The sequence below is a fragment of the Cupressus sempervirens genome, chromosome 2 (genome assembly GCF_028749045.1).
Source record: "Cupressus sempervirens isolate cs-2001-9-10 chromosome 2, ASM2874904v1, whole genome shotgun sequence".
In the NCBI taxonomy this organism is placed as follows: domain Eukaryota; kingdom Viridiplantae; phylum Streptophyta; class Pinopsida; order Cupressales; family Cupressaceae; genus Cupressus; species Cupressus sempervirens.
In genome coordinates this window covers 557,316,329-557,388,417 of record NC_143119.1, presented here as the reverse complement: position 1 = coordinate 557,388,417, position 72,089 = coordinate 557,316,329, and the positions used below count along the sequence as shown (strand labels likewise).

Here is a 72,089-nt window from a genome sequence, read left to right as displayed (position 1 = left end):
GTAACATTTTCAAACACCAACACCATCCACTATATTTGAGCTTTTGGGAATGCCAGACCCTCTATCAAAATGAGATTGAGCATGTCCATTTCCATCGACTTCCCATTTTATCTTACTAGCTCTTGCAATGTCAAAGTATTTAGTGATAACTTCATTATTGTTTGTAAAATCCCAATTGCCAAATCTTGGAACATGGGTTTTATGCATCTACAATTAGAAAGCTCAATAATCATCAATTAAATCAAAATTTGGAGTTTTTTAAGCTAATAAACCAATAAATAAATTTGTGATTTTAAAGAGGATGAGGGAAAAATTCAAATATATTATGCACTCTCCCAATTGTTCCATCCATTCTTTTGGTGAAAATGTTTACACAAATCAGAACAAAAGTGAGTTTTGTGAAACATATAGAGACTTTTTGAATCATCAATTCCATTAAGATTCTAAAAATTCTACTTCAAAAGAAATTATGATCATTAATAACTTTTTAAAAATTGCAACCAATGAATTTTTAGGTGCAAACTCAAATAAGGACTACTTTGGTTGAACCATTCACAACCCTATTCACTCCATCCATGATTGTTATATTAAAAAACACAATTTATGGTATGTGTGATTTCAATAAAAGATACAAAATTTGTGTTTTAACTTTTAAGTTCCATCATGGGAACATTTCAAATTGTCTTATATATTAAGGTTCTAAATTTCCATAAATCCATCAAATTAATATGATTTTAGGAGTTTTATGTTAAGAAAAGATTGATACAAGTATGAGACTGTGTTTCAATCATTACTTTGTCACTAATGTCAAACCTACTACTTGTTGGTAAGACAATTACTTAGTTGATTTGAATACTAGAATTTTTTTGATTGATTAGGAGGTTTTGATTAAATGAGATAACAAGAGCACCTAGAGGAAAGGTTGAGTTATAGTATGAAAAAGGAGTAAAAAAATTAGTTAGGAAAATAATGACATAGTATATTGATTGTCTACTTAAGGCTATAAGAGTTATATACACTACTTAAGTCTAGAAGAACAAGTAAGAAGAATTGAGTCTTCCAAGCTTGACCATGTGCATAATAGGTTTTGAACAAAGTTAGTGTAAGATGAGTAGAAAATAAGTTGGAGCCAAGCAAAGTGAAGATTTTGTATATGCCAAGTGAACTTACTGTAAGCCAAGTAAAGTTTAGTTGATGTTAAGCACTAGTAAACTTGAGTATTTGCTGAGTTAACTAGTAGAAGACAAGTGGAAGAAAAATATGGAAGCTAATTGACAACATATTGATATAGAGTACCAATATTCATGTTAAATAATAAATTTGATGAATTTGAGATGACTATTTTGTTTTCTTGAATTATGTGAAGTGTGTGGAAGATAACTCTGATGAGTTAGTAGCATAGGTCCAAGGTAAATCATTTAGAGGAAAATTCAAGGATTGAAGAAGTTTCTAGAGGAACCAAATAGAAAAGTGGGTAAATTCATTGTATCCTACCTAATCCTACTAAACTGTAAAATGGACAATTGAGGTGAAATGACAAAAGATCTTAAATATTTATTAATAGAGAGAGCTATTCAAAAGAAAAGCTTTTCATGTGCAAGAACCTAAGGAAGACAAGGAGTTTAGGGTATTGCTTCATTCAGTGGCCAAATAGAAGAGACTACTATTAGTAAGCAAAGAAAAAAGGCCTAAGAGTATGAATGCTTATAGGGTGAATAGACTATTAGAGTTAAAGTGTGTGAAAGCCAAACATAATGGAGGAAAAAGAAAAGATCAATAATTTGCAAGTGAGTTGAAATTTGTAATCAAATCAAGCCTTATTATTACTCTCTAATCATTGTATTAGTCTAGGGTAAATACTTTAGAATAAGGTTGACCTAACAGTAAGTTGTAAATCCTTTAACCTGGTGACATTCCAAGTGAATGATCAAAAGTCCTCTAACAAGGTTCACTCCTAATAGGGTGATTAAAATCCTCTAACCAAGTCGCATTTAACACTGTGTATTGTAACCTTTAACTAGGGTTGGCCTTTCACAGGGCATCACTTCAAAAGAGTGAGAATCAATAGCATGTTGCTAGTGGTTTTTCCCAAATTGGGTTTACATGTAAAATCCATGTGTCAAATGTGTTATTGAATCTATTATGTTTCATGTTTACATTCATACAAATTTGTTTTCACCTAGGAAAATATCCTACAAAGTTTAAGCATTGCATGATCTAATGGATTCATGTATAATAATATTTTATGGAGACAAGTTCACTAAACTTTGAAAAGTTATTTATATATCTAGTTTCAACCCCCCTAAGTTATTCTAAAGAATTCCAATAATTGGAATCAGAGTGCTCCACTTAAGAGGACTAATTTGAAGGTACTAGAAGCAAAGATCAAGATGTCAAAAAGAGAGGTACCCAAGCTTAACAAGGAGAACTTCCCTACATGGAAAATTTTGATGAAGCTACACCTAGGAGGTCTTGGAGACCATGCATAATCTACCATCATCACTAAGCATGTTGATCCTTTTGGATCCCCAACTACTAATGATCTAAAAAAGAAGAAAGAACACAATTAGGCAATGTTGGAGATTTCCTTTGCCCTAAGTTATGTCAAGTTCTAGGATATCAAGGGTTGCGATTCTACTAAGATGTGGAATAATTTGCACACTATTTATGGAGGAGACACAAATGTTTTAATAGCTAAATTTTAAAGTCTTAGAGGTAAGTTAGATGGCATGAGGATGCAAGAAGGTAAGAATTTTGTTCAATATTGCTCTAGAATAAAAGATTTTGTTGATGCTATAAGGGGAGCTAATGGTATTATTGATGATGATACTATATTGCATAAAGTACTAAGAATATTTTTGTCCATCTATGCTATTAGAGTTTTTTCCATACAATAATTGAGATGTATACTTGATTCTAATCTAACTTTGGAAGGTTTGGTAGATAGGCTTACTTCTTTTGAGCTCTCTAATTTTGATAATTTCAAACTTAAAAATGTTGAATCTACTTTCAAAGCTAAGCTATCCTTAAAGGAACCTAAGCAGAAGAAGAAAAAGGTCAAATATTTTTCTAGTGATAGTGACATAGATAAGGAAGATGTAGAAGAACTTAAAGCACTACTAGCAAGGAGATTAGATAAAGGTAAAGGAAAATTAAAAGGTAAGTTACCTATAATGTATTTTAATTGCAATGAGATTGGTTGTATTTTTGCTAGATGTTATAAAAGAAGAACAAGAGAAGTAGACACAAATATATAAGTAAAAGAGATGAGGATAATAAAGATTACAAAGAAAAAGGAAAGAAGTCTTGCTACATTGTAGAAGAGGAAGCCAAAGATAGATCTAATGATCATTACGAAAAAGTGTTGTATATTGTAAAGAAGAATGAATCTGATGAGGATGAGGCAACTTTATTAGTATCATATGTATAAAAGAGTGACATATGGATCACTTATAGTGGATGTTCACATCACATGATTGGATATAAAAGTAAGTTCATTACCCTGAATTATTATGATGGAAATAGTGTAAGGGTTTGTAATGGTTCACCCTATCTGATAAAAGGAAAAGGGTGTATCAAACTAACATAAATAATTTTGTGTGACAATGATTATAATAGTGAAGGAATTACTATAATTTTTTGAGTGTGTTAGAACTACATAGTTCAGGTTGCAAGGTTGAGTTTAAGAACAAGATAGCTAAGATATATGACATTGATGGAAAACTAATTGGAAAAGGTGATTAAACTAGAGGTTATCTATTTTATCTTGATATGAATGATGATACTTGTCTTGTTGTAGATTTTTATGATGTGTGGTGATGGAACAAGAGGTTATGTGATGTTAAATTTGATAACTTGGTTAGTATCAATAACATGCGAAGAGTCAGAGATTTTCGTAAATTGAAGAAACTTGATAATTATGCAAGATGAAAAAAATATAGTTTTAAAAGTAAGATTCATACCTCTAAAGGAATTTTGGAGATTATTCATACTGATTTGTGTGGGCCAATTGAAGTGCAAAGCTACAAGGGTGACAAGTACTTTATGCTATTTGTTGATGATTATTCTAGGATAATGACAATTATGTTTGTAAAATAGAAATATAACGATTTTCAAATATTTAAGTGGTACTTAGCAAGAGTTGAGAAGGAGATATGAAAAATCCTAAAATGTTTGAGATCTAACAAAGGTGGAGAATTTCCATCAAATGAGTTTTCCATCAAATGAGTTTGAGATGTTCTATAATGATAGAGGAATAAAAGATAGACATCTACTCCTAGAAACACTCCCCAAAATGGAATTGCTGAAAGGAGGAGAAAATATATAATGGATTGTGCCAAGACACTCATGATGTAGAAGAATGTTGCTTTGAAATACTAGAGAGAGGCTAGAAGTACAACTATCTGTACCTTGAACCATGTGCAAGTCAAGAAAGTACTCATTCATCACCTTTCGAATTATGATATGGAAACTCACCCAATGTAAAATATTTTAAGGTATTTGTTAGCAAGTGATATATTCTTAAAGTTTTTAGGAATGGTAAACTAAATGCTAAAAGTGAAGAAGGTATATTTCTTGGCTATTCCACAAGAAATAAAGATTATAAGTGTTTAAATACTAACACTAACAAAGTTGTGGAAAGTGAAAATGTGAAGTTTGATGAATATACAAAGGTACATGAGGCTAAACATATGAAGGAACCATAGGAATAAAAATATTTTGTATACTTTTATGAAGGTATGCTTACTAATAAAGATTTTATAAATCAAGTTGTAAATTAATGGCAAGTCTCAGTGACTATCGAGTCACATACAATGCAGTAGCTATGATCAAGTATTTAGTTATAGACTAAATCTAATGCACATTATGATTTTGTGATTAGTGTACATTAAAGAGATGTTGAATTACTTGATAGAGAAGTACATAGTGATTCAGAAGTTGATAGACCTAATGAGGAAGGTAGAGCAAAACCAAGATTGTCAAAGTATGTCAAAAGACATTACCTTGTTGAACAAATTATTGGAGATAAAGATGCTAAACCAATGACAAGGAACAAGGTAAGAAATGATACATTTTTGTTGAGCATGCATGAACCTAAGTCAATAAATGATGCCTTAGAGAATGTGTACTAGAGTAAATCCATGAAAGAAGAGATTGAATAGATTGGGAAGAACAAGACATGGACTCTAGTTCCTAGACTAGAGGATAAGAATGGATTGGAACCAAGTGGGTGTATAGAAACAAGTTATATGAGAATGGTGAAGTCATAAGAAATAAGGAAAGATTAGTTTGCAAAGGGTATGTACAAGAAGAATGAATAGACCATGGAGAAACATTTTCCTCTATTGCAAGATTGGAAGGAGTAAGAACTCTACTTGCGTAATTTGCATACAAAGGTTTCAAAGTTTATCAGATGGATGTGAAATCAACATTTCTAAATGAAATATTAGAAGAAGAGGTCTATATAGAACAACCACAAGGATTTTTTTGATGCTAACAACAAGAACATGTTGTGTAAACTACACAAATCTTTATATGGCTTAAAGAAAGCACCAAGAGCATGGTATGAAAGGCTTCACAACCAGCTTTTGAAGATTATATTTGAGAGGACTAATGATACTAATAATCTATACTTAAAAACAAGAGGTAAAGATATTTTACTAGTTAAAATTTATATTGATGATATCATATTTGAAGGTCAAGATGGATTATGTAAGGCATTTGCAAATGAAATGAAGAAAGAATTTGAGATGTCTATGTTTGGAGAGATCAAGTTCTTTGTTGGCTTACAAGTGTATTAGATGAAATATTGTATATAAATCACTTGGTATAAATATCTGAAGAAAATACTAAAAAAATTTGGATTAGAAGATTCAAAACTAGTTAGCACACCTATGATGACAACATACAAGTTGTTAAAGAATGATGATTCAATCGATGTGAATCAAACATTATACAAGTCTATGATTGATAAATTGTAATATGTAGTACATAACATACTTGGCATTATATTATCTATTGGGATTGTTACAAGATTCTCTACTAATCCTAAGGAGAATCATTTGATGGCTATTAAGAGAATCATGAGATATCTAAAAGGAACTAAAGACTATGGTCTATACTATAAGAAAAATGAGAAGTTTGAGTTGTAAGCCTACACTGATGGTGATTGTGCTAGAAATATAGATGGTAGAAAGAGCACCAGTGGAGGAGAATTTTTCTTAGGAATGAGGTTTTTCACCTTGACCAGCAAGAAATAAAATTGCATATCTCAATCTATGGATCAAACATCTACTCAAAGGTATGAAGGAAGAATTCAGTCAATTAGTGATACTTTATTGTGATAAAATAAGTGTTATAAATATATCAAAGAATCCTATAATGCACATAAAGACTAAGCACATTGCAATCAAGTATTGTTCCTCGAGAGAGTTAGCTCAAGATAAAGAAGTGAAGATGGAATATGTGAATACAAAAGAGAAGATAGCTGATATCTTCACAAAAGCTTTAGCTAAGGATGTTCATGAGTATCTAAGAGGTAAACTAGAGGTGATAACCCTATCCAAATATACTTAAGAAACATGAGTAGTACCCTACATCAATTGGAGCTAAATGTTATATCTTAAAACTCAATGCAGTGGATCTTACTTTAGGAGCTGCCTAAAGTAATCAAATAGTTGGAATAAAAGATTGGTCACAAGTACAGTGACAAAGGGAGAAACTAAAATTGTTAACATCTACATGTTGAGATGACTAGTCTTTAGAATTTTTGTCAAAGAGGGAGAAGAATAGAATACTTTTGAAAAGAGAAAGAAATATGAAATATCTACTCAAAGGGAGTAATGACTAAAAGAAATACATCTACCTAGTAAGAGGGAGATAGTAAAAAGAAGGCATATCAAAAAGAGGGAGTGATCAAGAGGGAATCATAATGAAGAGTTGATTGTCTATTAATCAAAACAAAATTTTGTAACCTATACAGAAGATGAAAGTTGGTAATAGAGGGAGAGATTTCAATTCAAGGAATTATTTTATTTTTGGTATTGGTTTCCATCAATGTCAAAGAGGGATACTGTTGAGAAAATATTGATACAAGTATGGGAATGCTTTTCAATCATTATTTTGTCACTGATGTCAAACTTGCTACTTGTTGGTAAGGAAAATGCTTAGTTTATTTGATTTCTATCATTTGTTTGATTGTTGAGAAGGTTTTGATCAAATGAGATCACAAGAGAACCTAGAGGAAAGGTTGAGTTATGGTATGAAAAAGGAGTACAAAGATCAGTTAAGACAGTGATGAAAAAGCATGTTAATTATCTACTTAAGGCTGTAAAGGTTAGATATACTAATTAAGTGTAGAAGAACAAGTAATAAGAATTGAGTCTGCCAAACTTGACCAAGTGCACTGTAGGTGCCGAGAAAAGTTAGTGCAAGCCAGGAAAAAAATCAATTGGAGCTGAGCAAAGTGAAGATTCGGTGTATGCCAAGTGAACTTAGTGTAAATTAAGTAAAGTTTAGATAATTTCAAGCACTAATAAACTTTATTTTTTGCCATGTTAACTAGTGGAAGATTAGTGGAAGAATAGTATGGAAGCTAAGTGACAACATATTGATGTTAAGTGCTAGTATTCATGTTAAATCATAGATTTGATGAATTTGAGCTGACTATTTTATTTTCTTGAATTATATGAAGCATATGGAAGATAAATATGATAAGTTGGTGGCACAAAATTCAAGGTAAACCATTTTGAGGTGAATTCAAGGAAGGATTGAAGAAGAAGTTTCTAGAGGAACCAATTGGAAAAGTGGGTAGATTCATTGTATCCTACTTAATCCTACCTAACCCTAAAATGGATGATTAAGGTGAAATAAACAATATCTTGAATCTCTATTTACAAAGGGAGCTAGTTAGAAGAAAAGGTTATCATGTGTGAGAACCTAAGGAAGACAAGGAGTCTAGGGTTTTACTTCATTTAGTGCTTGAATAGAAGAGACTACTATTGGAAAGTAAAGAAAGAAGGCTTAAGAGTATGATTTCTTAAAGGGTGACCAAGCTATTAGAGCTAAAGTATATGAAAGCCAAGTAGAATGGAGGACTACAATAGAGATCTAGAATCTACAACTGAGTTGTAATTTGTTATTAGATCAAGACTTACTATTAGTCTCTAATTATTGTATTAGTCTAGGGTAAATCATTTGGATTAATGTTGACCTAATAGTCATTTACAAATCCTTTAACTAGGTGAAATTCCAAGTGAATGACCAAAAGTCCTCTAACAAGGCTCACTCCTAATAGGGTGATTGAAATCCTCTAACCAAGTCACATTTAATACTGTGTATTGTTACCTTTAACAAGGTTGGCCTTTCATAGGGCATCAATTCAAAAGAGTGAGAATTGGTAACATCTTATTGGTGGTTTTTCACAAATTGGATTTCCATGTAAAATCCATCTGTCAAATGTGTTATTGAATTCACTATGTTTCATGTTTACATTTTTGCAAATTTTTTTGACCTAAGCTATGAAATTTTTTATTTGTACATCTGGACCTTGGATAACTGATTCATCTCCCTCTTAGTTATTCTAAAGAATTTCAACATTTTAGTGCAAATGCCAACCCAAATTTGCAATATGCGAGCCATGGATACAAATTGTCTATGTTGAACAATACCTTCATGTAAAGGGGATGGAGGCACCAACCTCCCAATAAAATATTACTCAACTTTGAAATAGATGTCTGATGACTGATTAGACATGTTTCAAATACCCTAGAATAAAGTGCAACTAGAATATGGCATACTTAAAAGTTTGAAATAGATCATTTACAATGACTACTTCTATATAACTGTGAATCTATAGTAAAAGCTAAAATTTTCCTAGAAGGAAGATATCTCATAAGGCTCTTGACGAAAACTTCATTGGAAAAATTTTCTTGATTCTACACACTTGTAAGATGAATCTTTAAATTTATCGCTTGATTAAAACTTAAAGAAAAGAGCCTCATATTGAAAACCTAGTCTATTATGTTCGTAAACATGTGGTAAATTTAGAATGTAAAAAAAAAAGTGGCCTCTAAGCACATGCAAACATATTATAAATGGACTAATCAAACAAGAATACCAAAGCTTCTCAAGGAGGTCAGTGCTATGGTTTTGAATCAATCAAGGTCAAGTCTAAGCTAGAAGATATAAGTAGATTATGTTATGCTACACAAAATTAAAAAAACCATTGTTCATGTAAAAGAATGGAAAAAATTAAGCATATCGAAGGTTCTCATCTAGGAGATGAGAGCTATGGTATTTGAAACAATTAAGGCCAACTCAAAGTTTAAACATTAGTTTATAGTATGCTTCCAAAAATTATAAAATTATTTTTCAAGTGTTATGATTTCCTTTTTCAAGTTCAAAAAATGATTTTAATATAGAAATTTCTTAGAAATACTTGCTCCACATGAGGAAAAAGAGAAAAAGGAAACCCATATAAGAAAGAAGCTAAAGCTACTTTCTATGAGCCCAAATAGGAAACTATGAAGCAATAAAAAAGAAGAAACCTTGCACCACTACCTACAATCTACATTAGTTAGACAAAATTAAACTACCAATATGTAAGTTTATTTGAGGAACTACATGCAAACAAAGACTCCAGACTCTAAGGAATAGATAATTGATCAATGTGATAGAATAATAAATGGTCGATGTGAGGTAAATATAGTTTATTTACTTAATTTAAAATTATCTATTCCCAAAATGATAAAATTCCAAATGGAAACGAACCATATCTAGACATATCAAATACAACCAAAAATAGATCATCCAGATATGGTATCCATATCATAGTTTTATCATGTCTGAATATGAAAACCAATACACAAGTGTGTGTCTAAGAAGAGAGAAGAAGTCCTTGTCTCTTGACTTGCATTTTCTAGTGACAATGGTTTGGATCAATGAACAAAAAAGAAAAGAAAATTTTAGACCTTTAGTTAATATCCAATTTGATGTCTAATTGTTGCAACAATTTTTGACTTTGATGTGTATTACTTACAAGTTTATGTAGATGCTCAAAAATGGTTTGCATCTATGGTTTCATCACTTCTTCATACTAATTTGTCCCATTTTCTCATTTTAATAACTTTGATCTTTTGGCCAAATTGATCATAATTTATCATTTGTATCCTCTTTCACATCAATTTCATTTCATTTAAAAATCATTTCATATCAACTCAAAACCATTTCATATCAACTCAAAATCACCACAAAACAACTTGGAATCAGTCCCAATCAACTTGAAACATATCAAATATCAAAAATAAATCATCATCTATCCAATCCTAGGCATTTTTGTGGCTTTCAACCCCTTGGAAATCTATTAGTCTATCAAAACCTATCAACCTATCAATCTTATCAATCTGGCCTTAGTACTATTGTGGCTCTCAGTACTAGGTCAAACTATCATTCATGTCATACAATCTTTAACATTTTTGAGGCTTTCAATGTTGGATCATGGAATTATCAAACTTTTTAATAATATTGATAGTGTGCATTGATATTATTATGATCAACCTTATCAAGCAATCTTGATCCTATAGCATTTACAATATCGGTTAAATGTTACGTATCTCTAATTCATGTCATGTGTCATTTTCATGTTATCAATTTAAATCAATCAATAAATTTGACCATGGCTTTGGTCTACCTATATCATCCTAGTCAATCTTCATTATCATCACATTCTCATCAAAGGATACCGTCGCACTTATTTAATCAATTTTGGCCAATCATTTGCTAATTTTCTCTATAGGATTAAATAACCCATAATTTAATCCTATCTTTTTCACCAATTATTATTCTTAATTAACATCCCCAATTAATTAATTTTATTAATTAATTGGCTCATCATTCACAAACCATGGAAATTCTTGATTTCCTAAGTCACATTTTCATCCATTAATTCCATTTTTTACTAATTCTTATTTTGTGGAATAAAAGGATTTTAAATTCAAATATTCCATAGAATATTGACATCATCATGACACTTGGATATGACACCTTTTGGATTCTCCTTTAAAACTTGGATAAAATATTTCATAATCCAATATTCTTATTCCCTTACGCATGTCCATATTTGGCTTATTTGTCATGGATTCTTGGCTTTAAGTGGGTTGAGGTGTCTTATGACGCATCATAGATTCTCTTCCACATTTAACCAAGTTTGACTTCCATGCATCATAGAATCATACATTTGGCATCTATTGTAATATTCATAATAGATTCTCAAAGGAATCTCTTGCGACATTGCATATCTAAGGGTGAAAAATCCAATGCTCACACCTTGAGTGTTGATTATAAAATGAACACTCTTTCTCTCATTTCTAGTCCTTAGCTTTTCTCATCTTTTGCACTCTTGCTCTCATATTCAAATCAAAAGTTCTAGTATTCTCATAGCATTACCATTATCATAAGCATTTTCTTCAATTTTGTGTGCACTATAAGAAACTTTGGAGCTACATCATTTGGAGAAGAAAGAAGGACATGGGAGCTACAAATGAAAGAGGGAGTTTTAACATTGTTTTCTTTCTTTATTAGTTTCGCTTTCATGGTAGACTAGTGGGTGCTAACGTATGTTGATTGAGTTTGTGATTTATCATAGTATGTTATGCATTAGCCCATTTTCTAGTCCTACATTTTTGTGAACCCAACATGAACATGCTTATCTAATTTGGGTTTTCTTGTTTTGTGCTTGTAGGTGCAAGAAAGGAGCTCACTTGGAAGGGTATAAAGGCTATCTACACTTCCATATTACACTAAGATTAATTAGGGGGTCTAGTAACATGCTTCTATGCTCTTGTTTCATGCATTTTGTTAGCTTTCTATCCTAGGGTGCACTTTTCTCTATTAGGGCGCACTTGGGACCCCTAAGAGCAGTTTTAGGAGTCTAGAAGCCTCCAAAACCCCTTTCTACCATTTTTGACTTCCCAAAAATACCCAAAACTTACCAGCTACATCATTAATGCAGTCTGCACTATTTGGGCACACTTGGTAGTATAGGTGTCAAAATTTGTAGTTTCTAGGTCTCATTTAGGGCATAATTCCCCACAACTTGCACTTGGGCTCCAAACTATGTCGAGAAATTACCAACTGTGCCCAACTAGGAACCAATTATGTCATGTACATATTTAGCATTTTTTGGGTGAACTTGTGTGAATTTTGAGCTATTTTAGCCTTCTGGGGTGCAGTTTGCTATGTCAGAGTACATGTGGGTCACATAAAACACATACATAACATATAATCTGCATCTAAGTTTTTCATTTTCTTCTTAGATATAGGTTAGATGATTTTGTGTTATTGATGCTCTATTTATAGCATGTGGTGATCATTTGATGAAGACATAATCATAACAAACTACTAATGCTTGTTTGTAGGACATTGTCAAAGACCATTGTGTGTTTGTCAAAACCATGTGTGTGGATTTCCTAGATTAAATAACACTTCATTTGGTGCTTAAAATTAAATTTTTCTTTTTTTCTTTGCATGTCTATGGTGTTTAAATCCCTAGGATTTGCAATGGAAATATTCTCTCTCCTTGCCATTCATGGATCTTGGGTGTAAGAGAAATCTGTGTAACTTCTATAAGAGGCCTGCATTGGACCAAGATACTTGATATTGGGTATGCTATGGGATGACCTTAGAGTGGTAATGGGCCAAAGCTAGGTCAAATTTTAGCCACTATATAAAATTCAATTATGGTGAAAGCCATGTCGATAGTATTGTTATGTGATAGCTCTCCTCCAATACCCTTGTCGTGCATCAAACCCTAGCTCTTGGGGCTGGGAGACCTTCTATAGAAGTTTATCATTCACTTGCCAAATGGAATGCCCTTGCTAAAAAATGTGTTTTGGTGACCAAAATCCTTTCTATCTAGTGGCTTAAGGGGTGACCCATGCCTGTGAAGACATCCTACATTCTCGTAGTCCTTAGTAGAGGCAACAGTCCCTTGAGAAGTTATGCCCCTTGGGAAGTAGATCTTGGCAGCCCTGAGAAGTGAGTGCACTATAAGGGGGAGCCTATGGTGCCAAGATCCTAGGTTTTCCACTCTAGATAAGTGCAACTAAACTTTGGTTCAAGTAGGAATTTAGTGGATATAGTCCTAAAAGCCCAGGTTGTGGTGTGTTTGTTCACTTTTTAACAACAACTATTCCTGTCTTAATGTGTCTTACATGTGTGTGAAACATTAATAAAGATAATAGAAAACATTAAAATTTACACCTTTAACCTTTTCAAAACATTACATATTGTCAAAACAATATAACCTTTGTCACATCTTTGCAAACTTTTCTCAAATACATTCAAATCTTGGAAAACATGGCAACTTGTGATCCTAAACGTGCTTGAAAAAACATAGATTTCATCCTTGCATATAATCCACTTGCATTCACCCTAGTCTAGTCCTAATACTTGAACCATATAGATTTCATATTGAATCTTTTAGCACTTACTTATTATCCCTCATTTTCACATTGCAATCATCAGAGTTTAGCTTGCATCCTTTGCATTTCACCCTCAAAATTGGCACTTTGCATCTCCCATCTTGCATCCTTGCATATGAAACCATCATATTTATCACTTTAACCATTACTTTGGGTGCCATAAGCATCATTTTGGACCTCCATTCTGGTCTTAGAATTGTCCTCTACTATTTAGCTCTTTGTGACATCAATCTAGAAATCATAGCTCCCATAATTGCCTTAGTTTCAACCCAGTTTACCAACTGTGTCTTGAAACTACCACCTACACCCAAATTGGCCCCAAATAGACCATAGGAATAGTTGGTACTATCTAAGCACACTTGGTGGTCTAAGGACCCAATTTGGGATTCTAGATAACATTTTGAGGCTTTATCAGTGTCCTTAGGTACTTGGTTAGCTCCCCTTGCATTAGCACACCCAAATTTGCATTCTACATCTCCAAGTCTTCATTACCTTCAATTAGGACATAATTACTTAGGTCATAACCTCTATTATTCATCTCACAACCCATCATAACATCAAACCTATCATCTTAGCTTCTTGGCATATCAATTTGGTAACCATACATTTTAGAATCAACATACATTCAGCCCAGCTTACCAACTGTGCCTGGAGACTACCAACTGCATCCAAACTGGCCCCAACTACATCATAGGTGTATTTGGTACTATTTTAGCACACTTGGCACTATTAGGGTGTCCTTGGCACCTGTATGACCATTTTGGGCCTCCAAACTGCACTTTGGAACCCTAAAACTACATCTAGGAGCCTCTGTACCTCCCCATTCTGCACTCAACCCAAAACCACATCTTGCACCCAAAATCCCATTTTTCACCATAGGAATTGTCCATATTTAATATCCAATCAGAATCATCACCATTTTGAGTCCCCTAAATGTCATTTTGAACTCCAAAACCTTTGAATTTAGTAAAAAATCTAAACAAAAATATGAACTCTAGAGTATTATGTTATGTCAATAGATGATGGATCTTGACCATGGTCATTTTATAATTTTATTTGGTAAAAATTCTACCTATGTCAAGTTAGATTTGGCTTTTTCATTTTGATCTTATCATTTTTTGTCCTTTTTTTTGGTCAAGATCCAAAGTCTATTGTCATAATGTTAAACTCTTAGGTTAATACCTTGTAAAGATTTCACTTAAGTTCAAAACCTTGCATATAATTCTATCATTAGCATAATCATATTCATATACATCATTTTGACTTACCCTAGTGGTATATCCCCTTCATCTTGCATTGATCAAAATCCTAGCATCATTTTCACTACCAAACCCTATCAAAGTGTCCATCAAACAAATTGTCCTTTTGATCACTTATCCTCACTTTTGCATATCCTAAATGTCAATATCAAACCTAGAACATGATTTCTTGCATAGTCCAACTTGTATACATTAACCCTTAGCATCCTTACCAGGCCCAAAACATAACCCTAACCTTCATTTTGCATACCCTAATCTTCATTTTGCATACCTTCAAAATGACACCTTGCATTTGCATTTGCATAACATCCCTAGGATATTTTCACTTTTCATATCAAAACCCTAGGTCATTTAGCATTTCCTCACATTGAATATCATCCGTAAACATTTAAAAATCCCAAAAACACTCATATCTTGCATATCCATATCTTAGTTAACAAGTTTTGATCTCTTTTACCAACTATAACCTTGTTTTACCAACTGCACACTTCAAGTGCGTAGTTGGTATTTTCAGGATGTACTTGGTAGTTTTAGAGTTCACTTGGTAATTAGGTGTTTCATTCTAGGTTCCAAAACCCTAATCTACACTTCCACACCTTGTATTGCATCCCAAGACCTTAGGAAACACTCTAAATCACTCAAAACACTCAAAATTTGCATTTTAAGCACCCTAACACCTCTATTTACCCATTGCATGCCTCTTACTTACCAATTTATCACTTTTAGGCCCCCAAATACATCATGGACACACTTGGTATTGTCTGAGTGTAGTTGGTAGTTTAGGTGCACACTAGGAGGCAAAAAAATCCATTTAGGTTTTCCCCCATTGCATCTACATTCTTAGATATCATGCAAACACTTACTAGGATGAAATATGCTCAAAGAACCAAGGAAATTTATCAACCTTTGTTTTCTAAGGCACAAGAACAACCAAAACCTCATCCATAATAGAAGAAGATCAAGAAGACCCAACAACCATTTGACAAAGACCAAATTGAGGCGTGACAACCTTTACTTGCAGACCCCTTAAACATGTATCTGCAAGATCATCATAATCAAGCTATGACAAAACAAACCTTAAAAAAAACACCTATTATGAGGTTTCCTTAAACACTTTCCCTATGCATGGGATGGTTCAATGGAGTTTGAACTTTGAACCTATATTTGTGCTGATATCACCAGGAGGAGAAAGTGTACCATCCACACCTGAAGATGAACAATCACATTCCTTTGAATTCAGCCAACCTAACACCAGTACCTTCCACCATAACACATAAAACATAAAAAAAGGTACTATACACCTCAGTGACAACTCTAAAACTGATTATGGCATCATAGATAAAGAAATGGCTAGGGCATGTCAAGACAAAAACTTCCTTAAAAACTTCAAACTTTTGGCAGCCCAACAAATTGTCAAATTCAACCCAAATGTGGAAGAACCTAAGTCCAAACATCAAACCAACACAACTATTGAAAACATACAACTGATGATCAATTTGGACATAGATAAGGGAAAACAACATTTGGAGTTTTCAAACATGATAATGGTACCTATAAGGTCTCATCAAGAATCAACCATCAAAATCCTCCAAAGTACATTTGAACACATCAATGTTAACCCCTTGTTCAATGAAATACCACCAATTTCTAAACACCCTAAAAGGAAATTAAGAATTGATTTTAGTCACATGATGCAACAACAAGATAGACCTAAAGGGAATTGTTCTCTAGGGATGCTAGACATACCTCCTTTGGAGACAAATCAACAAAGTGCACCTTTGCTCCTAACTCTATGAAGTGTTATGACATAATATGTTATGGAGCCTCCCATGAGTACACTATGTGAAACATAAACTACAACAATCCCTATGGATGCACAATGGAAAAGTCTTATTGACATTACACCTATTACCAAAAGGAATGCACCTCATTGTCAAGACAATATGATGACCCAAGGAGAAACCTCTAACACACAAAGGTGTCAAAGCAACAATACCAACATGATGGTCAATTCTCAAGGACTTAGTCAACTCCCACAACAACATCAACCTATAGTGGTACAAGGACTTAACACTTTCAACCCTCAACCAAGTCTACATCCACTTAACATACATTCTACATATCAATAGTAACACCAACCACAACAACAACCTCAAGTGGTGCAAACATCCAATATCCCTAATATGCGGTCCAACATAAACCCACTTGACCTTCATGCGATGTATCAACATCAAATCCAACAACAACAAGTGATGTTTGCTAAACAACAAGAGCAACTCAAGAAATAGCTGGAATATCAAAGAAAACTTGAGCAACAAATTGCATACTAGCAACATTTATTGCAACAACATGTGCCACAACAACCTCAATAGATACCTCTACAAAAATAATCACATACATGGCCTCACATACAACCAATAGAGGTATCCCAAAAACAACCACAAAAAATGGCACAACAACAACACATGGTACATCAATTGTAGTTGATACCACAACAAGTGCCACATCAAATACCCCAACAAGTACCCCAACCATAGGGACCCTTCTATCTTCAAGGTACCAACATACCTCCACCACTTAGTGACACATCACTAGACTCATCAGACACAAAAATGCTAGAATAGAGTAGACATAGCTCCCGCCATAGAAAATGGTCTACTCATAGGCACAAAGGACTTGAAGGAAAGGCTATTAGGAAAAACCCTAATGAAGAGCTATTGCAATAATTCAAACAACTTTCCAAACAAGTCAAGGCATTGGGAGTCCAAAAGAAATAGGCTCTATATACAAAAAGGGACTTATGTCCTAACCCATTTGATAAAAGTCTAATTATGCCTCCATTCCCAAAACACTTTGAGGCTCTAAGGTTTGAAAAATACTAAGGAAAAGGCAACCTTGTTGATCATATCAGAGAATTTTGTGCCTCATGTACCAAACTTAGTGATGAGCCCACTTACCTCATGATATTATTCCCTCATTCTCTAGGTGGGCTTACACTTGAATGGTACTCTAAAATTCCTAGTAATATCAAATCTTGGTCAAAACTCATAGAAAACTTCATGTCCCACTTTTCCTTTAACATTACAAATGAAGTGACACTTTTTGATTTGTGCTCAACTAAACAGAAGATAGGAGAACCATTTATCACATTCTTACTATGATAGAGAAGATTAGTCAGTCAATGCTCACTAAAAATTCCTGAAGAACAACAAGTAAACTTGTGCATTGAACACTTAGTCCTGGACTTAATGTATGAACTCAAAATCGAGAGCCCAAGCATTATTTCTAAACTGATGAAAAAGGGGGTTAGTATTGAAGATGCTCTTATCTATAAGGGAATCCTCAAGATAAACAAGGAAAACACAAACACCAATTCCTCTAATGACAAGCCAAAATTTTTCTCCAAAAAAAAGAATGTGACTAATGATGGTATTGTGGATGTACAAAAAATTAGCATAGCACAAGATCAATTGACTTTGAAAGGTGAAAACCCAACAAATTCACAAACCTCCAATCAAACATTATCTCCACAATAGAAAACTGAGACTTTTGCATAGGACAAACTTCAAAGACATCCTAGATCCAAGGATAGGAAATTCACACGGATGCCTCTTGAGACTGCACTGCAACAGTTACTGTGTAATAACTTCCTATAGTTACCCCTAATCAAAGATGAACCATTGACTAAAGCTAATTGGTGGGATGATAAAAAGTACTATGATTACCATCACACCGAAGGACATAAGACTTCATTGTGCTTCCAATTGAAACATACAATACAAGACATTATTGATGATGGTGTAATCATAGTTGATCCACCACTATTAGCATCCAACTTTGACCACACTATATTAAAAGATCCTTTGGGTAATCATGACAAAGAGAAACCCTCAAGTTCAAACTCAAATGAACAAGGTAATGTGAATTATGCATGCACCAGATATGACTACACCATCAATTACTTTAATGAGTCTAATTCTTGCATACCCACATTCAAATTGTAGGCTGAAGACCCTCATTGTGCTGTCACTACACATCATCTGATTATAGCCCCTAGTAGACATGCTGCTCCTACTTCATCTGATTAAATCCTTATTGGACAACTTGGCAAGACTCCTACACAAATATCCATCTTGGATCGCCCGTGTGCATCTCCCCAACATTAGAAGATCTTGGATCAAGTCCTTAAAGAGTTAGTCATCCTAGATAACATTGATGTTGCCCAATTCTAAACCATGGTTGGGAACCTATTTGCGTCACAACATATCACTTTTCCCCCTCAAGATATTCCTAAAGACAAACCCAACAACAATGATCCCCTCCACCTTGGAATCTTTGTCCATAATGTTAAAGTTAGATGTTTCTTGATAGATGGGGGAGCAGGGTTGAATATCTATATACTTAAAGTAGTCAAAGGTCTGGGTTATTCAAAAAATGATGTGGATCCCTCTCAAAGGATCACAATCAAAGCCTATGATGATGGTGAAAATTTCTCTATAGGGGTCATCATCTTATCTACAGAGTTGGTCCAAATACTAAGAACACTTTATTCCAGGTCCTAGATATAGAAATGAACTACAATATGATACTAGGCCACATGTGGATCCATGCTATGAAAGAAATTCCTTCTACATATCACTAGTGCCTAAAGTTCTCTTATAATAGTGTAGAGGTAACCATCCAGGGTAATCTAGATCCCTTCTAGTTCTATGCCAATCTTAGAGGAACCACTACATAACAAGTCTTTAACTCCACTCACCAAGTTGCCCCACCAACTCAGCTCATTGAGCCAATGAGCTATGCCAAGTCAACTCACTAGGTCAACTCCCTAGTTTAGCTCACCAACTCACCCCAAAAAATTGCCTTTTTAAGCCCACTCACCATGTCAGCTCCCTAGGTGGGCTCCTCATGCTAGGTTGCCTCAATGAGTTGGCTCTTGAAGTTTTCTCCCCAAGTCAACTCCCCAATTCAGCTCACCAAGTCTACTTGGTAGGTAAAATCCCTAGTTCAATTTGCCAAGTTGGCTCACTGTGTCATCTCAATGAACCAACTCATCGAGTCACCTCACCATGTTGGCTCTTTAATTCCACTTGCCAACTCATCCCACAAACTTGCCTCATTAAGCCCACTCACCATGTCAGCTCCCCAGGTTGGCTCCCAATTCCAGCTCGCCAATCTAGTAATTCAAGTATGCTCACCAAGTCCACCCCCTAGTTAGCTCACCAAGTGGGCTTGTTAAATCACCTCAATGAGTTGACTCTCTGAGTTTTCTTGCCAGGTTGACTCCCCAATTTAGCTTGCCAAGTCAGCTCACCAAGTTTTCTCACTAGGTTGCCTCTTGAGTTTGGCTCACCAAGTTGACCCACCATGTCATCTCAATGAACCAACTCATTGAGTTACCTCACCACATTGGCTCTTTAATTCCACCAACCAAGTCACCCCACCAACTTTCCTTGTTAAGACCACTCACCATGTCAACTCCCCAGGTTGGCTCACTGTGCTAGCTCACCAAGCTGACAATTCAAGTATGCTCACCAAGTCCACCCTTAGGTCATCTCCCCAAGTTGGCTCACCAAGTGGGCTTGCCAAGTTACCTTAATGAGTTGAATCTTTAATTTTTCTTGCCAGGTTGATCCCCTAATTTGGCTCACCAAGTTAGCTCACCAAGTCTACTCGCTAGGTTGCCTCCTCAGTTTGGCTCACAAATTTGGCTCACCATGTCATCTAAATGAATTAACTCATTGAGTCACCTCACCAAGTTGGCTATTTAACTCCACTCACCAAGTTTCTGCACCAAATCACCTCATTAAACCTACTTGCCATGTTAGCTTTCCAGGTTGGCTCCTTGTGTCAGCTCACAAACCTAGCAATTCCAGTGTGCTCACCAAGTCTACACCCCCAGGTTAGCTCACAAAGTGGGCTTCACCTTGCCAAGTCAACCTCACCAAGTCACCTCAATGAGTTGACTCTTTAAGTCCACTCACCAAGTTAGCTCACTAAGTTGCCTCACCAAGTTGACTATTCAAGTGTGCTCACCAAGTTAGCTCACCAAGTCACCTTGATGAGCCAACTCACTTGGTTACCTCATAGATTGATTCTTTTAGTCTACTCACTAAGTCAGCTTGCCAAGTCCCCTCAACAAGTCAACTCACCATTTTTCTTCACCAAGTGGGCTTGCTAAGTTGGCTTGCTAAGTTGCCCCACCAAGTCACCTCTTTAAGCCCACTCACCATGTTGGCTCCCCAAGTCAGCTCACCAAGTTGGCTATTCAAGTACACTCACCAAGTTGATTCTTTAAGTTTTCTCACCAATTTTGCTAGCCAGGTCGGCTCACCAAGTCATCTAACCATGTGGGCTTGAAAAGTTACCCCACCATGTTGCCTCAAAGAATTGACTCTTTAAGTCAGCTCATCAAGCTGGCTCACCAAGATGACTTACCATCTCGCCTCACTAGGTTGCCCCACCAAGTCACCTCTTTAAGACTACTCACCATGTTGGCTCCCCAAGTTAGCTCACCAATTTGACTATTCAAGTTCGGTCACCAAGTTGACTCCTTAAGTTCGCTCACCAAGTCTTCTCCCAAGGTCAGCTCACCAAGTCACCCCACCTAGTCACTTTAGTGAGTTGACTCTTTAAGTTAGCTCACCAAGTCAGCTCACCTAGTCATTTTACCACATTGCCCCAGAAAGTGTGCTCGCCAAGTTAACCCACTAAGTTTCTTCTCTTAGCCCACTCACCATGTCAGCTCAACAAGTTGGTTGTTCAAGTACGTTGCCAGGTTGACTCTTTAAATTTTCTCACTAGGTCAGCCCGCCCAAGTTGGCTCTTTAAGTTTGCTGACCAGGTCAGCTTGCCCAAGTTGCATCAATGATCTAACTTGCTAAGTCACCTCATGAAGTTGACTCTTTAAGTGTTCTCACCAAGTCAGCTCACCAAGATGACTCACCATCTCACCTTGATAAAATGGCTTGCTGAGTTACCCCACCAAGTCACCTCTTTAAGCTTTCTCACCATGTTAGCTCATCAAGCTAACTCACCAAGTTGACTATTCAAGTAGGCCCACCAAGTTTGGCTCACCAAGTTAGCCCACCAAGTCGCCTCAATGAGCTAACTCAATGAGTCACCTCACCATGTTGACTCTTTGATCTTGCTTGCCAGGTTGCCTCACCAAGTTGACTCAAGTACATTGCCAAGTTGACTCTTTAAGTTCACTTTCCAGGTCAGCCTACCCAAGTCACATCAGTGAGCTAACTTGTTGAGTCACCTCATGAAGTTGACTCTTTAAGTGTGCTCACCAAGTTAGCTCACCAAGCCACCTCAATATCTCACCTCGATAAGTTGGCTTACTGAGTTACCTCACCAAGTTGCCTCTTGAAGCCCAATCACTGTGTCATCTCATCAAGTTAGCTCACCAAGTTGACTATTCTAGTAGGCCCACCAAGTTTGGCTAGCCAAGTTGGCCCACCAACTCACCTCAAGGAGCTAACTGAATGAGTCACCTCACCATGTTGACTCTTTAAGCTTGCTTGCTAGGTCACCTCACCAAGTTGACTCAAGTATGTTTCCAAGTCAACTTTATAAGTTTGCTTGCCAAGTCGGCCCGCCCAAGTTGCATCAATGAGCTAACTTGTTGAGTCACCTCATGAAGTTGACTCTTTAAGTGTTCTCACCAAGTCAACTCACCAAGCCACCTCACCAAGTTGACTCACCATCTCAACTTGATAAGTTGGCTTACCAAGTTATCCTACCAAGCTAGCTCATTAAGTCAACTCACCAAGTTAGCTTTTCAAGCTAGCTCACCAAGTCGACTATTCAAGTAGGCCCACCAAGTTTGGCCCACCAAGTCACCTCAAGGAGCTAACTCAATGAGTCACCTCACCATGTTGACTCTTTGAGTTTGCTTGCTAAATCACCTCACCAAGTCAACTCACCATATTGCCTCACCAAGTGGGCTTGTTAAGTTAGCTCATCAAGTTTCCCCATCAAGTGGCCTCTTTAAGCCACTCATCATGTTAGCTCACTGGGTTGGTTCGCCAAGTTGACTATTTAAGTTTTCTCATTATGCCATCTTGTCAAGTCACCTCACCATGTCAACTCATGATTTCTCCTCACCAAGTGGGTTTGCTAAGTTGTCTTGCCAAGTTGCCCCACCAAGTCACCTCTTTAAGCCCTCTCATTGTGTTAGCTCACTAAATTAGCTCACCAAGCTGATTTTTTAAGTACTCTCATGAATTTAACTCTTTAAGTTCACTTGCCAACTCTGCTCACCGGGTCGGCTCACCAAGTCACCTCACCTATTTGACTCTTTAAGTCTACTCACCAAGTCATCCCTCCTTGGGCTGACTTGCCAAGTTGGCTCACCAAGTCACCCCACCAAGTTGTCTCAATGAGTTGAGAATTTATGTCCGCTCACTATGTCAAGTCTTTATGCTAACTCATTGAGTCACCTCACCATGTTGAATATTTAAGTTCATTTGCCAAGTTGACTCACCATCTCATGTCACCAAGTGGGCTTGTTGAGTCAGCTCACCAAGTTTCCCCACCAAGTTGCCTCTTTAAGCCACTCACCATGTCAACTTGCCAAGTTGACTCTTCAAGTTTTCTCACCAAGACATCTTGTCAAGTCTCCTCATCAAGTTGTCTCACCATTTTGCCTCACCAAGTGGGTTTGCTAGGCCATCTTGCCAAGCTACCCCACCAAGTCACCGCTTTAAGCTCACTCACCATGTCCACTCACTAGGTTGGCTCGTTAAATCAGCTCACTAAGTTGATTACTTAAGTACTCTCACCAAGTTGATACACTTTTTTTGTGAAAATCTTGTAAATAAATAAATAAAGAAAGAAAGAAAGAAATATATATATATATATATATATATATATATATATATATATATATATATATATATTCATATATATGTTTTTAACAACAAAAAGAAAATCCAAAAAAGTGCAAATTCACCAACCTTTTTTCCTGAGTGGCATAGATTTTGGCCTCCAAATATTTTTTGATCCTTCATAGGTTCCTTGGATACTCAATTTAGGTGCTTCTCACCACAATTTCTAAAATATTTTTTCAAAGATGTATTTGGCCAACTCCATGTGTATTCTTAGGGTCCTCCAGCCCTAGGTATTAAGTCTGAGCATCTAGAACCTTCCTAGCCAACATACAACTACCTATTTGAGAAAGGCCTAAACATTGTCTAGGATAGCTCTGGGTGATAGTTGGTAGCTTGACTTGTAGATTTTTGGTGTGAAGGCACCTGTGTGGGTTAGCATATTGTACTTATGAATTCTGTAATTCTGCATCTGTGGTGTAAATAAGAAGTCCACATTTTGTTCTTGCATTTTCTATTATTCTTATGTTTCTGTTATAAGTTTATGGTATTAAGGGGAGCTTCCTGTGCCACCTCACCAAGTCACCTCTTAAGCCCTGCTCACCATGTGGACTCCCTAGGTCAGCTTTTTGAGTTAGCTCACCAAGTTGACTATTCAAGCACACTTGCCAAGTCAACACTTTTAGTTCACTCAAGGGGTCTTCTCACCAGGTCAGCTCATTAAGTCACCCCACCAAGTTGCCTCAATGAGCCAACTCATCTAGTTGCCTCATCAAGTTGACTCTTTAACCCTACTCACCATGTTAGCTCGACAAGTTGGCTCACCAAGTTGACTTACGATCTTGCCTTGCTAAACGTCCCCAACCAAGTCACCTTTTTAAGCCTACTCACCAATTCAGCACACCAGCTTGGCTCCCCAAGTAATGTCACCAAGTTGACTGTTCAAGTATGCTCAGCAAGTTGACTCTTTAAGTTCGCTCATCAAGTCACCCCACCAAAGTGACTCATCAAGATCAGTCTTTAAGTCTACTCACCAAGTCATTTTCCCAAGTTGACTCACCATCTTGACTCACCAAGTGGCCTTGCCAAGTTTCCACTTTAAGCCCACTCACCATATAAGCTTAGGGCTGGTGACCCAGGGTTGGTCAGGTTCACTTGCTAGGTCACCTCACCAAGTTGACTCTTTAAGTATGCTTGACAAGTTGGCTCATTGAGTTGACTTACCATCTTTCCTCGCCAAGTGGGCTCACCAACTTTCCCAACCAAATCAAAATTTTAAGCTTGCTCACCAATTTGGCTCACTAGCTCGACTCCCCAAGTAATGTCACCAAGTCATCTCACCAAATTGACTGTTCAAGTACACTCACCAAGTTGACTCTTTAAGTTTGCTCATCAAGTCACCCCACCAAAGTTCCTCATCAAGGTTAGTCTTTAAGTCTACTCACCAAGTCATCTCGCCAAGTCACCTCAATAGGTTGACTCACCATCTTGCCTTACCAAGTGGCCTCACAAAGTTGCCCCACCAAGTTACCACTTTAAGCCCACTCACCATGTTTGATTGCCAGGTTCAACTTTCTAAGTTAGCTCACCAAGCCACCCCACCAAGATACCTCAACAAGCCAACTCACCAAGTCACCTAAACAAGTTGACTCTTTCAATCCGCTCACCAAGCTAGCTCATCAAGTTGCCTCAATAAGTCAGTTTGCTAATTTTCCCCAATAGATCACCTCTTTAAGCTTACTCACCATTTCAGCTCTTAACTACTCAAGTAGGCTCAACAAGTCATCTCACCTTGTTCGCTCGCTTGGTCAACTCCTCAATTCGGCTCATCAAGTTAGCTTGTTATGTTAGCTCACTAGGTCAACTCGCCAGGTTAGCTCATCGTGTCATCTCAATGAACCAACTCATCAAGTTGCCACACCACATTGGCTCTCTAATTCCACTTGCCAAGTCAACCCACCAACTCACCCCATTAGGTCCACTCACCATATCGGTTCCCTAGGTTGGCTCCCTATGTTAGCTCACCAAGTCGATAATTCAAGCATGCTCACCAAGTTCACCCCTAGGTCATCTCCCTAGGTCGGTTCACCAAGTGGACTTTAAAATTTTCCTTAATGTGTTGAATCTTCAAGTTTACTTGCCAAGTTGACTCCCTAATTTGGCTTGCTAAGTCATCTCACCAAGTTCACTTGCCAAGTCACCTCCCTAGTTTGGCTCACCATGTCATCTAAACAAACTAACTCACCAAGTTGCCTCACCAAGTTGGCTCTTTAATTCCACTTTCCAAGTTGCCCCACCAACTAGCCTCATTAAGCCCACTTGCCATGTTAGCTCACCATGTCAGGTCACCAAGCTAGCAATTCCAGTGTGCTCACCAAGTCAACTCTTGTAGTCTGCTCACCAGGTGGGTTTCACCTTGCTAGGTCAACCCCACCAAGTCACCTCAATGAGTTGACTCTCTAAGTCTACTCACCAAGTTTGCTAAAGCATAAGTGTCGAGAAGTTATTACAAATTTTTGGTGGAAAAATTTCCCAAAAATATTTAGGCTCACCGTTGGAGGCCTTAGAGTGCTCATATGAGGTTCAAAAAATTGAGGGAAGGGAACATGCAATATTCTAAGCCTATAGATTAGAAGCTGGCATTTCCAAAAAGTGGTTATAATAGCCAATTAGAGCAATGATTTGTGAGTTATGGCCTTTGGAAGTTGGGCTATCAAAATTTCTAAAATAATTTGTCAAAGATGTATTTGGCCAACTTATGTGTATTGCCAGGGTCTTCCAGCCATAGGTATTAAGTCTAAGCATCTAGAAACTTCTCAGCTGACATACAATTTCCTATTTAAGAAAGGCTTGAATATTATCTAGGACAACTCTAGGTGATAGCTGGTAGCTTGTCTTGCAGATTATTTTAGTGAAGGCATTTGTGTGGGTTAGCATATTGTTCTTACAAATTATGCAATTACACTTCTACGATGAAAATGAGAACTCCACATTTTGTTCTTGCATTTTCTATTATTTCTATGATTCTATTATAAGTTTATGGTATTAAGGGGAGCTTCCTGCATCACCTCACCAAGTCACATCTTAAGCCTTGCTCACCATGTCGGTCCCCCAGGTCAGCTTTCCAAGTTAGCTCACCAAGTTGATTGTTCAAGCACACTCACGAAGTTGACACTTTTAGTTTTCTCACAAGGTCAGATCATCATGTCACCCTACCAAGTCACCTCAATGAGCCAACTCATCTAGTTGCCTCACCAAGTTGACTCTTTAAGTCTACTCACTAAGTCAGCTTGCCAAGTCACCTCTCCCCAAGGTTGGCAACCCAGGGTTGGTTAGGTTTGCTCACTGGGTCACCTCACCAAGTGGGGTCGCTAAGTCACCCAATAAGTCACCTTAACAAGTCGAATCTTTTAGTTCACTCGAAAAATTGGCTCACCAAGTAGATTTAACATCTTGCCTCACCAACTTTTCAAACCAAGTTGCCTTTTTAAGCTCGCTCCCCAAGTAATGTCACCAGTTCAGCTCACCAAGTACTCTCACCTTGTTGACTCTTTAAGTTCGTTCATCAAGTCACCTCACCAGGTCGGCTCACTAAGTACTCTAACCAAGTTAACTCTTTAAGCTCATTCATCAAGTCACCCCACCAAGTTAGCTCACCACGTACTCTCACCAAGTTGACTCTTTAATTTCATTCATCAAGTCAACCCACCAAGTTGGCTCACCAAGTACTCTCACCAAATTGAATATTTAAGTTCGTTCATCAAGTCACCCCATCAGGTTAGCTCACCACATACTCTCACCAAGTTGACTCTTTAAGTTCATTCATCAAATCACCCCACCAAGTTAGCTCACCAAGTTGACTCTAAGTTCATTCATCAAGTCACCTCACCATGTAGGCTCAAAAATTACCCTCACAAAGTTGACTCTTTAAGTTTTTTCATCAAGTCAACATAGTAAGTTGGCTCACCAAGTACTCTCACCAAGTTGACTCTTTAAGTTTGTTCATCAAGTCACCCCACCAAGTTAGCTCACCAAGTACTCTCACCAAGTTGACTCTTTAAGTTCGTTCATCAAGTCACCCCACTAGGTTAGCTCACCAACTACTCTCACCAAGTTGACTCTTTAAGTTCATTCATCAAGTCACCCCACCAGGTCAGCTCACCAAGTACTCTCACCAAGTTGACTCCTTAGGTTCGTTCATCAAATCACCCCACTAGGTCGGCTCACCAAGTACTCTCACCAGGTCAACTCTTTAAGTACATTCATCAAGTCACCCCACTAGGTCAGCCCACCAAGTACTCTCACTAGGTTGACTATTTAAGTTCATTGATCAAGTCACCCCACTAGGTTGGCCCACCAACTACTCTCACCAGCTCAACTCTTTAAGTTCATTCATCAAGTCACCCCACCAGGTCAGCCTACCAAGTACTCTCACCAAGTTAACTCTTTTAGTTCATTTATGAAGTCACCTTGCTAGGTCAACTCTTTAAGTACACTAATAACTTATATAGGAGAGGTAGTGTGCTTGAAAAAAGGTGGTCGAGCCAAGCTGGCTAACCCAATTTGCCTGAGCCATTCTGGCTGACTCGAGCTAGCCAACCCAGCCTGGTTGACCCAATCTAGGTGAGTCATTTTAGTAGACCCGAGCTGGCCAAGCCAGCCTAGGAAAATCAATTTGGGTGAGCCATTCTAGCCGACCTGATCTAGCTGAGCTATTTTCATCGACCCAATCTAGCCGAGCTTTAAAAATGGTGTCGTGGATGGCTATTTGGTCACATTTTTCATTGAATTGGATTTTTAAGGGTTTTGTCCATGCTATCGAAGATTTTGAATGTAGAAGGAGCCTCACACTAATAGCTTATATAGGAGAAGGAGCTTAATTAGGGTTTGATTCTAGAGAGGGAGCCTAAGAAATGGTTACCAAATCCAAGGAAGGTAGCAGGCGTGCAAATTAGCCAATCCTGACACAGGGAGGTAGTGATAATAAATAATAATACTAGGCTCATCAAGCCTAGTAATTGGAATGAGTACAATATAAATACCTTAACAAGGATCCATTAGAGCAAAATTTTGGTGCCAAGAACTACACTAATTCCAGCTCCACTAGCGTATATTTAAGTTGTTCCAGTTAAAAAGATCGTAGTTGGACCTTGGGTCATCATGGTTGGTCTGCCTTCTTGGTGTGCACTGGCTCTCATATCCCTTTTTTTGATGGCATGTTCTTGGCCTTAATTGGCTGGGTTACAATTCTAGTGCCATTACTTTGAAAAAATTAGAGTGCTTAAAGCAATCCTACACTCTAAATACATTAGCATGGAATAAAGTGATAAGAGTCTGGTCCTATTTCGTTGGCCTTCGAGACCAGAGTAATGATTAATAGCGATTGTCGGGGGCATTCGTATTTCATTGTCAAAGGTGAAATACTTTGATCTATGGAAGATGAACCACTATGAAAGCATTTTCCAAGGATGTTTTCATTAATCAAGAATGAAAGTTGGGGGCTCGAAGACAATCAGATACTATCCTAGTCTCAACCATAAATGATGCTGACCAAGGATCAGTGGATGTTTCTCTTATCAACACCTTCTGAGAAATTAGAGTGTTTAGGTTCCGGGGGGAGTATGGTCACAAGGTTGAAACTTAAAGGAATTGATAGAAGGACACCACTAGGAGTAGAGCATGTGGCTTAATTTGACTCAACATGGGGAAACTTACTAGGTCAAGACATATTAAGGATTGACAGATTAAGAGCTCTTTCTTGATTCTATGGCTAGTGGTGTATGGCTGTTCTTAGTTGGTGGAGTGATTTGTCTAGTTAATTCCATTAACAAATGAGACCTCAGCCTATTAACTAGCTATGTGGAGGTTCCCCTTCATGTCCAGCTTCTTAGAGGGACTATGGCCTCCTAGGCCATGGAAGTTTGAGGCAATAATAGGTTTTTGATGCCCTTAGATGTTCTAGGCCACACACACGCTACATTGATGCAACTAATGAGTTTCTCTACTTGGCCTGAAAGGTTTGGGAAATCTTGCCAAATTGCATCATGATGGGGATAGACCATTTCAATTATTGATCTTCAACGAGGAATTCATAGTAAGCATGAGTCATCAACTCACATTGACTATGTCCCTACCCTTTGTATACATTGCCCATTGCTCCTATCAATTGAATGATTCGGTGAAGTGTTTGGATCATGGCAATGATGGCAGTTCCTATCAGCAACATCACAAGAAGTTCATTTAACCTTATCATTTAGGGGAAGGAGAAGTCATAACAAGATTACTATAGGTGAACTTGCAGTAGGATCATTGTCAGTTCGAGACTTTGAATCATATAGGGGATAGAGCTAGCCTCCTCCCCGCCCCCAAAATCTTAGTGACATGTAGACACTTGGCCCTACAATGATGTGCTGGATGACCAAGCTATGGGTCCAATGCCATCAAGGTCAAGGGTCACATCAAATGCTATGATCAAAAGCATGGATTCCCTATGGGGCAAAGAGACTTGGATGTAATTTGGATTATGATCGGTGCCTTTAAACAATGTATGCATCAAAGCAAGAGGCACCTACATGGTTTTAGTTTAGAGGGGGTCCAGGCCTCATCCCCCATTGAGATTTCATAGCTTGATCAAATGTGTAATGTTGTGCCATGGATCCATCATTTTGATAGCAAAAAGTCATGACTGCCGCAAGCCCCCATTGCCTTTCCTAGGTGTGTTAACATATCGCTTGGAGTGTTCTATGTTTAGGATGGGTGCACTCACATAATTTATGAGGTAGGGGCCTCATCTAATGACACAACTCTCCCATGCATCAACTCCCACCTTTGTGAGGCCATGGGGCAGGGACACACCACATCATTCCTCATTAAACCCATTGGGTGCTCAAGGTTTAGGATGTGTTAACATGCAACACACAGGTGCATTGTGTACCTTAGAAATCCAAAGAATGATGTGTGATCTAGTGCCTTGCACACTTGGGATGTCAAAAGATAAAAACATAATAAAATCACGATTCTCAGCAATGAATATCTCGACTCTTGCCATGATGAAAAATGTAGCAAAATGCAATACTTAGTGTGAATTGAAAAATCTTGTGAATCATCAAGTCTTTGAATGCAAGTTGTGCCTGAGGCCTCAGCCAAGGGAACATTTCCTTGGGCATCATACTACAAAATTTTCCTCTCTAGTGAGGAGCAGAGATGGTCATCCATGTCTACAAGTGGCATGGTCAGCTGAAATGAGCATAAGGTCCATTGGCCCATCATGATGATTGGTGGCTCCCAAAGGCCAGCACTGGTTTGTGCTAATTGAATGATTCCTCATGAGGAACTTTATTCTAGGTCTAGTGGCCCACTGCAGTGTAGGCATACTGCATCTCTATTGCATCCCCAAGTCAGGTGTGAATACCTACTATGTTTAAGCATATCAATGAGCCAAGGAAAAGAAATAGCCTATTGAATTGTAGTTTGTAGAAGCATCCTCAGTGACGGACTAGGCCCAAGTCCCCTATAAGAGGGTGCCAGAGAGGGTGAGTGCCCCATCAGGCCTAGACCCTATCGCAACACGAGCCACTTTAGGTGAGTCAGGTTTTTTGGGAATGCAACCCTAATCAGGTGGTAAATTTTGTCCAAGGCTAAATATGGGTGAGAGATTGATAGTGAAAAAGTATCGTGAGGGAAAGATGAAAAGGACTTTGAAAAGAGAGTTAAAGAGTGCTTGAAATTTCTAGGAGGGAAGAGGATGGATGTTGACAATGTGCCTCAATTGGATGTAGAATGGTGTGAGCTGGTCCATTGCTCAGTTCAGGGGATGTACCAGTGAGGGTTGTCACAACAACACAAGTGCGACCTTTTGGTCAAACAAATACTTTTGTCATGGTAGTCAAGGAGCAAAGCACACACCTTTACGATAGGCTCTTGGGCACCTCCATGCTCATGGTGCTGGCTAGTGGGCTTTCCATCTGACCTATCTTGAAACACAAACCAAGGAGTATAACATGTGTGCGAGTTGGTAGGTTGGGAAAACCTATGAGGTGCAAGGAAGCTGACTAGTGAGATCCCCTCTTGGGGGGTGCACTGTCGATTGACCTTGATCTTTTGTGAAGGGTTCAAGTGTAAGCACACCTATTGGGACCTGAAAGATGGTGAACTATGCCTGAGTAGGGTGAAGCCAAAGGAAACTCTGGTGGAGGGTCATAGTGATACTAACCTACAAATCATTCATTTGACTTGTGTATAGGGATGAAAGACTAATCAAACTATCTAGTAGTTGGTTTCCTCTAAAGTTTCCCTCAAGATAGTTGGAGCTCACATGTGAGTTTCATTGGGTAAAGCAAATGATTAGAGGCATCGAGTGTGTAACACCCTTGACCTATTCTCAAACTTTAAATAGGTTAGTCGGCACGACTGCTTTGTTGAGCCGCACCACAGAATTGTGAGTTCCAAGTGGGCCATTTTTGGTAAGTAGAACTAGTGATGCAAGATGAAATGAAAGCTGAGTTACAGTGCCAAATTGTGTGCTAACCTAGATCCCACAAAGGGTGTTGGTTGATTTAGATAGTAGGACAATGGTCATGGAAGTCAAAATCCACTAAGGAGTGTGTAACAACTCACCTGCTAAATAAACTAGCCCCAAAAATGGATGGCGCTGAAGCGCACAACCTATACTCAGCCGTCAAGGCAAGTGCCAAGCTCCAATGAGTAGGAGGATGCAAGGTTTGTTGCAAAACCGAGGGTGTGATCCTGGGTGGGCCGATCCCTAGTGCAGATCTTGGTGGTAGTAGCAAATATTCAAATGAGAACTTTGAAGACTGAAGTGGGGAAAGGTTCCATGTCAATAGCACTTGGGCATGGGTTAGTCGATCTTAAGAGATGGGGAAACCCTATTTCAAGGGCACACTTTGTGCGATCATCAAAAGGGAATTGGGTTAATATTCTCAAACTAGGATGTGGTGGTGGATGACAATGTTAGGAAATGTAGAGACATCACTAGGGGCCTTGAGAAGAGTTATCTTTTCTTTTTAATAGCCAACCCATCTTGAAATTGTTTCAACCAGAGATAGGGTTTAGCGGTTGGCAAAGCACCGCATGTCCTGTGGTGTCTAGTGCACCTTTGATGGCCCTTTAAAATCTAGAGGACCAAGTACCATTCATGCCTGGTCATACACATAACCAAATCCAGTCTCGAATGTGAATAGCCTTTGGTCAATAGAACAATATAGGTAAGGGAAGTTAGCAAAGTGGATCTGTAACTTTAGGAAAAGGATTGGCTCTAAGAGTTGGGCCTAGGGGTCTGTTCCTTGAACTCATGGGCTATTGGTGGCCTACCTAAGCTACTTCCATGATGAGGGTGGGCTATCACATGCCAATCGAGTGGTGGACACAAGATGCCCCCTTTAGAGGGTTTTCCCTAGGCAGCGAATAGTCAACTTAGAACTGGTACGAACAAGGGGAATTTGATTGTTTAATTAAAACAAAGCATTGTGATGGTCCCTATGGATGCTGATGCAATGTAATTTCTACCTAGTGCTCTGAATGTCAAAGTGAACAAATTCAACCAAGCACATGTAAATGATAGGAGTAACTGTGACTCTCTTAAGGTAGCCAAATGCCTCATCATATAATTAGTGATGTGCATGAATGGATTAATGAGCTTCCCACTATCTTTATCTACTATCTAGTGAAACCACAACCAAGGGAATGAGCTTGGCAGAATCAGCAGGGAAAGAAGACCCTATTGAGCTTGACTCTAGTGTAACTTTGTGAAATGACTTGAGAGGTGTAGAATAAGTGGGAGCTTTCGGGTGCAAGTGAAATAACACTACTTTTAACATTATTTTACTTATTCCATGAGGTGGAGACAGGGCAATGCCCCTATTTTTTTCCTTAAGGTGCATCTAGGCACTTTGATCCAGGCAAAAGACATTGTTAGGTGGGGATTTTTTCTAGGGTGGCACATCTGTTAAAAGATAATGTAGGTGTCCTAAGATGAGCTCAACAAGAAAAAAAATCTTGTGTGGAAAAAAAGGGTAAAAGCTCATTTGATTTTGATTTTTAGTACGAATACAAATTGTGAAAGCGTGGCCTATCAATCCTTTAGACTTTCAAAATTTGAACCTAGAGGTGTCAGAAAAGTTACCATAGGGATAACTAGTTTGTGGCAACCAAGCATTCATAGTGACATTTCTTTTTGATCCTTCAATGTCGGCTCTTCCTATCATTATGAAGTAGAATTCACCAAGTGTTGGATTGTTCACCCACCAATAGGTAACATGAGCTGGGTTTAGATTGTCTTGAGATAGGTAAGTTTTACCCTACTAATGATTTGCACCATGATAGTAATTCAACTTAGTACAAGAGGAACCATTGATTCACACATTTGGCCATCACACTTGGTTGAAAAGCTAGTGGCACGAAGCTACCGTGTGTGGGATTATGACTGAACACCTCTAAGTTAGAATCCATGCTAGATGTGGTGCATATCTCTCTCTAGCTACATTGCGACCCACAGTAAGGGTGCTCTTGCACTCCTAGGGGCTCGTGTCATTAGCCATCTCCGATCAGTGCATTAGCCCATTGGAGCAATCTTGGATATTAATTTCAAGTGGTCAACAAGAAGAATCTTTTGCAGATGACTTAAATAAGCAATGGGGTATTGTAAGTGATAGAGTAGCCTTGCTGCCATGATCCACTAAGATTTAGCCCTTTGACACCTCAATTCGTAAAAAGCTTTTTGACTCTTAAGTGGGTGGGGTTTGTATAATATGTGCAAAGGGCAGAAAAAACCTCTCCATGTAGGTGGGGTTTTTAATTTGCGTGAGGGCAAGAAAATCTTTTGAGTGTAATTTCATGTAGGTGGGGTTTGTAATGTACGCAGAGGGTGGGAAAAATCTTCCAAGTGCCAAATTTTGGGCAGGTGGGTTTTAAAATTTTTGCAAGGCCATAAAAATCTCCTAGGTGCCAAATTCCCGATGGGTGGGGTTTGTAATTTCTACCAGGGAAAAAAAATCCCCTAAGTGCCAAATTCTCAACAGGTGGGGTTTGCAATTTTTGCAAGGGCAAAAAAATCTCCCAGGTGCCAAATTCCAAGTGGGTGAGGTTTGAAATTTCTACCAGGGTGGAAAAACCTCCCAAGTGCCAAATGCTCGGTGGGTGGGGTTTGTAATTTTTGCTCGGGTGGAAAAATCTCCCAAGTGCCAAATTTCAGAAGGGTGGGGTTCTGTAAAAATTTCTATGAGGGCAAAAAAATCTCCAAGTGCCAAATTTTGAGTGGGTGGGGATTTGTAAAAATTTTCACGAGGGCAAAAAATTCTCTCAAGTGCCAAATTCTGGGCGGGTGAGGTTTTTTGTAAAAATTTCTGTAACGGCGAAAAAATCTCCCAAGTGCCAAATTTTGGGAGGTTGGGGTTTGCAGTTTCTGTGAGGGTGAAAAAATCTCTTGAGTGCCAAATTCTTGACAGGTGGGGTTTGCAATTTTCACGAGGGCATAAAAATCTCCTAGGTGCCAAATTCCCAGTGGGTGGGGTTTGTAATTTTTGCCAAGGCAAAAAAATCTCCCGAGTGCCAAATTCTTGATGGGTGGGGTTTGTAATTTCCACCAGAGTAGAAAAATCTCCTAAGTTCCAAATTCTAGGTGGGTGGGGTTTTGTAAAAAAATTTGGTAGGGCAGAAGAACCTCCTGACTGCCAAATTCTTGGTGGGTGGGGTTTGAAATTTCCATGAGGGTAGAAAAATCTCCCGAGTGCCAAATTTTGAGTGGGTGGGGTTTTGTAAAATTTCCACGAGGGTGAAAAAAAGATCAAGTCCCAAATTCTAGGCTGGTGGGGTTTGCAATTTTTGTGAGGGTAGAAAAATCACCCAAGTGCCAAATTTTGAGCTGGTGGGGTTTGCAATTTCTGCGAGGGCAAAAAAATCTCCCAAGTGCCTAATTCTCGATGGGTGGGGTTTTGTGATTTTCATGAGCACTGAAAAATCTCCCAAGTACCAAATTCTTAGCAAGTGGGGTTTGCAATTTTTGCAAGTGTAGAAAAATCTTCCAAAGTCCAAATTCTAGGCAAGTGGGGTTTGTGATTTTTGCGAGGGCATAAAAATCTCCCATGTGCCAAATTCTAGGTAGGTGGGGTTTTGTAATTTCTATGAGGGAAAAAAAATCTCTCGAGTGCCAAATTTTGGGTGGGTGGGGTTTGTAAGTTTCCTCGAGGGCAAAAAAATCTTCCAAGTGCAATTTCTAGCAGGTCGGGTTTGTAAATAGTGCAATTTTGGGCAGGTCGGGTTTGGAATTTTTGCAAGGGCAAAAAAATCTTCCAAGTCCAAATTCTAAGCGGGTAGGGTTTCATAATTTCCAAGTGCTAAATTTTGAGTGGGTGGGGTTTGTAAATTCTATGAGGGCAAAAAAATCTTCCAAGTCCAAATTTCGAGTAGGTGGGGTTTGTAAATTTTTGTGAGGACAAAAAAATCTTTCGACTACAAATTTCAGGGGGGTGGGATTTTGTAATTTTCACAAGGGTAGACAACTCATGTACGTGGTCCAAAATTGGTTAACTTATTTTTTTGGTTAATGCCCAAAGTTTTGAACTCAAATTGAGTCAACTACCCTGACTCAAATCGCCTCGAGCCTAGTCGCCTTTGAATTTTTTGCACAACCCATGTAACCATGCTTGACTTGATTTTAAGTGTCCCAAGTCATGTACATGGTCCAAAAGAGGTTAACTTTTTTTGGGGTTAATGCCCAAAGTTTTCAACTCGAATCGTGTCGGCAACCGCAAAATAAATCGCTGCAACTACCTCAACCCCAACTCGAATCATCTCGAGCCTTAACTGCCTCCAATTTTTTTGCATGACTCATGTCATCATGCTTGACTTGATTCTAAGTGCACCGAGTCATGTGTGTGATCCAAAGGTGGTCAAAGTTTTTTTTTGATTAACACCCAAAATTTTCAACCCAAATTATGTCAACAACCCCAACTCAAATCGGCTCGAGCCTTAACCGTTCTTGTTTTCTCATAGGACTCATATCACCGTGCTCAACTTGGTTCCCCAAGTCATGTACATGATCCAAAAGTAGTTAACTTCTTCTTTTTCTAGTTAACACCCAAAGATTTCAACTTGAATTGTGTCAGCATCCCTGACTCAAATTGCCTCGAGCCTTAACAGCTTGCAATTTTTTCACACCACTCATGTCACTGTGCTTAACTTGATTCAATGCACCTCAAGTCATGTAGGTGATCCAAAAATGATTAACTCTATTTTTGGCTAATGCCCAAAGTTTTTGAACTGACTTGAATCGCCTCAGCTACCTTGACTCAAATTGCCTCAAGCCTTAACCGCCTCCATTTTTTTCGCTCGACTTATGTCACCACACTCACCTTGATTCTAAGTGACCTGAGTCACTTACGTGATCCAAAACTAGGAAATTTTTTTTTTTTTTTGGTCATGTCCCAAAGTTTTGAACTCGAATAGAGTTAGATACCCTGACTTGAGTCATCTCCAAATTTTTTGCACAACTCATGTCACCGTGCTCAACTTGATTCTAAGTTCCCCGAGCTGTGTATGTGATCCAAAAGTGGTTAAATATTTCTTTTTGGTTAATGCCCAAAGTTTTTAACTTGACCCACCTCAGCAACCTTGACTCAAATTGCCTTGAGCCTTATCGACCTCCAATTTTCTTGCACAACTCATGCCACCATCAATTTTTCGCTCGAATCATGTCACCCAAGGCACCTAAATGCTATGTGACTTGAGCCCTGCGTGTAATCCAAAATTGGGTAATATTTTTTTTTGAACTCCCAAAATTTCATTCTTTTTTGCCTTACGAGGCCTCCCATTATCTCTTTTTATAAAGAAAATTCTCAAATCGGATCGTTTTGGCTACCCAGTCTTGAATCTAGCTAGCTAGGCATTATAGACACCGAAATCTGATTACACTACTTTGGTAATCCTATTTAGTTATCTCTAAAGGCATCATTAATTAATTTACTATTTAATTAATCCTTTTTCATCCCCTAGCTAATTAATTTAATTAATCATCTATAGTCCTAATTGATAAATCAAATAACCCATCATTTATCAATTAAATCCTATTCTCCTATCTAATTCCAAATCCCCATTTATTAAATAAATTTGTTTAATAAATCTAAACCCTCAGATCTAATAGCCCCTAAACTATCCTTAAAATCCTCCATTTAGCCTAATCCACCCCATCCACCCATACTAACTAAGCTTAGCCACTAACTCACCCACCCTCATCAATAACATCCACTTGCACATCTCTAACATCCCTAATCTAATCCTAACCCAAGCCTAACACATCCCCTAATCATTTGCACAATCCTAAATGAGATTAAGAATTTCCTAATCCAAACCAAAGTCTCCTCTCAAAATATCCCAACCACTAAACTATAAAAGGTCTTACAAAGCCATGAATGACTCTTACAACCCCATTCATTTCTCTTACAAGCCATTATGAGATCCATTTAAAGCCTTGAGCCTTCTTTGTTGAATCATCCATTCCTTTCCTCCACCCAGTCTCCCTGTGACATGTGTCACTCTCTGATTGGCTATAAAGAAGCACAATCCATGTGCTCTCCTCTTATTCAATTTGAGCCCTCAACCATTTCTCCATCCTTGCATCTTAGCCCTCCATCCCTCAAGCCCTTAGCCTATAAATTGGATCCCCTCCCAAGCCATTTTAATCACAATATTTAAGCTAAAGTTACCATGTCAGTTTGAGAAGCCAAGTTCATACCATTTTCACATATCCACACAAAAAATCCTAAATCCATCTCCATTGAAGCATTTTGAAGCTTCAACATACATCCCAAATCCATATTAAAGGACACCTCTACAAATCAAGTGATCATCCTCATTGAGAGAGCCTATCCATGGCTCATATTCTCATTTGAGGACCTCACTTTGTCTCATCTAAAGTTTATACTAGTTTTGTTAGTTAATGCTTTTGTTTTGAAATAGATTAGTGTTTCTTGCTAACATATTAGTGTATACATTTTGGCACTCCTGGTGGGACCCCACATTTGAGTCAATTTAATCAATTTTTGGGTTTTTGGTGTTAACTAACCAAATTAATCTTGTTTGCTTGTGTGTTTTTGTGATAAGTTTGATGATCTTGTTGTAGGCACATAGGTCACCTTTTAGAAATCGTGTTCCCTACCATCTCATCATTTTTCATTTTTTAAGACTTCAAAACTAGGTTATCTTGCGATCTCACGACCCCAAGAATGCGATCCCATGACTAGGGGAATGCGACTATTTATCAGCAAGAACATGAACCCACAACTATGAGTTCATTGTTCATCCACAACCAATTTCTACCACGTTTCCAAAAATTTTTTTTTGCATACCTGCCAAAAATTTCTCTATAGGAACATGAATTCGATGACCTATATCTCTACAAGAATGCTCTCCCAAGAACTTTTGGGATCATTGTTTTGTGGGATCGCTCTGCAACCTTTTAACCTATAGCCTCAGTTTTTATTGTCACCAGTTTTTTGTCCTGCATACCCGTTGACTGTTGCTGCATTCCCATGACTGCGTGATCATTGCATTAATGCGTAGGATTGCTACATTAACCTGCAAGATCACTACATTAACTCATGGGATCACCTTACTTTTCAGATCAAAACTTAGCTTCAACTTTGCCGCATTCCCACTAACAGTTCTCACATTTCTACACATGTGGGAACACGTTCTTTACCCACGGGTTCACTGTGAGATTTGTTTTTCTCAAAATTTTGATAGTTTTTCATTGTAGGTTTCATGCTAACATATTTCTATAGGTTTTATCATCATATCTTTGAGCTCATAATCATATCTAAATTTCAAAAAAAAGAGAAAAAAAAAGAAAAAAAGAGAGTATAAATCAAAATTTGACTTTTAGTGGTTTCGTAGGATATGGACCATTCTAAGAATTTTTACGCATATCAAAAATTAAAAAAAAAGTTAATTTTTTTTCCCCATAGTTAAGCTTTCATTTTGGATGATTTTGGGTGAGTAATCAAATTTCTTTTTTGTAGTATTGCAGGTTGGAGCATCTTACTAACCTAATCATATTTTTTTTTGTAGGTTTTTCTTAGAATAAACTTGCATGTTTAAAGACATTTTTTATTGAATGAATGTTGCTCAAATCACTCTAAAATGCCATGGACTAAAATCAACTTTTTATTGGAATGCATGCTTCAAACAACAAAACACAATCTTGAATGCCAAGGATCAAATAATCATTGCAATATCTCACACTTCAAATTTGGGCATAAAACACTTTAACTCAATCTTGAATGCCTAAAAATAAATGAATATTGCATGATTTTGACACATTTCAATGACACTCGCATTTCTTATGTTGATGATCTCTTGATTTCCATTTATGTTGAGATTGCTGTCAAGTTGGAATTGAACATCTATGTCTTAATCACTTTTGTTTTCAATAGATCAGACAATCTAAGAATTAGTTGGCGAAAGAACTCTGCTTGTTAGCCCAAGGTCATTTGAATCTTCTCTCCCCTTGTCACCTTTGTGGGCCATCTTGGGTGTATAAGACTAGGATCCAAAACCTTGTTTTTAGTCTAAGGGGGCCTGCTTGGGGATTTCATCACCCCTTGGGATGACCTCAACTCTAGCATTCTGGTGGAGTATATAGATTGGGAGGTGAATCCAAAGACACCTCTCTTGGGATCAACATTTTGTCTCGAGCTAAGACTCAAGGAACTTTATACCCTTGAGAAGTGAAAGAGGAGAAGTGGGTTACTGCTCCTCGCAGTTGTGTGACATCTTTTTGATTTCATCTACAGATTTGGGCCTTGTGTACCTTGCATATATCGAGGAATCCCTAGCTAAACCAAAGTTCATCCTTGTAGAAAGCTTCCTAGGATGTTGGTGTGTTTTATGTGCTTGCTCCAAAATTTTGTCTACTTTTTTGTTCATAGCTTTTGAATGAATGTTTTCCAACTTTGGTCAAAATCCCAAAAAAGCAGAAATCTTCCAGCTTAATGCATACTTAGCATAGTCACTACCTCATCAAAAAATCATCCAAGCTCCCCTACCGCAACCGAATCTATCTAGTTCTTTTCTTTAGAACAATCCTAAATCTAAAATCCATCCAAATCATCCCCCTAGCTAGCTAGCAACCCAATCCAAAATCACCCAAACCTTTAAGGAATTGTTGTTAATCTGCTAGAGTTTGCTATCCAATCAATCTATCCAAATCCCTCAATCTCCCCAAGGTTATCCCTTTGACAGAGCTTTGTCTAGGGTAATCTAGCCTTCTCACTTGTCATCCCTCATCACCTTAAGCTAAAGGTTGGGATCCACAAGTGGTCAATCTCATGTCATCCCCATAGGATCACTTGTTTATCCTCAAGTTGACACCAAAAGCCACCAATCCTACACATAGGAAAGCAAAACCCTAACTTTTTGACAGCATACCCTTGAAGTATTCCATCCATAGGAAAGCCAAAAATCTCTAGCCAATCCTCCTTAGGTCTGTCATGCAACTTTTACTCTCCCTAGGTAATCTTTCATTAGCCAATCCAAAATCTGCACTTAATCCAATCCAACCATGAGCTTCCGTGTTCATCCATATGCAAGACCCCATCCCCATCCAACTCATCATAAAAACATGAAATCCCAACCCTATCATGAAGAGTTTGGTCAAATTTTCCTTTCTCCCACTCCATCCTATTCCAATGATGATGATGATCTTGTCAACTATGACAAGTGTATTGAAATCCTTAGAGATATTCCTCCAACCATCCTCCAAAATCCAAACATTCCTCCAAACTACTCCATCCATCCTCCAAACATACCCACTAGTACTTCTTACCATGCCTTTGACAAGGGAAATCCATTACTATCCTAGTCCTTACTGCCTTCCTATATTGTGCCCACATATTCTTCATATACATTAGCCATATCTCCATCTTCCTCTACCTTCATCTCCTAACCTCCACCATTCCAGAACAATTCTAGTAGCTACATCCCTAGTCCAAACCCCTTTCCAAATCCTCCAACCAATCCTACTAATACAACACATCACCTCAATCCCCTTGCTCCTCCTAATCCAACACACCCATCTCCAAGGAATTTTATAAGGAAGCCCAAAGCAACTCCCTCTCCCACACCCATCACTCTTACATCATCCTATCACTACGATCCCTATCGCATCCACCCCACTTATCAAAACCCTTCCATATCCTACCTCCCATCCATAAAATCCCTCCAAATCCCATCCACATCTCCTCCTCCTAGAATTACCCAAATCCCATATAATTAACCTCATGAGTCCCTCCCCCATCAGCTCATCCCCATTGCAGAACCTCCTTCCCATCCATCTACCTCACTTAAAAAGACCATCCATACTTCTCCTATCATACCATCCACTCCCACCCATTCCTATCAATATCTTGTCCAAAAGCATGTTAGAATATCTGCTAACACAATAGCAGATCCCACCATCCCACTTATTCCCCTACATGATCCACTTTTACCATCCCCTCCATATCTGAATCCTACCATCACACTTGCTCCATCTCAATATCCATTCCCATCACTCCATCCAACTCAAGATTCTCTCCTTCCATCCTCTTTGATCCATGATCATGCCTCTCCCATAGTCCATGATGATAGATTCATCGAAGAAGGACTAACTATCATATATGAAGCTTTGACTCCTTCAGCTAGTAATGGACTCACATCTTGTGTTCCAAATAGTGAACATCATATTAAAGAAAGAAATAAAAATGTATCTCTAGATGTTGGTATCCCTGCTATTCCTACATGGTCCCAAGTCCTTCCATCTCCACCCCAAAGTTCCCATCCATCTTATCCTACATCTATTTTGGGACCCATCCTACTCCTTATCTCCAACCCTCCATTTTGGGTCCATATACCCCTTATCCAAATCCCCCATCCTTTCCATCCATTTTGGGTCCTTACATACCTAATATGAATCCTTTATCATTTCCCTCCATTGTAGGACCTATAGCTTCCCTATTTCCATCTATTTTAGGCCCATATCCTTCATTTCCTCCATCCATTTTAGGCAAATATATCCATCCATATCCTATGTTCCAATCTATCCTTCCATCCCCTCAAATCCAGCAGCTAGATCATCAATGGAACTCATCCTTGAATCCCTTCCAACCTTTAAACCCTATCACTCCATGCATTAACTCTCCATCTCATTCATGCTCTTGTTCCCATACCATGGCTAATAGAAGCATATTGGATGCCAAAATAAAAAAGCATAAATCCAAAAATCCACAAAAATCCAAGTCTCCACATGTCCCTTCTAAGATACATGTTCTAGAAGAGAAGCATTTGATCCAAATCAAAGAAAAGGTCAAGAGGCCACAAAGGCCCAAGCTAAAAAAGTAAAAAATCATGTGGATACCCAAGATGCTCATAAAAGAAATGCATCTCAAAGAAAAATCTTAATTGACATCCATTCATGCTACTCAAAAAGCCTCATCCATCCATCCTTTATCGAAATCCCCATATATGCATCCTTCATCCCCCCACCCACTCTTAGTCCATATGCTTCTTATCCCAAATTTCCCATCCTTCATCTTCCAACTCTACTTTTAGTCCTTATCTTTCTCTTCCTCCATTTTCTCCTCAACCTCACTCAATACCATCTTTCCCACTACTTTGTCACCTCTCAAGATGTGTGCCAATGATTATCTTTCTATTTTCCTCATCCTTTTACCCACAAGCCTTATGTCTTCCCATCCATTATCTACCAAACTCCCACCCACCATTCAACTTGTTCAATCCAATCCTTTTCCATCCATCCTACCAACATCTATGAGTAAAAATGCATCAAAAAAGTCAAAAAAAAAAAAAACAAAAACAAAAAAAAATAGTCCAATGGTGAAAACTTGGCAATTTAGGCACCTTGGACAAGTACCATGGTGAAAACTTTGCAAAAAAGTGCCATGCATAATCCCTCCATCCAAATGCTCTGTACACTTGGAGGCACTTTCCATCACCCACCATACCCATCTCATCCCACCATGCCAACCACATCCTATCCATTTCACCCACCATCCTCCTTTGGATCTTGATAGAAATAAAGTCCACCACTAGATACATGCTTTCGGTCATCCCTTTGACATCCATTTTCCATCAAAGTTTGTATCCACCTATCCCTAATCCACCCATCCTCCTTATCCTCTACCTCATTAACCTTTCTCATCCTAGCTTCCATCTATCTCCCTCATCCTCTTGTTGAACAATATTCAATCCCATCACATCCCTCATAAAGAATCCTCTTGAATAGCATATTATAATTGGGGGCACTCTATTTCTTGGAGATCATGTTGTGTCCATCTTTCCATCAATCCTTATCTTTTTGCATTCCTCTACCCAAATCCCTCTATCCATTGTTCCCTTTTTCATATACCCTTGCATCTCCCAGCATTACCTCCATCTTTCCATCACCTAGTACATCCCTTGTCATTGGTATCTAGCCCTCAGCTATCACCTCATCCTGAGCCTCCATTTTCTATCCTACCATCCTGAGCTTTTCTCTTGCTATCTCCTCATCCTCAGCTTTTTACTCCCGCTATCTTAAGCTTTTCACAAACTATCTTCTCCTTTTTGGCTTTTCATCCACTATCTTCTCATCCCAAACCTATCTTTCATATCTCTTCATCTTTATCTTTCTAGTCGCTATACTATCATGCTCAACTTTTGTATGGTAATCCCTTGTACATATTTGGATCTGTCAGCTATATATTCCTTGCACATTAGTCCTTATCTTGGTCCATTGGATACCTCTCATTTCTTTGCGCCAGTTCTTGCTTGATCACAAATTGTGGTTCTCTTGGTTAAGTGCTTTAGCAAATCCTTGTACGAGATCCCTTGTCACCAAAATATTGTCCTAAAGAGTTTTTCTTGCCTAGCTCACCCTAGTCCTTGATATTACCGATAGATCCTTGCAGGATGCATCCTTCCTCTTGTTTGATCTTGGTCCATCAGTAACCAGTCCTACCAATCTCTTTGGCAAAAGGTTAACCTTTTTATGGATTTGCATTTTATTTCGATTTATTTTCTTTAAGGGATTTCAAGTTTGGTTCTTAACATATCTCTTCCAAGTGATTTGGGTTGTTCCCTCCTCACAGTCGCCATGATCTTTTATATCACGATGTGCTATGAATGGGGAAATTTGAGTGCAAGGTCTTGATCAGGTCTTTTGTTTGCTTTTCTTTTCTGCTTGTGGGTTACCCAATTTAGGTTCCATGCTACTTCCTTTGGGATTCATGTGTGATTATCAAGAAATCCTTGTGTGTTTGTTTTGAGTTAGTTCATCAGTCCTCTAGAATGTTGGTGACATGACCTTGATGTTCTTGGTAACCTTGGCAATTAACCAACAGTCCTATAGATAATCTAGTGCTCAACTACATGGTGGTACTTCTCTTTAAAGTATCCCCACACTCAAAAAGCTTCAATGGATTCCCTTTATCTCCATTATCCCTCATCCATATCCAGCATCTATCTTTCCTCCCCCAGCTTATGCATCAATATCTCTTTGAATCAATCTTCAATTTTAGCTTTAGGGATCCATAATCCTAGTCTTAGGGATCCACCAATCCAATCAATCCACCAAGCCTCATCTTTTAAGATCCACAAATCCTCATCCTAAGGATCTTTGAAACCCATCTTATATCTCTCCCACCCTTGAAACCTTGTTGTATGAGCTTTATCTTCCCATCATCCATCCCCTCCTCCTAGTTTCATTTTATAGCGCTCCACTCCTTCATCCTCCCCCCAATCCTGGAACATCTTAAGCTTTCTTCCTTTTGTGAATCTGACCTCCCTTTATCATTCTCCCATAGTGAGAGTTTGAGCTAATTCAACCCCTTCTCTTTTCCAATATGTCTCTCTACTCGTCTCAAGTTCTTTTGCTTTTCAAGAAGCTGTCGAGCCTCATATTCTCTCTCTGCCACCTTCTCGAGGGGGCATCTCTACGTCTAGTCTCTCCTTTTCTTATCCAAGATTGGGCCAACCTTGTTGCTAAAACATCTTCCTCATGTCATCTCCATTCTAAACTTCACTGAAATAGTGTTTTCTCAACACTATGTCAAAGAGGGGCAAAATGTAGACACCTAAATCTGATTACACCACTTCGGTAATCCTATTTAGCTATCTCTAAAGGCATCATTAATTAAATTCCTATTTAATTAATCCTTATCCATCCCCTAGTTGATTAATTTAATTAATCTTCTATTGTCCTAATTGATGAATTAAATAACCCATAATTTATCAATTAAATCCTATTCTCCTATCTAATTCCAGATCCCCATTTATTAAATAAATCCATTTAATAAATCTAAACCCCCAAATCTAATAGCCCCTAAACTATCCTTAAAATCCTCCATTTAGCCTAATCCACCCCATCTACCCATACTAACCAAGCTTAGCCACTAACTCACCCACCCTCATCAATACCATCCACTTGCACATCTCTAACATCCCTAATCTAATTCTAACCCAAGCCTAACCCATGCCCTAAACATTTGCACAATCCTAAATGAGATTAAGACTTTCCTAATCCAAACCAAAGTCTCCTCTCAAAAAATCCCAACCACCAAGCCATAAAAGCTCTTACAAAGCCATGAATGAAACTTATAAGCCCATTCATTGCTCTTACAAGCCATTATGAGGGCCATTTAAATCCTTGAACCTCCTTTTCTGACTCATCAATGCCCTTTCCTCCACCCACTCTCCCTGTGACATGTGTCACTCTCTGATTGGCTATAAGGAAGCACAATCCATGTGCTCTCCTCTCATTCAATCTGAGCCCTCCTTAACCATTTCCCCATCCTTGCATCTTAGCCCTCCATCCCTCAAGCCCTTAGCCTATAAATTGGATCACCTCCGAAGCCATTTTAATCACAATCCTTAAGCTAAAGTTACCATGTCAGTTTGAGAAGCCAAGTTCATACCATTTTCACATATCCACACCAAAAATCATAAATCCATCTCCATTGAAGCATTTTGAAGCTTGAGCATACATCCCAAATCCATATCAAAGGACACCTCTACAAATCAAGTGATCATCCTCATTGAGAGAGCCTATCCATGGCTTATATTCTCATTTGAGGACCTCACTTTGTCTCATCTAAAGTTTATACTAGTTTTGTTAGTTAATGCTTTTGTTTTAAAATAGATTAGTGTTTCTTGCTAACATATTAGTGTATACAAGTGTAACAACTCGAGTCAGCTTGGCAATACATGAACTGAAACCTTTGCGTGACCCAAAAGTGGCTAACTTTTTTTTTTTTGTAATGCCCAAAATTGTGCACTTTTCGATGTATGAGGCCTCCTATGATTTTTTTCCCTCAATGACCCACTCTAGTGATGTAGTTAGGTTGCACAAGGCTAGGGCGATAGAGATTAGTTGACCCAATTGGGTGACCCAAGTTGGGTCAACCCAGGCATGCGATCTTGGCTAGGGAGAGCAAGTCAATTCTATAAGTTTGCTTGCCAATTTTGCTACCCAAGTTAGCTCACCAACTTATCTGCCCATGTGGTCTTTCACAAATCACCCCACCAAGTTGCCTCAAAGAATTGACTCTTTAATTCTACTCACAACCGTGAAGCCAGCTCACTAAGATGACTTACAGTCTTACCTCACCAGGTTTCCCAATCAAGTTGCCTCTTTAAGACTGCTCACCATGTTGGCTCCCCAAGTTAGCTCAATGAGTTGACTATTCAAGTTTTCTCACCAAGAAAACTCCTTAAGTTGGCTTTTCAAGTCTTCTCCTTATGTCAGCTCACCAAGTCGGCTCACCTAGTCATTTTACCACCTTTCCCTAGCAAGTGTGCTCACCAAGTTGCCCCTACAAGTTGCTTCTCTAAGCCCAATCACCATGTCAACTCACCAAGTTAGTTGTTCAAGTATGTTGCCAAGTTGACTCTTTAAATTTTCTCACCAGGTCAGCCCACCCAAGTTAACTCTTTAAGTTTTCTCACTAGGTTGACCCACCTAAATTGTATCAGTTAGCTAACTCACTAAGTCACCTCACAAAGTTGACTCTTTAAGTGTACTCACCAAGTCAGCTCACCAAGTTGACTCACCATCTTGCCTTAATAAGTTGGCTTGCCAAGTTACCCTACCAAGTCCCCTCTTTAAGCCCACTCACCATGTCAACTCATCAGGTTGGCTCACCAAGTTCACTATTCAATTAGGTCAACCAAGTTTGGCTCGCCAACTCAGCCCACCAAGTCACCTCAAGGAGCTAACTCAATGAGTCACCTCACCATGTTGACTCTTTGAGCTCGGTCGCTAGGTTGAGTCAAGTACATTGCCAAGTCAACTCTTTAAGTTCACTCTCCAAATGACTTGCCAAGTCAGCTCACCATGTCATCTCAATGAAACAACTCACTGAGTTACCTCATCACGTTGGCTCTCTAATTCCACTGACCAAGTTGCCCCACCAACTTGCCTAGTTAGGCCCACTCACCACATTAGTTTGCCAGGTTGGCTGCCCATGTTAGCTCGCCAAGCTGACAAGTCAACCACGTTTACCAAGTGGACATGAAAAGTTTCCTTAATCAGTTGACTCTTCAAGTAAACTTTCCAAGTCAGTCCACCTAGTGCAATCACCAAGTCAACACTTTTTAAGTTTGCTCATCAAATCATGCCACCAAGTACTCTCACTAAGTTGACTCTTTAAGTTTGTTCATCAAGTCACCCCACCAAGTTGACCCACCAAGTACTCTCACCATGTCAATTCTTTAAGTTCATTTATAAAGTTACCCCACCAGGTTAGCCCAACAAGTACTCTCACCAAGTTGACTCTTTAAGTTTGTTCATCAATATACCCCACCAAGTTGTCTCTTTTAGTTTATTCATCAAATCACACCAGCAGGTATGCCCACCAAGTACTCTCACCAAGTTGTCTCTTTAAGTTCGTTCATCAAATCACCCCACCAGATACTCTCACCAAGTTGACTCATAAAGTCCATTCATCAAGTCACCCCACCAATTACTCTCACCAAGTCGACTCTTTAAGTTTGTTCATCAAATCACCCCACTAGGTTGCCCCACCAACTACTCTCACCAAGTCGACTCTTTAACTTCATTTATCAAGCCACCCCACTATGTCGGCCCACCAAGTACTCTCACCAAGTTGACTCTTTAAGTTTCTTCATCAAGTCACCCCACTAGGTCAGTCCACTAGGTACTCTCACCAAGTTGACTCTTTAAGTTCCTTCATCAAGTCACCCCACCAAGTACTCTCACCAAGTTGACACTTTACATTCATTCATAAAGTCACTCCACTAGGTCGGCCCTAAAATTAATCTCACCAAGTTGACTCCTTAAGATTGTTCATCAAGTCACCCCACCAGGTCGCCCCACTAAGTACTCTCACCAAGTTCACTCTTTAAGTTCGTTCATCAACTCACCCAAAAAATTACTCTCACCAAGTCAACTCTTTAAGTTCGTTCATCAAGTTACCCCACCAAGTTTGGCCACCAAGCATTCTGACCAAGTTGACTCTTTAAGTTTGTTCATCAAGTCACCCCACTAGTTTGGCCCACCAAATACTCTCACCTAGTTGACTCTTTAAGTCTGTTCACCAAGTTAGCCCACCAGGTTTACCCACCAAGAAATCTCTCCAAGTTAACTCTTTAAGTTTTTTCATCATGTCAACCCACCAGGTCAGCCCACCAAGTACTTTTACCAAGTTGACTCTTTAAGTTTTTTCATTAAGTCATCCCACCAAGTACTCTCACCAAGTCGAATCTTTAAGTTCATTCATCAAGTCACCCTACAATGTAGACTCACAAAGTTGACTCTTTAAATTCATTCATCAAGTCACCACACCAGGTCAGCCCACCAAGTACTCTCACGAAGTTGACTCTTTAAGTTTGTTCATCAAGTCACCCAAGTAGGTTGGCCCACAAAGTACTCTCACCAAGTTGACTCTTTAAGTTCATTCATCAAGTCACCCCAACAGGTGAGCCTACCAAGTACTCTGACCAAGTTGACTCTTTAAGTTTATTCATTAAGTCACTTGACCAAGTTGGCCCACCAAGTACTCTCACCAAGTTGACTATTTAAGTTTTTTCATCAGGTTACCCCACTAAGTAATCTCACCAAGTTGACTCTTTAAGTTTATTCATCAAGTCAGCCCACCAAGTCAGCCCACCAAGTACTATCACCAAGTCGACTCTTTAAGTTCATTCATTTAGTTACCCGACTAGGTTGGCCACCAAGTACCCTCATCAAGTATACTCTTTAAGTTTGTTCATCAAGTCACCCCACCAGGTCAACCCACCAAGTACTCTCACCAAGTCAACTCTATAGGTTCATTCATCAAGTCACCTGAGTAGGTCAGACCACTGAGTACTCTCACCAAGTCAACTCTTTAAGTTTGTTGATCAAGTCACCCCTCCAAGTACTCTCACCAAGTTGACTATACAAGTTCTTTCATCTAGTCACCCCACCAAGTTGGCCCACCAAGTACTTTGACCAAGTTGAATCTTTAAGTTCCTTCATCAAGTCACCCCAACAAGTACTCTGACCAAGTTGACTCTTTAATTTCATTCATCAAGTCACCCCACCAAGTCAACCCTCCAAGTTCTCTCACCAAGTCGACTCTTTAAGTTCGTTCATCAAGTCACCCCACTAGGTCAGCCCACAAAGTACTCTCACCAAATTGACACTTTAAGTTCCTTCATCAAGTCATCCCACTAGGTCGGCCCACAAAGTACTCTCACCAAGTCAACTCTTTAAGTTCATTCATCAATTCACCCCACTAGGTTAGCCCACAAAGTACTTTGACCAAGTGGACTCTTTAAGTTCATTCATCAAATTACACCACTAAGTACTCTCACCAAGTTGACTCTTTAAGTATGTTCATTAAGTCACACCACTAGGTTGGCACACCAAGTACTCTCACCAAGTTGACTCTTTAAGTTCATTCATCAAGTCACCCCACCAGGTCAGCCCACCAAGTACTGTCACCAAGTCAACTCTTGAAGTTCATTCATAAAATAACAAGACTATGTTGGAGCTACAAGTACTCTCACCAGGTTGACTCTTTAAGTTTGTTCATCAAGTCACCCCACCAGGTCGGTCCAACAAGTACTCTCACCAAGTTGACTCTTTAAGTTCGTTCATAAAGTCATCCCACAAGGTCGGCCAACCAAGTAGTCTCACCAAGTTGACTCTTTAGGTTTGTTCATCTAGTCACCCCACTAGTTTGGCCAACCAAGTACTCTCACCAAGTTGACTCTTCAAGTTTGTTCATCAAGTCACCTCAATAAGTACTCTCACCAAGTCAACTCTATAAGTTCGTTCATCAAGTCACCCCACCAAGTTGGCCCACCAAGTACTCTCACCAAGTTGACTCTTTAAGTTCATTCGCCAACTCACCCCACTAAGTAGTGTCACCAAGTCAACTCTTTATGTTAGTTCATCAATTCACCCCAACAGGTTGGCCAACCAAGTACACTCACCAGGTTGACTCTTTAAGTTTGTTCATCAAGTCACCACACCAAGTACTTTCACCAAGTTGACTCTTTAAGTTCATTCATCAAGTCACCCCACTAGGTTATCCTTCTAAGTACTCTCACCAAATCAACTCTTTAAGTTTTTTCATCAAGTCACCCCACCAAGTACTCTCACCAGGTTGACTCCCTAAGTTCATTCATCAAGTCACCCCACCAGGTCAGCCCACCAAGTAATCTCACCAAGGTGACTCTTTAAGTTCAGTTATCAAGTCACCCCACCAGGTCAGTCCACCAAGTACTCAAACCAAGTTGACTCTTTAAGTTTGTTCATCAAGTCACCCCACCAAGTACTCTCACCAAGTTGACTCTTTAAGTTTTTTCATCAAGTCATCCCACCAAGTACTCTCACCAAGTCAACTCTTTAAGTCTGTTCATCAAGTCAGCCCACTAGGTCGGCCCACCAAGTACTCTCATAAGGTTGACTCTTTAAGTTTTTTTATCAAGTCACCCCACTAGGTTGGCATACCAAGTACTCTCAGAAAGCTGACTCTTTAAGTTCATTCATCAAGTCACCCCACCAGGTTGGCCCACCAAGTACTCTCACCAAGTCAACTCTTTAAGTTTGTTCATCAAGTCACCCTACAAAGTCGACCCACCAAGTACAAAGTCGGCTCTTTAATTTTTTTCATCAAGTCACCCCACCAAGTATACTCACCAAGTTAGCTCTTTAAGTTAATTCATGAAGTCATTCAACTAGGTTGGCCCACCAAGTACTCTGAAGAAGTTGACTCTTTAAGTTCGTTCAACAAGTCAGCCCACCAAGTCAGCCCACCAAGTAGTCTCACCAAGTCGACTCTTTAAGTTTGTTCATAAAGTCACCCCACTAGGTCAGCCCACCAAGTACTCTCACCAAGTCAACTCTTTAAATTCATTCATTAAGTCACCCCACCAGGTCAGTCCACCAAGTACTCTCACCAAGTTGACTCTTTTAGTTTGTTCATCAAGTCACCCTACTAGGGCGGCCCACCAAGTACTCTCACTAAGTTGACTCTTTAGGTTCGTTCATCAAGTCACCCCACTAGGTTAGCCCACCAAGTACTCTCACCAAGTAAATTCTTTACATTCATTTATCAAGTCACCCAACCAAGTACTCTCACCAAGTTGACTCTTTAAATTCATTGATCAAGTCACCCCCCAAGTCGGCCCACAAAGTACTCTCACCTAGTCGATTCTTTAAGTTCATTCATCAAGTCACCCCACCAAGTACTCTCACAAAGTTGACTCTTTAAATTTGTTGATCAAGTGACCCCATGAGGTTGACCTACCAAGTACTCTCACCAAGTCCACTCTTTAATTTTTTTCATCAAGTCACCCCACTATGCCAACCCATTAAGTACTCTCAGCAAGTCGACTCTTTAAGTTTGTTCATCAAGTCACCCCAACAAGTCAGCCCACCAATTACTCAAATAAAGTTGACTCTTTAAGTTTTTTCATCAAGTCACCCCACTAAGTACTCTGACCAAGTCGCCTCTTTAAGTTTGTTCATCAAGACACCCCACCAGTTAAGCCCACCGATTACTATTACCAAGTCAACTCTTTAAGTTTGTTCATCATGTCACCCCACTAGGTCAACCCACCAAGTACTTTCACCAAGTAACCTCTTTAAGTTCGTTCATCACGTAACCCCACAAGGTCAGCCCACCAAGTACTCTCACCAAGTTGACTCTTTATGTTTGTTCATCAAGTCACCCCACTAGGTACTCTAACCAAGTCAACTTTTTAAGTTCATTGATCAATTCACCCCACCAATAGGCCCACCAAGTACTCTCACCAAGTCAACTCTTTAAATTTGTTAATGAGGGCACCCCATGAGGTTGGCCCACCAAGTAATCTCACCAAGTCAACTTTTTATGTTCATTCATCAAGTCATCCCACCAGGTCCACCCACCAAGTACTCTCACCAAGTCACATCTTTAAGTTTGTTCATCAATTCACTGTACCAGGTCGGCCCACCAAGTACTCTCACCAAGGTCACTCTTTAAGTTCATTCATCAAGTCACCCAACCAAATAGTCTCACCAAGTTGACTCTTTAAGTTCATCCATCAAGTCACCCCACTAGGCCAACACACCAAGTACTTTTAGAAAGTCGACTCTTTAATTTCATTGATCAAGTTAACCCACCAGGTTGGTCCACAAAGTACTCTCACCAAGTTGACTCTTTAAGTTCATTCATCAAGTCACCCCACTAGGTCAGCTAACCAAGTACTCTCACCAAGTCGACTCTTTAAGTTCCTTTGTCAAGCCATCCTAGCAAGTACTCTCACTAGGTTGACTCTTTATGTTCATTCATCAAGTCACCCAACCAAGTTAGCCCACCAAGTACTCTCACAAAGTTGACTCTTTAAGTTTGTTCATCAAGTCACCCTACCAGGTCAGCCCACCAAGTACTTTCACCAAGTCAACTCTTTAAGTTCATTCATCAAGTAACCCCACAAAGATAGCCCACCAAGTAATCTCAACAAGTTGAATCTTTACATTCCTTCATGAAGTCACCCCACCAATTACTCTCACCAAGTCAACTCTTTAAGTTCATTGATCAAGTCACCCACCAAGTAGGCCCACCAAGTACTCTCACAAAGTCAACTCTTTAAATTTTTTCATGAAGGCACCCCACAAGGTCAACCTACCAAGTAATATCACCAAGTCAACTCTTTATGTTCATTCATCAAGTCACCCCACTAGGTTGACCCACCAAGTAATCTCACCAAGTCGAATCTTTAAGTTCATTCATCAAGAAATCGCACCAGGTCGGCCCACCAAGTAGTCTCACCAAGTTCACTCTTTAAGTTTGTTCATCAAGTCACCAGACCAAATAGTCTCACCAAGTCCACTCTTTAAGTTTATCCATCAAATAACCCCACTAGGTTAGCACACCAAGTACTTTTAGCAAGTTGAATCTTTAAGTTCATTCATCAAGTCAACCCACCAAGTTTGTCCGCCAAGTACTCTCACCAAGTTGACTCTTTGAGTTTTTTCATCAAGTAACCTCACCAGGTTGGCCAACAAAGTACTCTAACCAAGTCAACTCTTTAAGTTCCTTCATCAAGTCACCCCACCAAGTACTCTCACCAGGTCAACTCTTTACGTTCATATATAAAGTCACCCAACTAGGTCAGACCACCAAGTACTCTAAGCAAGTCAACTCATGAAATTTGTTCATCAAGTCACCCCATTGGGTCGGCCAACCAAGTACTCTCACCAAGTCAAATCTTTAAGTGTGTTCATCGAGTCACCCCACAAAGTAATCTCACCAAGTCAACTCTTTAAATTCGTTCATCAAGTCACCCCACCAAGTCAGCCCACCAAGTACTCTCACCAAGTCGACTCATTAAGTTCATTCATCAAGTCACCCCACTAGGTTGGCCTACCAAGGACTCTCACGAAGTTGACTATTTAGGTTCATTCATCAAGTCACCCCCCCAGGTTGGCCGACCAAGTAGTCTCACCAAGTTGACTCTTTAAGTTCATTCATCAAGTCATGCCACCAACTCAGCCCACCAAGTACTCTCACCAAGTTGACTACTTGAGTTTGTTCATCAAGTCACCCCACCATGTACTCTCATGAAGTCTACTCTTTAAGTTCATTCATCAAGCCACCCCACCAGGTTAGCCTACAAAGTACTCTCACTAAGTCAACTCTTTAAGCTCATACATCAAGTCACCCCACCAGGTCAGCCCACCAAGTACTCTCACCAAGTTAACTCTTTAAGTTAATTCATCAAGTCACCCAACTAGGTCGGCCCACAAAGCACTCTCACCAAGTTGAATCTTTAAGTTCTTTCATCAAGTCACCCCACTAGCTTGGCCAACCAAGTACTCTCACCAAGTCGACTCTTTAAGTTCATTCATCAAGTCACCCCACTAAGTACTCTCACCAAGTTGACTATTTAAGTCTGTTCATCAAGTCACCCCACCAAGATGGCCCACCAAGTACTCTTACTAAGCTGACTCTTTAAGTTTGTTCATCAAATAACCCCACCAGGTCAGCCCACCAAGTACTCTCACCAAGTTGAATCTTTAAGTTTGTTCATCAATTTAGCCCACCATGTCAGTCCACCAATTACTCTTAGCAAGTTGACTCTTTAAGTTCCTTCATCAAGTCACCCCACCAATTACTCTCACCAAGTCAACTCTTTAATTTAGTTCATCAAGCCACCCCACTAGGTTGGCCCACCAAGTACTCTCACCAAGTCTATTCTTTAAGTTCATTGATCAAGTCACCCAACTAGGTTGGCCCACCAATTACTCTCACGAAGTTGACTCTTTAAGTTTGTTCATCAACTCACCCCACGAAGTTGCCCCACCAAGTACTCCCACCAGGTCTATTCTTTAAGCTCATTCATCAAGTCACCCCACCAGGTTCGCCCACCAAGTATTCTCACCAAGTTGACTCTTTAAGTTTATTGATCAAGTCACCCTACCAAGTTGGCCAACCAATTACTCTCACAAAGTAACCTCTTTAACATTCTTCATCAAGTCACCCCACCAGGTCAGCCCACCATGTACTCTCACCAAGTTGACTCTTTAAGTTTGTTGATCAAGTCACCCCACCAAATACTCTCACCAAGTCAACTCTCTAAGTTCGTTCATCAAGTCTCCCCACCAAGTACTCTCAGCAAGTCAATTCTTTAAGTTTGTTCATCAAGTCACCCCACTAGGTCAGCCCACCAAGTACTCTTATGAAGTCAAGTCTTTAAGTTAGTTCATCAAGTCACCCAAGCAGGTCAGCCCACCAAGTAATCTCACCAAGTCAACTCTTTAAATTTGTTCATCAAGTCACCCCAACAGGTTAGCCCACCAATTACTTTGACCAAGTTGACTCTTTAAGTTCATTCATCAGGTCACCCCACTAAGTCAGCCCACCAAGTACTATCACCAAGTTGACTCTATGTTCGTTCATCAAGTTACACCACCAAGTACTCTCACCAAATCAACTCTTTAAGTTCATCAATCAAGTCACCACACTAGGTAAGCCCACCAAGTACTCTCACCAATTGACTCATTAGGTTCATCCATCAAGTCACCCCACTAGTTTGGTACACCAAGTATCCTCACCAAGTCTACTCTTTAAGTTCGTTCATCAAGTCACCCCACCAAGTACTCTCACAAAGTTAACTCTTTAGTTTCGTTCATCAAGTCACCCCACCAAGTACTCTCACCAAGTTGATTCTTTAAGTTTGTTGATCAAGCCACCCCACCAAGAACTCTCACAAAGTTGACTATTTAAGTTCTTTCATCAGGTCACCCCACCAGGTTGGCCCACCAAGTATTCTCACCAAGTTGACTCTTTAAGTTCGTTCATCAAGTCACCCCACCAAATACTCTCACCAAGTTGATTCTTTAAGTTTGTTCATCAAGACACCCCACCAAGTTGGCCCACCAAGTACTCTCACCAAGTTAACTCTTTAAGTTCATTCATCAAGTCACCCCACTAGGTCAGTCCACAAAGTACTCTCACCAAGTTGACTCTTTAAGTTTGTTCATCAAGTCACGCCACCAGGTTGGCCCACCAAGTACTCTCTCAAAGTTGACTCTTTAATTTCATTCATCAAGTTGTCCCACCAGGTCAGCCCACCAAGTACTCTCACCAAGTCGACTCTTTAAGTTCGTTCATCAAGTTACCCCACTAAGTACTCTCACCAAGTTGACTCTTTAAGTTTGTTCATCAACTCACCCCACTAGCTTGGCCCACCAAGTACTCTCACCAAGTCAACTCTTCAATTTTGTTCAACAAGTTACCCCTCCAGGTTGGCCCACCAAGTACTCTCACCAACTCAACTCATTAATTTCATTCATCAAGTCACCCAACCAGGTTAGCCCACAAAGTACTCACACCAGGTTGACTCTTTTAGTTCATTCATCATGTCACCCCACTAGGTCAGCCCACCAAGTACTCTCACCATGTCAACTCTTTAAGTTCATTCATCAAGTCACCCCGCCAAGTCAGCCCACCAAGTACTCTCATCAAGTCGACTCTTTAAGTTCGTTCATTAGGTCACTCCACCAGGCCAGCCTGCCAAGTGCTCTCACAAAGTTGACTCTTTAAGTTTGTTCATCAAGTCACCCCACCAGGTAAGCCCACCAAGTACTCTCACCAAGTTGACTCTTTAAGTTCATTCATCAACTCACCCCACCAAGTACTCTCACCAAGCCAACTCGTTAAGTTCATTCATCAACTCACCCCACTAGGTCGGCCCAAAAGGTACTCTCACCAAGTCAACTCTTTAAGTTTTTTCAGTAAGTCACAACACCAATTATTCTCACCAAGTCAACTCTTTAAGTTTATTCATCAAGTCACCCCACTAGGTCAACATACCAAGTACTCTCACAAAGTTGACTCTTTAAGTTCATTCATCAAGTCACCCAACTAGGTTGGCCCACCAAGTACTATCACTAAGTTGACTCTTTAGGTTTGTTCATCAAGTTACCCCACTAGGTTGGCCCACCAAGTACTCTGATCAAGTCAACTCTTTAAGTTCATTCATCAAGTCACCACACCAAGTCAGCCCACCAAGTACTCTCAGCAATTCAACTCTTTAAGTTTTTTCATCATGTCACCCCACCAAGTAATCTCACCAAGTTGACTCTTTAAGTTCATTCATCAAGTCAGCCCACCAAGTCAGCCCACCAAGTAATTTCAACAAGTCGACTCTTTAAGTTCATTCATCAAGTCACCCTCCAAGTTCGACAATAAAGTACTCTCACCAAGTTGACATTTTAAGATAGTTCATCAAGTCACCCCACCAGGTCAGCCGTCCACTTACTCTCACCAAGTTGACTCTTTAAGTTCTTCCATCAAGACACGCCACCAAGGTTTCCAACAAAGTAATCTCACCAAGTTGAATCTTTAAGTTCATTCATCAAGTCAACCCACCAAGTCTGCCTACCAAATACTCTCACTAAGTTGACTCTTTAAGTTCATTCATCAAGTCACCCCACTAGGTTGGCCCAATAAGTACTCTCACCAAGTTGAATCTTTAAGTTTGTTCATCAAGTCACCCCACTAGTTTGGCCCACCAAGTACTTTTAGCAAGTTGACTCTTTAAGTTCCTTCATCATGTCACTCCACCAAGTACTCTCACCAAGTTGACTTTGTATGTTCATTCATCAAGAAACCCCACCAGGTCAGCCCAAAAAGTGCTCTCACCAAGTTGAGTCTTTAGGTTCATTCATCAAGTCTCCCCACCAAGTCGGCCCTCCAATTACTCTGACTGAGTTGACTCTTTAAGTTCATTCAAGTCACCCCACAAGGTTGGTTGACAAAGTACTCTTAGCAAGTCGGTTCTTTAATTACATTCATCAAGTCACTCCACCAAGTTAGCCCACCAATTACTCTCAACAAGTTGAATATTTAGGTTTGTTCATCAAGTCACCCCATCAGGTCAGCCCACCAACTAGTCTCACCAAGTTGACCCTTAAAATTCATTCATTAAGTCACCCCACCAAGTACTCTCACAAAGTTGACTCTTTAAGTTTTTTCATCAAGTCAACCCACTAAGTTGGCCCACCAAGTACTCTAAACAAGTTGACTCTTTAAGTTTGTTCATCAAGTCAACCCACTAGGTTGGTCCACAAGGTACTCTCACCAGGTCAACTCTTTAAGTTCATTCCTCAAGTCACCCCACCAGGTTTGCCCACCAAGTACTCTCACCAAGTTGACTCTTTAAATTTATTCATAAAGTCACCCCACCAAGTTGGCAAAGTAATTACTCTCACCAAGTCAACTCTTTAAGTTCATTCTTCAAGTCACCTTACCAGGTCAACCCATCATGTACTCTCACCAAGTTGACTATTTAAGATCATTCATCAAGTCACCCCACCAAGTTGGCCCACCAATTGCCCTTACCAAGTATACTCTTTAAGTTTGTTCATCAAGTCACCCCGCAATGTACTCTCACCAAGTTGACTCTTTAAGTTCATTCATCAAGTCACCCCTGAAGTACTCTCACCAAGTCGACTCTTTAAGTTTGTTCATCAAGTCACCCAACCAAGTTAGTGCACCAAGTACTCTCACCAAGTCAACTCTTTAAGTTTCTTCATTTAGTCACCACACTAGGTCGGCCCACTGAGTAATCTCACCAAGTTGACTCTTTAAGTTTGTTCATCAAGTCAGCCCACCAGGTCAGCCCACCAAGTACTCTCACCAAGTCAAATCTTTAAGTTCATTCATCAATTCACACCACCAGGTCAGCCCACCTATTACTCTCAGCATGTCGATTCTTTAAGTTCCTTCATCAAGTCACCCCACCAAGTACTCTCACTAATTCAACTCTTTAAGTATGTTCATAAAGCCACCCCACCAGGTTGGCCCACCAAGTACTCTCACAAATTCAACTCTTAAAGTGCATTCATCAAGTCACCCCAGTAAGTCAGTCCACCAAGTACTCTCACCAAGTTGACTCTTTAAGTTCCTTCATCAAGTCACCCCACCAAGTACTCTCACCAAGTTGACTCTTTAAGTTCCTTCATCAAGTCACCCCACCAAGTACTCTCACCAGGTCGACTCTTTAAGCTCCTCTATCAAGTCACCCCACCAGGTTGGCCCACCAAGTACTCTCACCAAGTCAACTCTTTAAGTTCATTCATCAAGTCACCCCACTAGGTTGGCCCACCAAGTACTCTCACCAAGTTGACTCTTTAAGTTCATTCATCAAGTCACCCCACTAGGGCAGCCCACCAAGTACTCTCACCAAGTTGACTCTTTAAGTTCATTCCTCAAGTCACCTAACTAGGTCGGCCCACCAAGTACTCTCACCAAGTTGACTTTTTAAGTTCATTCATCAATTCACCCCACCAAGTACTATGAACAAGTTGATTCTTTAAGTTCATTAATTAAGTCACTCCACCAGGTTGGCACACCAAGTACTCTCACTAAGTCAACTCTTTAAGTTAATTCATCAAGTCACTCCACTAGGTCAGCCCACCAAGTACTCTCACCATGTATAATCTTTAGGTTTGTTCATCAAGTGACCCAACCAATTTGTCCCACCAAGTACTCTTAGCAAATTGACTCTTTATGTTCCTTCATCAAGTCACCCCACCAAGTACTCTCACTAAGTCAACTCTTTAAGTTCATTCATCAATACACCCAACCAAGTCGGCCCACCAAGTACTCTCACAAAGTTGACTCTTTAAGTTCATTCATCAAGTCACCCCACCAGGTTAGCCCACCAAGTACTCTCATAAGGTTGAGCCTTTAGGTTCATTTATCAAGTCACTGCACGAGGTCAGCCCATCATTTACTATCACCAAGTCAAATCTTTAAGTTCGTTCATCAAGTCACCCCACCAGGTCGGCCCACCAAGTACTCTCACCAAGTCAACTCTTTAAGTTTTCTCATCAAGTCACCCCACCAGGTCGGCCCACCAAGTACTCTCACTAAGTCAACTATTTAAGTCCATTCATCAAGTCAACCCACCAGGTCATCTAAGTACTCTCACTAGGTTGACTCTTTAAGTTCATTCATAAAGTAACCCCACCAAGTACTCTCTCCAAGTTGACTCTTTAAGTTGGTTCATCAAGTCACCCCAATAGGTCAGCCCACGAAGTACTCTCACCAAGTCAACTCTTTGGGTTAGTTCATCAAGTCACCCCACCAAGTACTCTCACCAAGTTGACTCTTTAAGTTCATTCATCAAGTCAACCTAGCAGGTCGGCCCACCAAGTACTCTCACCAAGTCGACTCTTTAAGTTCGTTCATCAAGTCACCCCACCATGTACTCTCACCAAGTTGACTCTTTAAGTTCGTTCATCAAGTCACCCCATTAGGTCAGCCCACAAAGTATTCTCACCAAGTCAAATATTTAAGTTCATTCATCAAGTCATCCCACCGGGTCAGCCCACCAAGTACTCCCACCAAGTTGACTCTTTAAGTTTGTTCATCAACTCACCCCACCAAGTACTCTCACCAAGTTGACTCTTTAAGTTTGTTCATCAAGTCAACCCATGAGGTTGACCCACCAAGTACTCTCACCAAGTTGACTCTTTAAGTTTATTCATCAAGTCACCCTGCTAGGTCAGCCCACCAAGTCAACTCTTTAAGTTCGTTCACTAGGTTAGCCCACTAGGTACTCTCACCAAGTCAACTCTTTAAGTTTGTTCATCAATTCACCCAGCCAGGTTGACCCACCAAGTACTCTAACCAAGTCAACTCTTTAAGTTCATTCATCAAGTCTACCAGCCAGGTCTGGCCACCAAGTACTCTCACCAAGTTAACTCTTTAAGTTCATTCATCAAGTCACCCTGCTAGGTCAACCCACCAAGTACCATCCCCACGTCGACACTTTAAGTTCATTCACCAAGTCACCCTGGCAGGTCAACCCACCAAGTACTCTCACCAAGTCAGCTCTTTAAGTTCATTCATCAAGTCACCCCACTAGGTTGGCCCACCAAGTACTCTCACCAAGTCAACTCTTTAGTTTCATTCATAGTGTCACCCCACTAGGTTGGCCCACCAAGTTGACTCTTTAAGTTCCTTCATCAGTTCACCCAGCCAGGTTAGCCCACCAACTACTCTCACCAAGTCAACTCTTTAAGATCATTCATCAAGTCACCTAGCTAGGTTTTCCCACCAAGTACTCTCACCAAGTGACCTCTTTAAGTTTTTTCATCAAGTCACCCTGCTAGGTCGACGCACCAAGTACTCTCACCAAGTTGATTCTTTAAGTTCATTCATCAGCTCACCCTGCCAGGTTGGCCCACAAAGTACTCTCTCTAAGTCAACTCTTTAAGTTCATTCATCAACTCACCCCACCAAGTCAGCCCACCAAGTTGACTCTTTAAGTTGTTCATCAAGTCAATCCACCAGGTTGGCTGACCAATTACTCTCACAAAGTCAACTCTCTAAGTTCATTCATCAAGTCAACCTGCCAGGTCAGCCCACCAAGTACTCTCACCAAGTTGACTCTTTCAGTTCGTTAATCAAGTCACCCTGCTAGGTCAGCCCACCAACTTGACTCTTTAAGCTCATTTATCAACTCACCCCATTAGGTTAGCCCACCAAATTGACTCTTTAAGTTTTTTCATCCACTCACCCCACCAGGTTGGCCCACCAAGAACTCTCACCATGTCAAGTCTTTACATTCTTTCATCAAGTCACCCCACTAGGTTTGCACACCAAGTTGACTCTTTAAGTTCATTCATCAAGTCATCCTACTAGGTTGGCCCACCAAGTCGACTCTTTAAGTTTTTTCATCAAGTCACCCTGCCAGGTAAGCTCACCAAGTACTCTCACCAAGCCAAATCTTTAAGTTCATTCATCAAGTCACCCCACCAGGTCAGCGCACCGAGTACTCTCACCAAGTTGACTCTTGAAGTTTGATCATCAAGTCACCTCACCAAGTTGACCAACCAAGTACTCTCACCAGGTTGACTCTTTAAGTTTATTCACCAAGTCACCCAGCTAGGTTGGCCCACCAATTACTCTCACCAAGTCGACTCTTTAAGTTCATTCATCAAGTCACCCCACCAGGTAAACACACCACTTACTCTCACCAAGTCGACTCTTTAAGTTCATTCATCAAGTCACCCCACCAGGTTAGCCCACCAAGTACTCTCCCCAAGTTGACTCTTTAAATTCATTTAGGCTAGCGAGGTCCACTTGTCAAGTCATCTCACCACAAGGCTAGCCAGCTCCGCTTGCCAATTTATCTCACCATGTGGGCTCGCCAAGTCACCCCAAAAAGTTGCCTCAATGTGTTGACTATTTATGTTCGCTCACCAAGTTAGCTCAACACATTGACTTACCATGTTGGCTTACCAAGTTTCCCCACTCGATCACATCTTGAAGTCTACTCACCATGTCAGATTTCTAGCTCGATTCCCCAAGTCAGATCGACAAGGTTGCTCACCGAGTCAAAAGTTCAAGTGCACCCACCAAGTTGACTCTTTAAGTTTGCTCATCAACTCACCCCACCAAGTCAGCCCCCATGTAAACTCTTTAAGTTTGTTAATCAACTCACTCAACCAAGTTGGCCCACCAAGTTGACTTTTTAAGCTCATTCATCAAGTCACCCTGCTAGGTCAGCCCACCAAGTCGACTCTTTAAGTTCGTTCATCAAGTCACCCTACTAGGTTGGCCCACCAAGTACTCTAACCAAGTCAACTCTTTAAGTTTGTTTATCAAGTCACCCCACTAGGTTAGCCCACAAAGTAATTTGACCAAGTTGACTCTTTAAGTTCGTTCATCAAGTCACCCCGCTAGGTCAGCCCAGCAGGTACTCTCACCAAGTTGACTCTTTAAGTTTGTTCATCAAGTCACCCTGCCAGGTCAGCCCACCAAGTACTCTCACCAAGTCAACTCTTTAAGTTTTTTTAGGCTATCCAGGTCCACTTGTGAAGTTACCTCACCTCATGGCTAGCCAACTCCTCTTGCCAAGAAATCTAACCATGTTGGCTCGCCAAGTCACCCCAAAAAGTTGCCTCAACCAGTTGACTATTTAAGTCTAATCACCAAGTGAGCTCACCACATTGACTTACCATGTCACCTTAACAAGTTGCCCCACCTAATCATGTCTTGAAGTTTGATCACCATGTCAAACTTCCAACTTGATTCTCCAAGTCAGCTTACTAAGGTGGCTCACCGATTCAAAAGTTCAAGTGAGCACACCAAGTTGACACTTTAAGTTCACTCACCAAGTTTGCTCACCAGGTCAGCCCACCAAGTCAACTCTTTAGGTTTTTTCATCAAGTCACCTGGCCAAGTCGACTCTTTGAGTTTGTTCATCAAGTCACCTGCCAGGTTGGCCAACCAAGTACTCTCACCAAGTTGACTCTTTAGGTTCATTCATCAAGTCACCCTGCTAGGTTGGCCCACTAAGTTGACTCTTTTAGTTCGTTCATCAAGTCACCCAGCTAAGTTGGCCCACCAAGTACTCTCACCAAATAAACTCTTTAAGTTCTTTCATCAAGTCACCCGACTAGGTCCGCCCACAAAGTACTCTCACCAAGTTGACTCTTTAAATTTGTTCATCATGTCACCCTACTAAGTTAGCCCACCAAGTACTCTCACCAAGTTGACTCTTTAAGTTCATTCATCAAGTCAAAAAACCAAGTCAGCACACCAAGTACTCTCACCAAGTTGACTCTTTAAGTTCGTTCATCAACTCACCCACCAGGTCAGCCCACCAAGTCAAATCTTTAGGTTTGTTTATAAGTCACCCCACCAAGTACTCTCACCAAGTCAACTCTTTAAATTTGTTCATAATTCACCTTACCAGTTCAGCCCACTAAGTACTCTCACAAAGTCAACTCTCTAAGTTCATTCATCAAGTCACCCTGCCAGGTCAGCCCACCAAGTACTCTCACAAGGTTGACTCTTTAAGTTTGTTCATCAAGTCACCCCGCTAGGTTGGCCAACCAAGTCGACTCTTTAAGTTCATTCATTAAGTCACTCACCAGGTCGACCCATCGAGTACTCTCACCAAGTCAACTCTTTAAATTTATTCATCAAGTTACCCTACCAGGTCAGCCCACCAAGTTGACTCTTTAAGTTCATTCATCAAGTCACCCAACTAGGTCAGCCCACCAAGTACTCTCACCAAGTCGATTGTTTAAGTTCATTCATCAAGTCACCTCACTAGGTCAGCCAACCAAATACTCTTATCAAGTTAACTCTTTAAGTTCATTCATCAACTCACCCTACTAGGTTGGCCTACCAAGTATTCTCACCAAGTTGACTCTTTAAGTTTGTTCATCAAGTTACCCTACTAGGTCAGCCCACCAAGTTGACTCTTTAAGTTTGTTCATCAAGTCACCCCACAAAGTACTCTCACCAAGTTGACTCTTTGAGTTCATTCATCAAATCACCCCGCCAGGTCGACCCACCAAGTACTCCCACCAAGTCGACTCTTTAAGTTCATTCATCAAGTCACCCAACTAGGTCGGCCCACCATGTACCCTCACCAAGTTGACTCTTTAAGTTCGTTCATAAAGTCACCTCGCTAGGTCAGCCCAACAAGTTGACTCTTTAAGTTCATTCATGAAGTCAACCCGCCAAGTCGGCCCACCAAGTCGACTCTTTAAGTTCATTCATAAAGTCACCCGGCAAGCTTGGACCACAAAGTACTCTCACCAAGTTGACTCTTTAATTTCATTCATCAAGTCACCCCACCAAGTCGGCCCATAATGTCGACTCTTTATGTTCATTCATCAAGTCACCCTACTAGGTCGACCCACCAAGTACTCTCACCAAGTTGACTCTTTATGTTTGTTCATCAAGTCATCCCGCCACGTCGGCCTAACAAGTCGACTCTTTAAGTTCATTCATCAAGTCACCCCACCAAGTACTCTCACTAAGTTGACTCTTTAAGTTTGTTCATCAAGTCACCCAGCTAGTTCGGCCCACCAAGTTGACTCTTTAAGTTTGTTCATCAAGTCACCCCACAAGTTCAGCCCAAAAAGTACTCTCACCAAGTCAACTCTTTACATTCATTCATCAAGTCACCCTACTAGGTCAGCCTACCAAGTTGACTCTTTAAGTTCATTCATCAACTCACCTCACCAAGTCAGCCCACCAAGTACTCTCACCAAGTGGATACTTTAAGTTTGTTCATCAAGTCACCTCGCATGGTTGGCCCACCAAGTCAACTCTTTAAGTTCGTTCGTCAATTCATCTTGCCAAGTCTACCCCCCAAGTACTCTTACCAAGTTGACTCTTTAATTTTGTTCATCAAGTCACCCCGCTAGCTTAGCCGACCAAGTACTCTCACCAAGTTGACTCTTCAAGTTCATTTATCAAGTCACCTCACTAGGTTGACCCATCAAGTACTCTCACCAAGTTGACTCTTTAAGTTTGTTCTTCAATTCACCCCACCAGGTCAGCCCACCAAGTACTCTCACCAAGTTGACTCTTTAAGTTTGTTCATCAAGTCACCTTGCTAGCTCAGTCCACCAGGTACTGTCACCAAGTCAACTCTTTAAGTTCAATCATCAAGTTACCCCACTAGGTGAGCCCACCAAGTACTCTCACCAAGTCAACTCTTTAAGTTTGTTTAGGCTAGCTAGGTCCACTCGCCAAGTCATCTCACCACTAGGCTAGCCAGCTCCACTCACCAAGCCATCTCACCATGTGGGCTCGCCAAGTCACCCGAGAAAGCTGCCTCAATGAGTTGACTATTTAATTCTACTCACCAATTCAGCTCACCACATTGACTTACTATGTCACCTTACCAAGTTGCCCCATTGAGTCACGTCTTGAAGTTTTCTCACCATGTCAGATTTCCAGCTCAATTTCCCAAGCCATCTCACCAAGGTGGCTCACCAAGTCAAAATTTCAATTGCACCCACCAAGTTGACTCTTTAAGTTCACTCACCAAGTTCGCTCGCCAGGTTGGCCCACCAAGTTGACTCTTTAAGTTTCTTCATAAAGTCACCTGGCCAAGTCAGCCCATCAAGTACTCTCACCAAGTTGAATCTTTGAGTTTTTTCATCAAGTCACCTGCTAGGTCGGCCCACCAAGTACTCTCACCAAGTTGACTCTTTTGGTTTGTTCATCAAGTCACCTTGCTAGGTTGGCCCACCAAGTTGACTCTTTAAGTTCATTCATCAAGTCACCAAGCCGAGTTGGCCCACCAAGTACTCTCACCAAGTTGACTCTTTAAGTTCGTTCATCAAGTCACCTAGCCAGGTCCGCCCACCAAGTACTCTCACCAAGTTGACTCTTTAAATTCGTTCATCAAATCACCTTGCCAAGTCAACCCACCAAGTACTCTCACCAAGTTGACTCTTTATGTTCATTCATCAAGTCACCCTACCAGGTCAACCCACCAAGTACTCTCACCAAGTCAACTCTTTAAGTTTGGTCATCAACTCACCCCGCCAAGTCAGCCCACCAAGTCGACTCTTTAAGTTTGTTTATCAAGTCACCCCACCAAGTACTCTCACCAAGTCGACTCTTTAAATTCATTCATCAAGTCACCTCGCCAGGTCGGCCAACCAAGTACTCTCACAAAATCAACTCTCTATGTTTGTTCATCAAGTCACCCTGCCAGGTTAGCCCACCAAGTACTCTCACAAGGTTGACTCTTTAAGTTCATTCATCAAGTCACCCCGCTAGGTTGGCCCACCAAGTCGACTCTTTAAGTTCATTCATTAAGTCACTCGCTAGGTCGGCCCACCGAGTACTCTCACCAATCAACTCTTTAAGTTTGTTCATCAAGTTACCTTACCAGGTCGGCCCACCAAGTTGACTTTTTAAGTTCGTTCATCAAGTCACCTCACTAGGTCGGCCCACCAAGTCGACTCTTTAAGTTCATTCATGAAGTCACCCTGCCAGGTTTGCCCAAAAAGTTGACTCTTTAAGTTCATTTATCAAGTCACCCCGCAAGGTCGGCCCACGAAGTACTCTCTCCAAGTTGAAGCTTTAATTTCATTCATCAAGTCACCCCACCAGGTTGGCCTACAATGTCAACTCTTTATGTTCGTTAATCAAGTCACTGCCCTAGGTCAGCCCACCAAGTACTCTCATCAAGTTGACTTTTTAAGTTCGTTTATCTAGTCATCTCACCACGTTGGTCCAACAAGTTGACTCTTTAAGTTTGTTCATCAAGTCACCCCACCGGGTTGGCCCACCAAGTACTCTCACCAAGTTGACTCTTTAAGTTTGTTCATTAAGTCACCTAGCTCTGTTGGGCCACCAAGTTGACTCTTTAAGTTCGTTCATCAAGTCACCCCAAAAGGTCAGCCAAGCAAGTACTCTCACAAAGTCGACTATTTAAGTTTGTTCATCAAGTCACCCTACCAGGTCAGCCCACCAAGTTGACTCTTTAAGTTTGTTCATCAACTCACTGTGCTAGGTTAGCTCACCAAGTCGACTCTTTAAGTTTTTTCATGAACTCACCTCACCAAGGCAGCCCACCAAGTACTCTTACCAAGTGGACACTTTATGTTTGTTCATCAATTCACCTCGCAAGGTTGGCTCACCAAGTCAACTCTTTAAGTTCATTCATCAATTCACCCTGCCAAGTCGGCCCACCAAGTACTCTTACCAAGTTGACTCTTTAATTTCATTCATTAAGTCACCCCGCTAGCTTAGCCGACCAATTACTCTCACCATGTTGACTCTTCAAGTTCATTTATCAAGTCACCTCACTAGGTTGACCCACCGAGTACTCCTACCAAGTTGACTCTTTAAGTTTGTTCTTCACGTCACCCCACCAGGTTAGCCCACCAAGTACTCTCACCAAGTCAACTCTTTAAGTTTTTTCATCAAGTCACCTCACTAGCTCAGCCTACCAGGTACTCTCACCATGTTGACTCTTTAAGTTCATTGATCAAGTTACCTTGCTAGGTCAGCCCACCAAGTACTCTCACCAATTTGACTCTTTAAGTTTGTTTAGGCTAGCCAGGTCCACTAGCCAAGTCATCCCGCCACTAGGCTAGCTAGCTCCACTTGCCAAGTCATCTCACCATGTGGGATCATGAAGTCACCGAAGAAATTTACCTCAATGAGTTGATTATTTAAATCCCCTCACCAAGTCAGCTCACCAAATTGACTTACTATGTCACCTTACCAATTTGCCCCATCGAGTCACGTCTTGAAGTTTGCTCACCATGTCAGATTTCCAGCTCGATTCCCCAAGTCAGCTCACCAAGGCGGCTCACCAAGTCAAAATTTCAATTGCACCCACCAACTTGACTCTTCAAGTTCCCTCACCAAGTACACTTGCTAGGTCAGCCCACCAAGTCGACTCTTTAAGTTTGTTCATCAAGTCACCTGGCCAAGTCAGCCCACCAAGTACTCTCACCAAGTTGACTCTTTGAGTTTTTTCATCATGTCACTCGCCAGGTCGAACCACCAAGTACTCTCACCAAGTTGACTCTTTAGGTTCGTTCATCAAGTCACCTCGCAAAGTTGGCCCACCAAGTTGACTCTTTAAGTTGGTTCATCAAGTCACCTAGCTGAGTTGGCCCACCAAGTACTCTCACCAAGTCGACTCTTTAAGTTCATTCATCAAGCCACCCAGCCAAGTTTGCCCACCAAGTACTCTCACCAAGTTGACTCTTTAAATTCATTCATCAAGTCACCTCGCTAGGTCAGCCCACCAAGTACTCTCACCAAGTTGACACTTTAAGTTGATTCATCAAGTCACCCTACCAGGTCAGCCCACCAAGTACTCTCACACAATCAACTCTTTAAGTTTGTTCATCAACTCACCCTGCCAGGTCAGTCCACCAAGTCAACTCTTTAAGTTTTTCTATCAAGTCACCCCACCAAGTACTCTCACCAAGTCAACTCTTTAAATTTGTTCATCAAGTCACCTCGCCAACTCGGCCCACCAAGTACTCTCACAAAGTCAACTCTCTAGGTTCATTCATCAAGTCACCCTACCAGGTCAGCCCACCAAGTACTCTCACAAGGTTGACTCTTTAAGTTTTTTCATCAAGTCACCCCACTAGGTTGGCCCACCAAGTCGACTCTTTAAGTTTGTTCATTAAGTCACTCACCAGGTCGGCCCACCGAGTACTCTCACCAAGTCAACTCTTTAAGTTTGTTCATCAAGTTACCCTACTAGGTCGGCCCACCAAGTTGACTCTTTAAGTGCATTCATCAAGTCACACGGCCAAGTTGACCCACCAAGTACTCTCACCAAGTCGACTGTTTAAGTTTGTTCATCAAGTCACCTCACTAGGTCAGCCAACCAAGTACTCTTACCAAGTTGACTCTTTAAGGTCATTCATAAACTCACCCTGCTAGGTTGGCCTACCAAGTACACTCAGCAAGTTGATTCTTTATGTTTGTTAGTCAAGTCACCCTACTAGGTCAGCCCACCAAGTCAACTCTTTAAGTTTGTTCATCAAGTCACCCCACCAAGTACTCTCACCAAGTTGACTCTCTAAGTTCGTTCATCAAGTCACTTTGCCAGGTCAGCCCACCAAGTTGACTCTTTAAGTTCATTCATGAAGTCACCCTGCTAGGTCGGCCCACCAAGTCGACTCTTTAAGTTCATTCATCAAGTCACCCCACAAGGTTGGCCCATGAAGTACTCCTACAAAGTTGACTCTTTAATTTCGTTCATCAAGTCACCCCACCAGGTCAGCACACAATGTCGAATCTTTATGTTCGTTCGTCAAGTTAGCCTGCTAGGTTGGCCCACCAAGTACTCTCACCAAGTGGACTCTTTAAGGTTGTTCATCAAGACACCCAACCACGTCAGCCCAACAAGTTGACTCTTTAAGTTCGCTCATCAAGTCACCCCACTTGGTCGACCCACCACGTACTCTCACCAAGTCGACTCTTTAAGTTTGTTCATCAAGTCACCTAGCTAGGTTGGCCCACCAAGTTGACTCCTTAAATTCGTTCATCAATTCACCCCACCAGGTTAGCCCAGCAAGTACTCTCACCAAGTTGACTCTTTAAGTTCATTCATCAAGTCACCCTACCAGGTCAGCCCACCAAGTTGACTCTTTAAGTTCATTCATCAACTCAATTCGCCAGGTCAGCACACCAAGTCGACTCTTTAAGTTCATTCATTAACTCACCTCACCAAGGTAGCCCACCAAGTACTCTCACCAAGTCGACACTTTAAGTTTGTTCATCAAGTCACCCCGCAAGGTTGGCCGCCAAGTTGACTCTTTAAGTTTGTTCATCAATTCACCCTGCCAAGTCGGCCCAACAAGTACTCTTACCAAGTCAACTCTTTAATTTCGTTCATCAAGTCACCCTGCTAGGTTAGTCAACCAATTACTCTCACCAAGTTGACTCTTCAAGTTCATTTATCAAGTCACTTCACCAGGTCGACCCACCAAGTACTCTCACCAAGTCGACTCTTTAAGTTTGTTCTTCAAGTCACCCTACCAGGTTGGCCCATCGAGTACTCTCACCAAGTCGACTCTTTAAGTTTGTTCATCAAGTCACCTCACCAGCTCGGCCCACCAGGTACTCTCACCAAGTTGACTCTTTAAGTTCATTCATCAAGTCACCTTGCTAGGTCAGCCCACCAAGTACTCTCACCAAGTTGACTCTTTATGTTTGTTTAGGCTAGCCAAGTCCACTTGCCAAGTCATCTCACCACCAGGCTAGCCAGCTTCACTCGCCAAGTCATCTCACCATGTGGGCTCACCAAGTCACCCGAGAAGGTTTCCTGAGTGATATGAACATTTAAGTCCACTCACCAAGTTAGCTCACCACATTAACTTACTATGTCGCCTTACCAAGTTGCCCCATCAAGTCAAGTCTTGAAGTTTTCTCACCATGTTAGATTTCCAGCTCGGTTCCCCAAGTTAGCTCACCAAGTCAAAATTTCAATTGCACCAAAAAAAGTTGAATCTTTAATTTCGCTCACCAAGTCATCTCACTAGGTTGGCCCATCAAGTTGTCTCTTTAAGTTCATTAATCAAGTCACCCGGCTAGGTTGGCCCACCAAGTAGTCTCACCAAGTTGACTCTTTAAGTTCCTTCATCTAGTCACCCTACTCGGTTGGCCCACCAAGTGCTCACACCAAGTCAACTCCTTAAGTTCATTCATCAAGTAACCCTACCAGGTTGGCCCACCAAATAGTCTCACCAAGTGAAATCTTTAAGTTTGTTCATCAAGTCACCCCACCAATTACTCTCACCAAGTTGACTCTTTAAGTTCGTTCATCAAATCACCCCGCCAGGTTGGCCCACCAAGTACTCTCACCAAGTTGACTCTTTAAGTGCATTCATCAAGTCACTCGACTAGGTTGGCTCACCAAGTCAGCTATTTATGTTCATTCATCAAGTCACCCTACTAGGTCGACCCACCAAGTACTCTCACTAATTCAACTCTTTAAGTTCATTCATCAAGTCACCCTGCTAGTTTGGCCCACCAAGTCAACTCTTTAAGTTCATTCATCAAGTCACCCTTTCAAGTCGGCCCACAGAGTACTCTCACCAAGTTGACTCTTTAAGTTTGTTCATCAGGTCACCCCGCTAGGTCAGCCCACCAAGTACTCTTACCAAGTTGACTATTTAAGTTTGTTCACCAAGTCACGTCGCTAGGGTGGCCCACCAA

The 72,089-nt window shown here is 40.2% G+C and overlaps 2 non-coding genes and 1 pseudogene across 2 annotated transcripts; all 3 read left to right on the top strand.

Moving 5' to 3' along the window:
* Positions 1 to 29,187: 29,187 nt before the first annotated feature.
* Positions 29,188 to 29,878, top strand: LOC149573867 (18S ribosomal RNA; annotated as a pseudogene; the record flags this gene model as incomplete).
* A 710-nt stretch (positions 29,879 to 30,588) lies between these two features.
* On the top strand, positions 30,589 to 30,742 carry LOC149573866 (5.8S ribosomal RNA). Its single transcript, XR_016361351.1, has one exon. It is a non-coding gene; the product is annotated as a 5.8S ribosomal RNA (ribosomal RNA).
* A 219-nt stretch (positions 30,743 to 30,961) lies between these two features.
* LOC149573865 (25S ribosomal RNA) lies at positions 30,962 to 34,299 on the top strand. Its single transcript, XR_016361080.1, has one exon. It is a non-coding gene; the product is annotated as a 25S ribosomal RNA (ribosomal RNA).
* Positions 34,300 to 72,089: the final 37,790 nt, after the last annotated feature.